This window comes from Triticum aestivum, chromosome 7B, assembly GCF_018294505.1.
Source record: "Triticum aestivum cultivar Chinese Spring chromosome 7B, IWGSC CS RefSeq v2.1, whole genome shotgun sequence".
Taxonomy (NCBI): Eukaryota; Viridiplantae; Streptophyta; class Magnoliopsida; order Poales; family Poaceae; genus Triticum; species Triticum aestivum.
In genome coordinates this window covers 169126276-169198116 of record NC_057813.1, presented here as the reverse complement: position 1 = coordinate 169198116, position 71841 = coordinate 169126276, and the positions used below count along the sequence as shown (strand labels likewise).

General features: G+C 46.8%; 2 protein-coding genes, 2 long non-coding RNA genes and 1 other non-coding gene across 6 annotated transcripts; 2 read left to right on the top strand and 3 right to left on the bottom strand.

The window, feature by feature from the left end:
• Nucleotides 1-55567: 55567 nt before the first annotated feature.
• LOC123157082 (uncharacterized) lies at nt 55568-58785 on the bottom strand. The gene is made up of 3 exons (XR_006478666.1): nt 56781-58785; nt 56471-56662; nt 55568-55755 (listed from the first exon to the last, which is right to left on the bottom strand). It is a non-coding gene; the product is annotated as an uncharacterized lncRNA (long non-coding RNA).
• On the top strand, nt 55731-55833 carry LOC123163314 (U6 spliceosomal RNA). The gene has a single exon (XR_006481837.1). It is a non-coding gene; the product is annotated as a U6 spliceosomal RNA (small nuclear RNA).
• A 74-nt stretch (nt 58786-58859) lies between the features above and the next one.
• On the top strand, nt 58860-63829 carry LOC123157079 (phosphate transporter PHO1-3). Its single transcript, XM_044575323.1, has 14 exons — nt 58860-59396; nt 59497-59830; nt 60304-60742; nt 60824-60872; nt 60965-61036; nt 61138-61267; nt 61356-61476; nt 61583-61832; nt 61917-62021; nt 62122-62166; nt 62554-62706; nt 62807-63085; nt 63176-63312; nt 63417-63829. The coding sequence occupies exons 1-14, from the start codon at nt 59031-59033 to the stop codon at nt 63502-63504; spliced, it is 2568 nt and encodes an 855-aa protein (XP_044431258.1). The 5' UTR covers nt 58860-59030; the 3' UTR covers nt 63505-63829.
• LOC123157081 (uncharacterized) lies at nt 60737-63290 on the bottom strand. Its single transcript, XR_006478665.1, has 3 exons — nt 63155-63290; nt 60995-61218; nt 60737-60906 (listed from the first exon to the last, which is right to left on the bottom strand). It is a non-coding gene; the product is annotated as an uncharacterized lncRNA (long non-coding RNA).
• A 326-nt stretch (nt 63830-64155) lies between the features above and the next one.
• Nucleotides 64156-66905, bottom strand: LOC123157080 (pentatricopeptide repeat-containing protein At1g74600, chloroplastic). Of its 2 annotated transcripts, none has more exons than XM_044575324.1 (3): nt 64568-66905; nt 64385-64488; nt 64156-64295 (listed from the first exon to the last, which is right to left on the bottom strand). In XM_044575324.1, exon 1 carries the CDS (start codon nt 66810-66812, stop codon nt 64806-64808), a length of 2007 nt encoding a protein of 668 aa, XP_044431259.1. In that variant the 5' UTR covers nt 66813-66905; the 3' UTR covers nt 64156-64295; nt 64385-64488; nt 64568-64805. The 2 variants fall into 2 exon arrangements, with proteins under 2 accessions (XP_044431259.1, XP_044431260.1); XM_044575325.1 differs by having other exon boundaries at nt 64637-66905.
• Between the last annotated feature and the right edge of the window lie 4936 nt (nt 66906-71841).

Genomic DNA, 71841 nt, shown 5'->3' with positions numbered 1-71841 from the left:
CAAGGCCGCGGAAGCACTAGAGAGGTCCCTCTGTGAAGCCGCAGCCGCAGCAGAGATGTCCTGGCGCGCCGCAGAGCCCTCGAACAAGCTCTCACGGGCACGCGAGGGCTCTCACAAACGCACTCGCGGCGTCGACCATCATGACGAGCTGACGTTCCAGAAGTCCTTGGCCGGCAACGACGACATTCTCGCTGGCGTCATTAAGCAGCAGGAGCTGGTCGACAGCTTGATGAAGTTGCTCAAGATTAGCGATGCCTCGGTTGACAAGGCGACCGGCCTCGTCGAGCAATTCATGGGTGAAAATGCGAAGCTCCTGAAGGCACTCGCCGAGAAGGAGGAGGAGGCCGCCGGCTGGAAGATGTTGCGTGAGCAAAGCAGTGCCTTAGGGATGACGCTGACAGCGGTCGTCGAGGAACTGATGGGTGACTTGAGGAAGCTCCGGATCGAGCGTGAGCAGGAGGTGGAGGAATCTATGGCTGCTTTCAAGCAAAATCGTGAGGAATTGAAGAAAGAGCCGGAGGATGTCGTCACCCGGTGATCCATCGACGAGTAGAGATAGTAGCAATCCAGATCGTTGTCTGTGATTTCCTTCTTCTCTTGCCCCCGTGTCTTCCGGGCTTTGCCGCATGTGGCGTTTTAAATTATCCGGAATATGTAAGACAATTATTATCTGCGCCATTGTAAATTTGTCGTTGTATTATCCGTTGCCATTTTATTTGTGGTCGTATTATCCGTTGCCCTATGTGTCAATTTAAATTAGGCCAGAATACGAGTTTAAAACACGAACAAAGCAAATGCCTCCATGGCATCACAAGCAAACACCCTCCATCCAGGTGCTTTAATTAACCCATTAATGGAGAAGTTGTGAGTGAGGCGGGTGGCAGCTAGTGCATGGAGGTCAAACAGCTCGCTTCCCGGTGAGCATGGGCGGCCTTGTTGCTCGCACGTTTCCCGTTGAGCCTACGAGGTGGACAATATGCACGTGTCCCGTCGACCCTGCGCGGCGGACTGCTCGCACGCATCCTATCGAGCTTGCACGGCGGACTACTCGCGCTCGTCCCGTCTAATCAAACAATTGCATGTACGCCATCAGGTATGGTTAAATTTTGACACGGTTCATATAATACAACCGTTTGCGATAATAATGTATCAGCTATTTGTTTCAAAAAGGACTTTGTTGGCAATTAATGTGTGCGCCTTGTCTCAAACTGGATGATTTTTTTACCATGACATATATGTGCCATGTCATGAAACCATGCCAAGATTCATGCTTTTTGGTTGAGTTTTGATTTACTGGGATTTTAAAACCGAGATTCTCAATGTTTCAGGACGACGAGAAGTTTGTAATTCATTCCCATTCCCTAAATCAGACCTAAACATGCACCCAATGACACATGTACGATTTCCCACTCATTTTGCTTCAGTGGAGCATGTGCTTGTATTCAAATTTGAATTATGCACTACATTAAATGCCTAGAAAACTTAATTAATATATACAATGGCCAAACAAACCCTGAACAGTTTCAAATTTTAGCATGACACTCCTGTTATTCTATGTTGCATGTAGAAAACAAAGTTCAAGGCCTGAAGAGGCAGCGATTATCGTTTTGCTCACAAGAGGGACATGTTTCCCTACCGGAACCACGAGGGTTGCGACAGGCTCCGATTTGTAAGAGGCTTGTAATATAGTTTCACCCAAATTGGACAATTATATGTACCATGTAGTGACACCATGCCAAGTTTCATGATTTCCTAGTGAGTTTTAGATTTACAGAGATTTAAAAACCGAGATTCACAATGTTTGTGGCCAAGACAGGATGGCGAGACAGTTGTATTCATTCCCATTCGTTCCATGGGACCTAAACATGCAACCCAAGGAAACATGTACGTTTTTTCTAGCCATGTTGGTGCACTGGAGCATGTATTTGTAGTTTGGATTTGAATTATGGCCATTAAATGCCTAGAAAACTCAATTAATGAATAAAAAAGGTCAAACGAACCCTGAATAATTTCAAAGTTCAGCGTGAATCTCCCGTTGTTCCATGTTGCATGTAGAAGAAAACATGAGGCTAGAAGAGGGAGCGATTATCGTTTGGCCAACAAGGGGACACATTTCCCTATCAAAACCACGAGGGTTCTTGCGACAGGCTCCGGTTTGTAAGACGTTTGTCATAAAGTTTGGCCCAAATTGGCAATGTTTTTACCACAACATATATGTGCCATGACGTGACACCATGCCACCTTTGATGACTTTCTGGTGAGTTTTGGATTTATGGGGATTTAAAAACCGAGATTCGAAATGTTTGAGGACAAGCCAAGATGTTCGTACGGTTGTAATTCGTTCCCATTCCTGGCATGGGACCTAAACATGCACCTAAGGACACATGTATAAATTTTCTAGCCATTTTGGTGAACTAGAGCATGTATTTGTAGTTCAGATCTGAATGATGGACAATTTAAATGCCTGGGAAACTCAATTAGTGTATAAAAAGGCCAAATGAACCCTGAATAAGTTCAAATTTCAGCACAGATATCCTGTCGTTCTATGTTGCCCATAGAAGAAAATACAAGGCAAAAAGAGGCAGTGATTACATTTCGCCCACACGGGGAACACGTTTCCAGAGGGGAACCACACGACTTCTTTGAGTGAAGCTCCAGTTTGTAAGAGGTTTGTAAAGGTTGGCCCAAATCGGCAATATTTTTACCATGACATATATGTGCCATGACGTGACACCATGCCACCTTTGATGACTTTCTGGTGAGTTTTGGATTTATGGGGATTTAAGAACCAAGATTCCAAATGTTTGAGGATGAGCCATGATGCCGGTACAGTTGTAATTCATTCCCATTCCTGGCATGGGACCTAAACATGGACCCAAGGACACATGTATAATTTTTCTAGCCATTTTGGTGAACTGGAGCATGTATTTGTAGTTCATATTTGAATTATGGACATTAAATGCCTAGGAAACTCAATTAGTGTATAAAAAGGCCAAACGAACCCTGAATAAGTTTAAATTTTAGCGTGGATATCCTATCGTTCCATGTTGCCCGTAGAAGAAAATACAAGGTGAAAAGAGGCAGTGATTATGTTTCGCCCACAAGGGGAACATGTTTCCCTATTGGAACCACGAGGCTTCTTTGAGAGAAGCTCCGGTTTGTAAGAGAGGTTTGTAATAAAGCTTGGCCCAAATTGGACAATGTTGTTACCACAACATATAGGTGCCATGACGTGACACCATGCCACCTTTGATGACTTTTTGATGAGTTTAGGATTTACAGGGATTTAAAAACCGAAATTCCAAATGTTTGAGGACGAGCCAGATGTCGGTACGGTTGTAATTCGTTCACATTCCTGGCATGGGACCTAAACATGCACCCAAGGACACGTGTATAAATTTTCTAGCCATTTTGGTGAACCGGAGTAGGTATTTGAAGTTCATATTTGAATTATGGACATTAAATGTCTAGGAAACTCAATTAGTGTATAAAAAGGCCAAACGAACCCTGAATAAGTTTCAATTTCAGCATGGATATCGTGTCGTTCCAATGTTGCCTGTAGAAGAAAATACAAGGCGAAAAGATGCAGTGATTACGTTTTGCTCACAAGGGGGACGCGTTTCCTTATTGGAACCACGAGTCTTCTTTGAGAGAAGCTCCGGTTTGTAAGAGGCTTGTAATAAAACTTGCGCCAAAATGGGCGAAAAAATGCCTCGACATATATGTGCCATGTCATGACACCATGCCAGGTTTCACGATTTTCGGGTGACTTTTGGATTTATGGGGATTTAAAAATCGAGAATCTTCTCACAAAATGTTTTCAAATAGCACACGGTTCACTCATGAAAGCTGTGTGCCTACCAAACCATGGTCGATGCCTCCCCCCAGCTGCAAGCGTGATCTGAGTTGTGTGTTCTAATTGGCCATAACCAAACCCCACAGATCGTATGTGTGCACCGTTGGATGCTCCCAGATCGAACGGCAACCCTCAGCCCTTTCGACAGCACATGTAGTACATTCGTAAGCACTATGCGCATGCGTCGTGCTAGCTCACGCTTCTTTCTCTACTACATTTTCTAAACAGGCTACCATTTCTCGCCACTCCTCTCATCGGTTTCCTGCCTCTTCTCCAATCGTTTTTCCGCTACCAGTGTCAGTGCTCATTGAAGGCTAGCGGCGACACACCGGCCATGTAAATATCCCACACAGTTTCTAAAAGCACAAATGTGTGTGATAGGAGGGAGTAGGTCCCATAGGGTGACCAGTGTCAAATGCCTTAATGGCAAGGAGGCAATTCCTATCAGCAAGGGGTGGCTTCCCATCTGCTAGCATAGTCGAATAGAACGCGGATGTTAAGCGTGCTCGGGCTGGAGTAGTCCAAGGATGGGTGACCCAGTGGGAAGTTGCATATCTCAAGCTTCATTTAAATGCCATGACATGGTCATTATAGAGATATAATATATCTCTATAGTGACCTATCATGGCAATTATATAAACCTTGGGATCCTTGTTTTGCTAATTTGTAGACTATGTTTTTATTGGTTATCTTTTTCTCTACAAACTAAAAGAATGATTGACTTGACCTGTGATGGTGATTATATAAACCTTTTTCAGGTCGCATGCAGGGTATAGGGGCAGGGTGTTAAGTTCAACCATGGAGTCTTCTAGATTGTACATGGCAATTATATAAACCTTGGGATCCTTATTTTGCTAATTTGTAGACTATGTTTTTATTGGTTATTTTTTTCTCTAAAAAAATTAAAGAATGATTGACTTGACCTGTCATGGCAATTATATAAACCTTTTTCAGGTCACATGCAGGGTATAGGGGCAGGGTGTTAAGTTCAACCATGGAGTCTTCTAGATTATACATGTGGCAGAATCTGGTGGAATCTAGATGATATCCAACGGCCAGTACTGCTCGGATTTGCCATCTCTGTACCGTCGGATTGGATTCATCCAATGACCAACTTTCAAAATTATTTGCACACTATATAGGGGTATAGATGTGTCCCGTGCTAGACCAAATAAAGTTTGAGCGCATGCGTGGCATGACCCCCCTGCCTCGAAGTTGGGAAACCGACATCATACATATTGAACCAGGCTTGGATTCGGGTACGGTGTTCGGTTTGTAATGTAGTTCGTGGCCCATCGAAGTAGTGCATTTGGGATTTAAACACATCACACACCACCGTACCCATACATATTTTTGGGCTGCATGCAGTGTATACGGGGTCTTCTGATGGACCACGTCTCCCTTGTGCGGTTTTTGTGACGACACACATATCTATGGGCTCCCTGAGTGTATATATATCATCCATTTGACCGATAATGAGGGGTTTGTGTTTGCCATGAATGGATTCCTCCTAGTTCGTGTTAGGGCCGGTCACCGTCACATGTCGCTCAACCAAAGCTCGAGCTCATGCGTTGTCAGGATTCCCTCCCACATGCTCGGATTGCTGGGTTCGACCTACATCATACCCTGCGTATCTAGTCCTTAACTACCTTGCCTTCATGGTTGTTGTCTGTATCGAGAGGTAGGAACCACATCTAAATTGTACATTATTCTATATTGAAAACACACATCACCCCTTCCCAACGTACATCATTTTGGCCGCATGTAAGAGGTGCTGGTTTTGTGGTCCCTCTCGTTGATTTTTATGATGGTTCAATCTATTGGCCCAAGCGGTTTATCGACAACAACAGTTGTCATTTGACCAAACGATGGATTCATTGGTCCGTCTTATGGTACGTCATGGCAACATGCATGTATGACCAAAGTATCAATCATTACGTGCATCCGCCCTGCTGACACGAAGTGCGAGGTGGTGGGCCAAGCATCCTAGCTAGCTACGACATTATGTCATTACAGATATATCCAAGGGTGCTTTCGGATTTGCAAGGCAGGTGCCACCAAAGTTATGCATTGTGTATTTAAAGTTTTAAACATCACACCCAATATTCCTACATATATTTGGCAACTTCCAGGTGGTTCTTGACTTCTAGCCCCTCTCATCAATCTTCAACGACGCGCCCAACCGTGGGCCTGTGCGGTCAAAGTTGTGCATTGGAATTTCGAACATCACAGACCACCCTTTTCACTCATATATATTTGGGCCGCATGCTGGTGTGGCTATCTTCTGACCCTCTCTAACGTGTTTTTTGCTGCAAAGACTCTGATGACGCTCAACGGACATGGGTATAATATATTAATCGTGTGTGATGCAAGTGTGTTGTGAATCATGATGACTGCGCAAGCGTGAGCGAAGGTGGAGGTACTGGATCAACCGTGTGCGATTCAAGTGCGCTATAAAATCACCACGACCGCACAAGAGCGAGCAAAGGGTTGAGGTACTGGCTTAACCGTGTGCGATGCAAGTGCGCTGTAAAATCACCACCTGCGCAAGCTAAAGGCGGGTAAGTTTATTTGGAAATTAGGATGAACCGTGTGCGATAGACCAGCTAGCTAGAAATATAAAAGTAAACTACCCGCCTTGAGCGTTGCAAAAATTGGCGGTTCCACCACTTTTCCTTATTATCATACACGCATATTGTTACTGGACCATGCCCGATCTTGGGCACTCCCGCCCCGCATCAATTCCTTTACCCAAATTTTAGTAGCCGTCATACTTCAACTGTCGCCCACACTCCTCCATCACCGACCTTATAGTAAAATTGCAGTAGCCGAGGCATTTGAACCGTCGCCCTCCCTCGTCCACCACCATCTCCACCCACCATTACTAAAATTTTCAGTAGTCGTGGTGTATCCTCAAACACCCCCCTCCATGGTCCCCCTACCCAGCCCCCTCCCCCCCTCGAACCCTAGCTCGCCACCGCCGCCAACCCCTACCGGTCTGCCCGTTCCTCCTAGCTTAGATAATAAAGTTCAGGTTACCCAGTGATTCCCATACCGTCGCCCCACTCCCCTGAGTTTATAGATGATGCATGCGGTGTCCCTCCCCACCAGATCCACATCCCCTGCTCCAGAATGTGTAGCCTAAGCTCAACCACGTATCCCGGGGAGCCCGGAAAGCGTTTGGCCAAGAAGAGGTTTATCATGGCCTCTCCGGCGGACGTTGGCGAGGTGGCCGCTGTTCGCCCCGACCTGTCGATCCCGGAGCAACACGGCGCCGCGGAAGCCGGCGAAGACGTTGACTATGTTGCCATGCCGAAGGCTTCATGTTAGCAGGCTAGTGTATTACTGTATCTCGGGAAAGCTGGCTAAGACATCAAGCTCATCCACAGCGACGGCTTCACGCGGGCCATGTCACAGGTTAAGTGGTCCATCCCCGACCGCTTTGGTTCAACCACCGTCGATCTCTTTGATGGCCTTGCCACTGATCTCCTCCGCCAAGAGATCAAGGATTTCTGATCCTTATACGCCATCGGGCCCATTTTGTCATTTCTGAAGGACACGTTCTACAGCGGCTTCTTGGGATCCTCAATTGCCAAATCAGGTCTCATCGACCACGACCACGACCATGAGGAGGGCACCCACGAAGGTTCTTCCAAGGTGAAACAGCCCATCTGTAACATCAGAGAGTGCACCATGGGTTTGTGCTCTTCCAACTGGAAGGATCCCGTCCATGAAATGTGAGGCAACATCCTATCAGCAAATCTTACCTTTTCTAGCTTGCCAACCCATACCCTTTGTTGTAGTAGCATTTGTCGTGCGGTGCTTTAACTGTGCCGTGTTTAATTATTTCAGTTATGCAAAAAATGTATTGTTTAATAGGGCTATGTGATGTTTAAGTATGAATTGTCCACTTCAGTTTCATGAATGGCTATATTTGGTTGTTTATAGTTAGTAGATGCCTTGTTTATCTGTATTTGGTTGTTAGGTTGGTTGCAGTGAGCATTTTTCAGTTATCGAGCAGATGCCTTGTTTATATGTATTTGGTTCTTAGTTTGGTTGCAGTGAGCATTTGTACAGTTATCAAGTAGATGCATTGTTTATCTGTATCTGGTTGTTAGGTTGCTTTTTTAGCATTTTTCCAGTTTTCAAGCAAATGCCTTGTGTATCTGTATCTGCTTGTTAGGTTGGTTGCAGTGAGCATTTGTCCAGTTTTCAAGCATATGCCCTGTTTATCTGTATTTGCTTGTTAGGTTGGTTGTAGTGAGACTCTGTCCAGTTTTCAATGGCTATATTTGGTTGTTATACTGATCATTTATACCTTGTTTATTTCAATCATAATGTGTTGTTCATTATGTGCATGTCGGAATTGTGCCGCTCGACTGCATCAATACTAGTTTGGACGGCTATATTTGGTTCCAGTTATGCCTGGTGTAGTTAACACATGCCCTTCATTTCAGTTTTACACATTTATCCAGTGTGATGTTTAAGCATTACCTACGTTCTATTCATTTTCAACAATACCAGTTTGAATTGCAATATTTGATGGTTGCTAAGCCTGCTGTTGGTAACATTGCCTTCCATTTTATATTTGCTTTAACAGCATGCTGAAACCAACACATTCAAGCTATCATTTGGAGATGATGTTGTTTACCTTTGCTATATTTGTTTGATGTTAAGGTTTTTGTACTTATCATGCCTTTCCACTACTTATGCAAGACAAGAACGGAGTGGACACCATTTTCCGCCGAGGTTAGCTTCATCCCTCGGCTTGTACTCCCCCCATCATTCCATAATGTAGTGCATATAGATCCAGGCCTGGACACTTGTTAGCATCTAATATTGACTTGTTGCTTGTAGGTACATATGCCCTTGGCAAGGATCCACGCATCGACCCTTTTTGCGTATGGGGCAATGAGATATTCATGAACAAGCATCAAGTGAGGAAACTAGTAAGGATTATTAGCAAAAAGATACGAATGGTGGCAAGCAATTTTTTTGTTTATGCTCTATCCAACACAACAGTGAGTTTTAGTATGGTAACTACAAACTCTGCATCCTTCTCTTTTTACTGCCCATAATGAGTTGTTAGACAACAAGGTATGAATCTTTTTTCGTTTGCAGTGGTTCCCGAAGCAGTTCACTCAAGATTACCTCACAAAGTACATGATTGGTGGGCACACAATGAAGGTTAAAGTATTTCATCCAGACTACAATGAGCATCGATAAGTCGTAATGAAGACATCAAAGGATGGATGGGCAGCCATCACAAGGGGTTGGCCTAGAGTCGTGTGCGCATTACACATGGAGGAGGGCACAATATGGGCATTCCACTTCACGTTCTCCAGCAACCAGAATGTCTTTTGCCTCTCTTTTTACATTCTTTAGTACAACTATGGTTCATCATTCTTTACTTGGTGCTTCTGTATTTCTTCAATATAAGTACCTGTGCATCGAATTATGCATTTGTGGTTGAACCTATATTTGTAATAAACATGGTTGGATATGAAATAAGTGATTGCCTACTTTGAAATTCAAAACATGTGATTTTTAAATTAGGGATTGCACTGCACATGGCTCGTGAAAGCGAAACGCATGCGATAGACGTGGAGACCAGACATGTTTATAGGATCCACTACGTGTGCGATCAATCTCCCCTGCACACACGGCATCCTCTTGAAAACTATTTGCGTTAGGCCACCATGCGCAAACGTTTACCACATAAAAATTGTGTGTGATGGACAGCCTTTGCCACGCAGTTTCTTCTACGCATCGTGTGTGATGCATTCAATAACGCAAACGATAAAATTGTTAATATCGTGTGCAATGGAAACGCTATCACAAACAATTCAATGGGGAAAATTGTGTGTGATGTACCTGCGAATGGAAACGTTTTCCTTGGAGCGACTGTGTGGGATGTACATACGAACGGAAACGTTTAGCGGGGACTGACTGTGTGGGATGTACTTGCGACCAGAAACAATTTCGCATGTATAATTGTATTTTTTAGCAATACTGTACGTATAACAATATTTGAGAGCTTGTCGGCCGCACACGACCTCATTTTGCCGAGCGTGTGTGCCAGGAGGGCATATCCCCGACGGTTTCTGGGTCGTGTGGGAAGGACCCCCTATCGCCCACACTCACTTGGTGACGGTTCCGAACGTCGTCGTAGAAAGGGATTAAAAACCTTTTGTATAGGACCGATGCGTACCAGTGCATGTCTGATGATTTGCGTCATTCTCATTTTTTTCACTCTAGAGTAATTCAATGCCAACACCGAAATTGCTTGAGCAGACCGAACTGATGCTTGCAAAGACTCTCCACGAGTAAACTTTCTTCGTTCCCACCATGTGTATCAGGTCACAACAGCAACTAGATCGCACTGTCGAACACCTGCCAGTGTTGGCATGTTATTAGTATGCAATGGCAGCCTTTCTAGGGGGCCTATCCCGTCGACCTCCGCAAAGCAAGCTTCATCAATGATTTTCATCATTCTCAGGTGCGTACAGATCTCTTTTTCCCTTGGGCATGTGAAGAACATATGGTTAATACTTCCATAATCAATAGAGCATATAGGGCATTGGCTCGAGCTCTGAGTATGACGGTTTGCCAGAACACCGTAGCAAGTGATTGCCCCATACAGTTATCTCCAGCAATGAATTTTCACTTTTGTCGGCGTTTCAATTCCCATAATGCCTTCCAAACTGGATTCTTCATAGATGAATCATTTGAGCTCGTGATTCTAAGCTTTCGGCTGTGTTGATGATCCCACTCTCGGTAATAAGATGATTTAACTGTGAAGGTCCCATTCTTGTCGTAGTGCCAAGAGACAAAGTCCTCCATCATCCCAATTTCCAAAGGGATTTTGAGAATCCTTTCCGTGTTGGCCGGCCAAAATATCTCCCTTATTAACACTTCATCCCACACACGAGCTTCATGGTCAACAAGTTCTGCAACTTTAGCAAGCACTATGTTGGCTCTCCTAGTCATAATCCTTCTATTTGGACTACTTGGAATCCAACAATCCTCCCAGATATCGATATTGGTCCCATCTCCTACACGCTAGATGTGTCCTCTTTTAAATGTTTGTATACCTGCCCATAAACTTTGCCACGTGAAAGAGCTCCCCTTCTTCAATTCACAATTCAGAAGATTTCCTGAAGGGTAATACTTTGCACGAGGCACTTGGGCACACAAAGAATTTGGCTCGCTCAGCAGTCTCCAACATTGTTTAGATAACATGGCCAAATTAAAAATCTCCAAATCTTTAAATCCCATACCTCCTTGTTTTTTAGGGCCAAACATTTTCCGCCATGTGAACCAGTGCGTATGCTTCTATTGGCCATAGTCTCCCCACCAAAATTGGGACATTGCAGAGATTATCCCTTTGCAGATTTGCTTGGAGAGCCTGAAAACTAACATAGCATAAGTTGGTATGGCTTGTATGATTGATTTAACAAGCATTTTGTCGGGGAAACCGGTCACCTATGGGGTCACAAGGATCCCTTCTACGTTCGGCAGGGTTTAGTTGCATGAAGAGCAGGTCGAGCTGTTAGCACACAAGGGGGGTTATCCAGGTTCGGGCCACGGAGATGCGTAATACCCTAGTCCTGCTTGTCTGGTTTATATGTGTGTTCTTGAGCTCTTGAACTAGCTACGGTGCGTGCTTTGTCCAAAAGTCTGAATCCTCACTCTGTGCTTTGGGCCTCGTTTTATATGAAAAGGGGTTGCCACAGCGGCACACATGAGGTGGCAAACTACAGTGCACGAGCTTATTGCTCGATCAGCGTAGGACAAGCGCATTTAATGTGTTGCTTATGTGTCCTCTCGCTTTATTGGGGACGGCAACAGAGGCCATCCCATCCTTCGCCACTCCTCCTCGCCTTCCCATGCGTCCGGGTTGATGAGGCATGCAACGCCACGCTAGCCAACCATCTGTTGTGTTGGCGAAATGGTAAGCTTCCACAAAGATCTGCATGCCGCCACGTAGGCGCCTGCTTGGTTGGCATGCCTATCGTCGCACTGGAGTGGCGGTGAGGTGGCGAAACCTTGCCAGACGTGGGTCTGGCTGCGGCCCAGCGTTCGTCCCCGGCAAGGGTCTTGCCGAGGGTCTTCATCTTATGATCCCACGTGGATTCGTGGGCTGCCAATCTTCATGAGGGGCTGCATGCTATCAGGCATGTGCTCTCCAGATCTTGGTCTTAACATTGTCGATGGTGTCGGAGCTCTCAACCCCAAGGGTGGTGGCCCTACTGGTCTCTTCACAAGCTGCCCCGGCAAGGAGCTTGTCGGGGGCCTCCCAGGTCTCCTCGGCAAGGCTTGTTGCCGGGCGTGGCCCAGCCAGCCTTCTGCTGCCTATCACTTTGAGCGTCTGTTTTGATATTCTTCGTACTTGTTTTGCCTCCTGCCGTCATCCTCTGCTTTACCAAGCCCTGCTGTAGGCGTGGCTACGACCGTCCGTGCACAAGTAAGGGGTACAGAAGTACCCACACTTTTGTACACCAACAGGAGCCCCCAAGCCTAGGCCACACATAAACGCAAGGTGTAGTTGGGCCAGTCCCAAAGCAGTGTGCGGGCAGGCGTGGCAGAGGTGAACCACCACGATCTTTCTGTCAGTTGCACTTTCCCACAACCCGCGTCGAGCGCGTGACGTGGGGGTCGCCCGCGGGATGGGCGTGGCACGCATGTGTCACCCCATAGTAAATGGTAAAGAACTAGCCCGCGCCTTCCTCATAAAAATGGGAAAACTGTAGGGGCACTGCTCATTTACCTTCTCCACCTCTCCCAAACTTGGAACCGTCGTTCCCCTCTTCCTTCCCAAATGCGAACCAGAACTCTGCGCCCCTGCTCGCCACTGCCGCGCCTCCATTGCCTCTCGATCCCCTGCTTCTCCTTAGCCGCCATGGCGCCCAAAGCTAGCAAGGGCAAGGGAGCGACCAAAGCTGCCGCGGGAAGGAGATGCCGGAGAGTGAGCTGGTGAAGCTGCGAAAGAAGCGCGCCCTTTTTCTTTCGGCGATCGACATGCTCATGCTCAAGGACTAGTTCCTGTGCTTGTGGGGGGAGGATACGACGGGGCATCCCACCACGAAGGTCATCCCCGCTCCCTTCGCCAAGCCTAGCCCAGATATTTATCCTTTCTTCATTGATTACTTCTCCTGTGGGCTCTGCCCCCCTTTCTCAGATTTCTTCAACGACATCATGCACACCTACGGCTTCCATCTCCTAGACTTCACACCGAATGCTATGGCGTGCATGGCCCTTTTTGCCCACCTCTGTGAGGGCGTCGCCGGATTCCACCCCAGCACGATGCTCTTTCGTCACTATTTCGTCCCTCGGGTCCAGCAAGGGGATGCCATTACTGGCTCCGTTGCTTGGATCCCAAGGCCTCTGTGCAAGGACGCATACCCGAAGGGTTTCCAAAAGGAGCGGTGGGATGAATGGCGAGCCCGATGGTGCTGGATTGTAGAGAAGGAGCCACGGTCGTTTTGCGAGGTTCGTCGGAGTCTGCCCCATGGCGACGACTGGAGCAACTTCGACCCCGACGATAGGAAGCTCACGATCGCCACCACCAGGATCCTTCGCCTCGTCTCTGCCTGCCTCACGCTGGAGATGATTAGGGCCAACTTCATCTGTCGCAGCTGTCCGTCTTGGCACCAGAAGGGGAGGCCGGCTTGGGATTTCACGAACGCAACTGATATCATGAGGCTCCGCCCTAGCTTGAAACACAACTTCACGGTGATGCAGCACACGTCCGTCTGCCAGATGCTCTTTCAGCTCAAGATCGACGAGGACGGCAATGCTGAGAGGACCGGCAAGGCTGCCAAGGCTGGCAAGACTGTCCGCCCGTTCAGGTTGCCGGCAGGGGTGCATCCAATGAGAAATAACTCCCGCCTGACTGAGATTATTGCCATGATGCCCGTCTTCAACACCCACGGCCTGGATCCAACCTGGGCTGAGCCAAAGACGAAGTTCGTGTAGCAGTTCTTCGACAACTTGTCGGAGGGCACTATTCGCTACGATCCAGAGCTCATCCTCCCCACCACCGACGAAGAGGTAGCATACATCGCTGTCAGGGCGAAGGAGGCAGAACTTGCCGCGAAGGCCGCAGCTGCAATACCATGGAGGCCGAGGCCGAAGAGGAGCAAAGATTCCTCAAGTGGGTGGGGCCCGCTAGGGAGTCCAGTGGCTCTGGTGCCGGGGTTCCCCCTACCACGGAGACGGCCATGGAGGCGCCCAAGGCGGACGAGCCCTCAGCCCCGAAGAAGAGGCGCGTCCTGCGATGGACCGGCTCTAATGAGCCAGTCCGCCCCGGCAGGGCTGCGCAGTGGCAAGGGATTCAGGTGGAGCCTATGCGCCAGACGAGTCATGGGGCCGCGGAGGCACTGGAGGAGGCTGCAGCGGCGAAGAGAGCTGTAGCCGATGCTTCCTCCTCGACCAGGCATGCTGCCACTTATTCCTCCTCGACCAGACGCGCCGCTACTTCTCCCATGTTTGAGCACGTAAGGACTCCATCTCCTTCTCCGGCGGGCTCCGTCCCAGCGGCCAAATATGACATTGGGTCATTCAGCCCGAGGAAGAAGAGGAGGGCAGAAGAAGAGGAGGACGAGTATGTACTCTACTTCCCCCATCTATCCTCTGATTCCTTACTTGAGTCACTTCATCTTAACTTGACCTTATTGTTGCAGCGACACGGAGATACTAGCCCAGAGGGTGAAAAGATCCAGGGCCTCAACAAGTGTTGAGTCCCCGACAAGCATTCCTCGTGCGTCGGGGATGATATTCACCAGCCCAGAGTCCAGCCCTTGGCGCAGCCCCCATTCCAACCCCAACGTAAGTTTGCCACTTATTTCTTGTCGGTGGGCGTTGGAGCGCGTCTTATTATTGATGACCTTGCCGGGACCGCAGGAGGGGAGCAGTGGCAGGAGGAGCCCCCGACACGCCGCATCCATCAACTGCGCCGACTGGAAGGGTGTCCCCGGCAAGAGCACCTACTGACGAGCCCATGTGCTCGGAGGAGGAGGAGGCGGGCACGGGCGCTGGTGACCCCATCCCGGCAATAGATGTTGCCGGGGAGGGGGACGCCTCCTCCCCACCTACTGCGGGTAAGTACACATCTTCTGCTTCTTGCCACTATCATTTTGACTTCTTCCCTTCCCTCTGTCTTGAGTTGCCCTGATTTTGGCTTTACCTTTCTCCCTTCCTTGGCTTCAGATCCTTCCTTGGCAAATCAGGAGGACGTCGACGCTGTGATCATGGAGACCGCCAAGGACGTCGAGGCCGAGGCCACCAATATTGCTGCCGAGGAGGCCGCCAAGGGACCCACTGAGAAGGCCGCCATGGGGCTTGACGGGGAGGCCGGCAAGGCTGCCGCCGAGGAGGCCACCACGAGGCCTGCTGGGGAGGCTGGCGAGGCCACCACTAGAGAGGCCGCCAAGGATCCTGCTGGGGAGGAGGTGGTCAATGACCAACCCTCCTCCTCCTCAGCCTTAGGCCCGAGCAGGTACTTGAAGGTTGGTGATGACCTCTTCATCAGCATCCCGGGAGCGGCAGGCACCGGGGCGCCAATCAAGGGGGAGGTCTTTGACGAGGAGATCCTCACCGCTACTAGGCTCCAGGTTCTTGATGGAGCGAGCATCAGCAGCGGTGGCTCCAAGAAGGACCAACTCCTTCAGGCCATGAGCACTAACTTCCACAAACTCCAAGCTCTCCATCGGGCTCGCAAGGAGAAGGTGGACTCCAGGATGGTGGTTGTGGACAAGGCCGAGGTGGACTTCCAGGAGCGCGTCGCCCAGATGAAAGCCTGGTTTGACGAGGCTCAGGAGGATCTGAGGGCCTCCCAAATCCAACTGAGCAAGCGCAAGCGCAACCTCCTTCTGAAGCAGGCCGATTTCAACAAGGCACGGGAGGTGGCAAAGGCCAAGGCTGCCAAGGATGAGTCCGACCAGACACAGCGCTGCATCTCGCTCGATGTCCAGGAGGAAAACTTGGTCGCTCGTGAAGCGGCGCATGCCGCCACGCTTCCCGCCAAGGACGAGGAGATCAAGAGGCTCATCGCGCAGCGGACCCAAGACCTGATGCAGAAGCACCTGGAAGCACTCGATGCTCTGGCTCTTGACAACACCGACAAGCTGAAGGAGGCCATCGACCGTGCTGAGGCGGCAGAGGCCACCAGGATTGAGCTGGCCAGCAAGGTAGAAAAGCTGGAGGCAGACCTGGCCAGGCTCACCCAAGAGATCTCCATGCTCAAGGACGACAAAGAGAAGGCTCTCTATGACCCGGCGGAGACGCAGACCACCATATCTAACAAAACCAAGCTGCTCTTCAAGGCCAATGAGTCCATCGATGATCTGAAGTTGAAGTTGGACAGCCAGGAGAAGATGCTCTCGGAGTCCAAGGCCCGTGAGCAGCTCCTGGCCAAGGATCTCGCGGACAAGCAGCTGCTACTGCGGACTGCCGCCTCTTCCCACAAGAAGCTTGTGGAGAGCACGAAGCTTTGGACCAGCCACCTTGTGGACGTCGTGGAGAAGCTCATTATGCAGCTGACTGCCATGGGCATGCCAAACTTCACGTTCTCCAGCGAGACGAACGTGGACGAGAGCCCCAGGCTGTCCAAGTTCTTCGAGCGTGTCCTTGACGCCCTGAAGCTGCTCCAATCCACCAGGGCGGGCTTCCTGGCCGAGGAGTTCCAGCAGCTTTGCTGAGACGCCTTGATCAAGGTGCTCATCAAGGTGGCGCACTGGAACCCCAGCGTCGACTTTGCTCAGGCGCCTGACAGCTTGCCGGAGGATGTCGACCGTCAGGCGCTCGAGGAGCACATCGAGCCCATCATCAGCTGTGTCAGCAAAGTCGCGAGGCGGAGGGCTATGATACGTCTCCGTCGTATCTATAACTTTTGGTTGTTCCATGCCAATATTCTACAACTTCTACATACTTTTGGCAACTTTTTATACTATTTTTGGGACTAACATATTGATCTAGTGCCCAGTGTCAGTTCTTGTTTGTTGCATGTTTTTTGTTTCGCAGAAAATCCATATCAAACGGAGTCCAAATGGGATAAAAACTGACAGAGATTATTTTTGGAATATTTATGAATTTTGGGAAGTGGAATCAACGCGAGACGATGCTCGAGGGGCCCACGAGGCAGGGGGCGCGCCCCAGGGGGGTGGGCGCGCCCCTCACCCTCGTGGACACCCCATAAGGCGGTTGTTGCTCTTCTTTCGCCGCAAGAAAGCTAATATCCGGAGAAAAATCGTGTTCAAAGTTTCAATCCAATCGGAGTTACGGATATCCAGGAAAATAAGAAACGGTGAAAGGCCAGAATCTGGAACGCAGAGGAAGGCAGAAACAGAGAGAGACAGAGAGACAGATCCAATCTCGGAGGGGATCTCGCCCCTCCCACCCCATGGAGACCATGGACCAGAGGGGAAACCCTTCTCCCATCTAGGGAGAAGGTCAAGGAAGAATAAGAAGAAGGGGGGCTCTCTCCCCCTCTCTCCCGGTGGCACCGGAACACCACCGGGGCTATCATCATCACCGCGATCTACACCAACACCTCTGTCATCTTCCCCAACATCGTCATCACCTTCCCCCATCTATATTCAGTGGTCCACTCTCCTGCAACCCGCTGTACCCTCTACTTGAACATGGTGCTTTATGCTTCATATTATTATCCAATGATGTGTTGCCATCCTATGATGTCTGAGTAGATTTTTGTTGTCCTATTGGTAATTGGTGAATTGCTATGATTGGTTTAATTTGCTTGTGGTTATGTTGCTGTACTTTGGTGCCCATCATATGAGCGCGCGCGTGGATCACACCATAGGGTTAGTTGTATGTTGATAGGACTATGTATTAAAGGGCTAGAGTGACAGAAGCTTTAACATAGCATAGAAATTGATGCATATGGGATTGAAGGGGGACCAATATATCTTAATGCTATGGTTGGGTTTTACCTTAATGAATGTTAGTAGTTGTGGATGCTTGCTAATAGTTCCAATCATAAGTGCATAGAATTCCAAGTCAGGGATGACATGCTAGCAGTGGCCTCTCCCACATAAAACTTGCTATCGGTCTAGTAAAGTAGTCAATTGCTTAGGGACAATTTCACAACTCCTACCACCACTTTTCCACTCTCGCTATACTAACTTTATTGCGTCTTTATCTAAACAGCCCCTAGTTTTTATTTACGTGCTCTTTATATTCTTGCAAACCTATCCAACAACACCTACAAAGTCCTTCTAGTTTCATACTTGTTTTAGGTAAAGCGAATGTTAAGCGTGCGTAGAGTTGTATCGGTGGTCGATAGAACTTGAGGGAATATTTGTTCTACCTTTAGCTCCTTGTTGGGTTCGACACTCTTACTTATCGAAAGAGGCTACAATTGATCCCCTATACTTGTGGGTTATCAGGCCAGTGCCGGGATTAACTGCTCCGTTCCTTGTAGTTGCTGCGAGTTTGTACCCAAGACAGATTATCTTAAGTTAGAATCGCAACAACTTTTGATGTAATATAACTTTTGTTGTACTTTGAACTGGCTGCATGTTACCTTCCTGTTCTAGTTCATCCTTGTATTTTCGTCACCCTACGCTTAGTTGGATAGGCCCGCCGGCACGTGCACCCCTTGTCGTAGGAGCTAGAAGGACGGATCCTTAGCATCCTATAGAGGGTGTCGACGCCAGCAGGTTACCCTGCCGCTCTTGGCGTAGTCACTTGAACTATCGAGCGGACTCGAAGCAGAACAGGGGCATTGTTGATTACGGCAAGGTACCCCCACCGTTCTTAGCAGAGCGCAGCACTCGAACTGTTGAGCAGACTCGAAACAGAACAGGGGCATTGCCAATCCGGCAGGGTTCCTTTTGCGTGCAGGTTCTCCATACAAGGACTGAAACCATCGAGGGGGATAACCTTATAAAAAGGAAGAATTACTCAAAGTTTAGTTGACTTAGCTTTTTGTTGCTACGTGAATCATCATTGCGGCCATAGGCGCCGCCGCTCGCCCGGCCCTTCGCACCAGGATGGCGCGGATGGCCTCGATCGGGCTGGCCACTGCAGTCATCTTCTTCTTCGGAGCAATGGCGACGAAGGAACTACTATACTAACTACGGACCAGATTCTCACAACTAAACTGCCCCCTACCAGGCGCACCAAAGATGTCGGGGAAACTGGTCACCTATGGGGTCACAAGGACCCCTTCTACGTTCGGCGGGGGTTTAGTTGCACGAAGAGCAGGTCGAGCCATTCGCACATAGGGGATTTTTATCCAGGTTCGGGCCGCGGAGACGTGTAATACCCTAGTCCTGCTTGTCTAGTTTATATGTGTGTTCTTGAGATCTTAAACTAGCTACGGTGCGTGCTTTGTCCAAAAGTTCGAATGCTCTCTATGTGCGCCTTGGGCCTCCTTTTATACGAAAAGGGGTTGCCACAGCGGCACACAGGAGGTGGCAAACTATAGTGCATGAGCTTATCGCTCGATCAACATAGGACAAGCGCATTTAATGTGTTGCCTACTTGTCCTCTTGCTTTATTGGGGACGGCAACAGAGGCCATCCCATCCTTCGCCACTCCTCTTCGCCTTGCCACGTGTTCGGGTCGACGAGGCATGCAACGCCACGCTGGCCAACCAGTTGCTGTGTTGGCGAAATGGTAAGCTTCCACGAACATCTGCATGCCGCCACGCAGGCACCTACTTGGTTGGCACGCCTATCGTCGCACCGGAGTGGCGGTGAGGTGGCGAAACCTTGCCGGGCACGGGTCTGGCTGCGGCCCAGCGATCGTCCCTGGCAAGGATCTTGTCGGGGGTCTTCGTCTTCGGATCGCACGTGGATTTGTGGGCTGCCAATCTTCATGAGGGGTTGCATGCTATCAAGCATGTGCTCTCCAGATCTTGGTCTTAACATTGTCGATGGTGTCGGAGCTCTCAACCCCAAGGGTGGTGCCCCTGCTGGTCTCTTCGCAAGCTGCCCCAGCAAGGTGCTTGCCGGGGGCCTCGCAGGTCGCCTCGGCAAGGCTTGTTGCTGGGCGTGGCCCTGCCATCCTTCTGCTGCCTATCACTTTGAGCGTCTGTTTTGATATTCTTCATACCTTTCTTGCCTCATGCCGTCCTCCTCTGCTTTGCCAAGCCCTGATGTAGGCGTGGCTGCGATCATCCGTGCACAAGTAAGGGGTACAGAAGTACCCACACTTTTGTACAATGACACGTTTCCTTCCCACCGTAAGACAACATTTTCTCCTTCCAAGCACGCAAAAGTTTAGCAACTCTATCAACAAGAAATTGGAAACATTCTATCCTATCCACCCAAACAATGGGTGGTAGCCCCAAGTATTTTTCAGTAATAGCTTCGGTCATAGTGTTCAAAATAGTACATACTTGTGTCCTTGTCTCAGCAGAACAACATGGTCTAAAAAGACACTGGACTTGGCTTCACTAACCAATTGTCCAGATGCCAAGCAATATTCATTTAGTGCTCTTTTTAGGATAGTTGCATTCTCAACATTAGCCTTCATAAGAATGAGAGAGTCATCGGCAAACAAAAGGCTAGAAACGGAAGGGGCATTCTTGCAGACCCTTACCTCTTCAAGGTTACATGTGCTCTCCTCATATGCAATCAAACTAGTCAGATCTTCTGCACAAAGCAGAAAAAGGTAAGGTGAAAGCGGGTCTCCTTGCCGGAGTCCTCTTGAGGGTGTCATAATAGTAGACAAAGTGTTGTTCAGGAAAACTCTATATTGTATTGAAGAAACACACTCCATAATGAGTTCCACCCAATCAGACAAAAACCCAAGCTGCAACATCACCATCTCCAAAAATTTCCATTCAACCATGTCATATGCTTTGTGCATATCAAGCTTCACCGCACATGTGCCCATACTACCGGTTCTTTTGTTTTTTATAGAGTGGAAACATTCATAGGCCACTAGGAAGTTGTCTGTGATTAATCTTCCTGGAAAAAAGCACTTTGCATAGGTGGCAGACCTAACACGCACAAAAAAGTTCCATGGTTGTACAAGTTATATTACAGCAAGTTCATAATTTGGCATGAAGTTGAAATTGCACTTCTTGATAATTGAGTGTGAAAATTTTGCCATGATAGTGAGCTTTTAAAATTTGAACCATGGCAAAAAATGGCACTTGTGAAACTACCCATACTAAGGTACCACGGTGTGTTATCTGTCGTGGCAACAAAAATGTAGGTAAGTCTACGCAAGCACCTAGCAAAAAGATTTTCCTAGATGAACACATCACCTAGCAAAATTGCAACTATTTTTTATTTTGGCATGACTTATGAAAATCTAAATTATTGTAAAATTTGCCATTGGTCTAATATAAGAAAGAATACCAATGCTACATACAATACCAAAAATAAAAAAGTACCATGGTATAGATAATATAAGGGCCATGTTACGAGAACGTCGTTTTGGTGACCGAGTTCACTAAGCTCGAAAATTTTGAAAATTTAAAATTCAAATTCTCTAGTTTAAAAAATATCTAAAACAATTGTGCAAGTAAACAAGGATGTTATGTGTATGTGTGTAAATTTTTAGGATGAAAGACCTTATAATGCAATCTGTACAAAAACAGACAAATTCATGACCTGGAAGGATGAATGGTATCATGTGTTAAAAAGCCCCAGATTTTTTTTGTAGAGCCCTCATTTCAACGTATTTTCCCCTGAAAATTTCACACGTGTGTGTTATACCTTCATGCATATCTGTATTTTTCAGTATTTTTTGAAACATAAAAATATGAATTTTGATGAAATTTGAATTTGGAGGCCGAACTCCAAAAGCAATTTTCGCCATGCTACCTACAATAAAACTAGCATGGTGTACTTAATAAAATTTCCATGGTGTAAAATAATTAAAATAAAGATTAACCATGGTTGAACAAATAATTTTTCATATTACCAAAAAAATTACATGGTCCAAATATAATTTTACCATAGTCCAAATTATAAAATTTGCCCTCATAAAATAAATCAATTTTTCACAGTACAAAAAATAAATTTCTAGGGTCTAAAAAGAAATTCGCCATGACACAAAAGAGATAAATTGGCATGGTCCAAAAAGAAAGAAATTTGCCTTGGTGCAAAAAATTTATGGCAAAAATACCTTTGTAGATCATGGCAAATGTGGATAATGAAGTTTAGGAATTTGCAAATGGCCACATTGGTAAATTTTAAGAAAACTTGTTCTAGAAAAAACACATGACAACTTTTCCTATTGCCATGCTATTTTTCAATTGACCACAATGGAATTAGATGTGCTTGTAACTTCTTTTAGGACCTGAGTTGACAAATGTTCTAACTACGCCACGTGGATGGCCGGTGACAGGCGTCGACACGATCCTGATGTGCACCTTCGGCGGGAGAAAGCACTATGAGGTAGTTGTTTTGATTTTTCTAATAGAGTTGGAAGGGAAATGCACCGTGCCCTGCAATTATTAACAGGGGGTTCAGGTCCTAGCCGTTCTCTATTGTCGCACGGCTGTCAGCTCATTATGGGACGCATGGAGTACGTACGTAACAATTCAAACACTATGATTTTTAACACCCTGCAAAAGAATGGTTGGCGTTTCTTAGACTAGCCGCGCTCGTCCGCTCTTACGAATTTCCCATGTACAAGCACCCTAATTATTTTACATGCATGTACAAGAACCCAAGAGTCAAATTCCACATCATACAACCTACCAAACACAATGTATGTTGTATGCTGCATCTCTCATACAACCCCACCAAACAAAAACTGAGTTGGACCTAGCCCATATCTTGTAGTGCACTAAACACACATCTCAACTATGTTTTGCATCAGCTCAACCAGACCAGCCCCAGCCAAACTCCTTCATGCAATGCATCCTGGATGCACCCAGAGAACTAAACACGCCCTTAGAGCATGACTAGAAGGAAACACGCGTCTTGTCGTGCCATTTTTTTCTTGTTGTTGTAACCATGGTTCTATAGGCAATAGATCTAATTTATTGAACAATGCTTCCCTTTTAGGAAGTAGAAAATATCACATACTAACTACATCGACCAAAACAAAAGCAGACAATCAGCCAAGCTCTAGAACATGATACTACATGAAACTCCCTTAATATATGATTACAATTTCTTCAAAACATTACTTCCCTCCCACAACATATTAATTGTTCTTTAGCATCAAAGGTCGGAATGGAATATATTGTAAAACCATTATTTCAAACAACTCTTCCAAGCTCAACCAATCCACGAACCGTGCAAGCCTCCTAAAAGAGGAGCCCCAACCATGTGTTACCACGAAATATATTAGTCATCTTCAAACATAAAACTAGTACTCCTACAAAGGAAAAAAAATAGCTAAGCATTTCAACATGTTTTGTTTTCATTCTCTTATGTAGTAAAGAGGAGATTATAAGCTAATGATACATGTACTACCATCAATCAGTCAATCCATCATTTATTTGAAGGACAAATACGAAAATGGAGGACATGCAAAGCACACCATTTTACTGCCATCATCAAGATATTCCTCTCACCTTATCTTTTTCTAAATGCCAATTTTGTTATAACTAATACACTCATAAGCTTTTACTACTAGACTGGATTGATAATCCACTTCTTCATCTTCAATCAAAAAGTTGATGATCAACAAGTGTATAATAACTATAATTGACCAAAAGGGGGCCCTAAGTTGTATAAATTTGTGGAATTGAGTCATGTTCATTAGCAAGCCTATGTTCATAATGTATCAAGAAAATAAAATCCATTTCCAAGACGACCCTTACAGACACCTAGAGAACTTATCCAGAGAAGAAATTTAGTACTAACCTCTAAGCATATCATCCGAATATCTCTTCCTTATCAGAGACTGTTTACAAAACCGAACATAAGCATCAGCAAACTGTACTAATGTAACAACAAAAAGAAAGGAAGAGTGGCAAAATGTGAAGCTTGCATGTGCATTGGTATTGCATTATGCCAAAGTGATACTAGTAAAATAACCACAATTGGTATATAGACTGGTTGCAATAACGAATTGTCTACAACACTCAATCAACTACAAAGCATTGATATTCATTTTTCTTGAACCGAGCAAGGCATTGCTATTCTTTTTTTAACCGGGCAAAGCACTGCTATTCATGTTAATTTGGCAGTTATGGAATAGAAATAGGGGGTTATATCTCAAATGAAATGTAATCATATATGTTTCCAAACCTATGTATTGATGGAATTCTACTTTTGGACTAAAGTAATTCACATGAAACACACTCATAAAAATTCAACATTGATAATTTCAATTCCCTAATTGATCAAGAACTGTGCTTCGCACACTGCCTATCTTCATAATGGCCAGCAAAAACATACCTCTAGTCTTAAAGGAATTATTCAAAAATGTGTGGACATGAAAAAGATCAGAAATACATCAAGAACCAACACGATTATTATAATCATAGTTTTATCATCAACTAATTGATTAATCTTCCTTGAAACATTTAATCTTGGTTAATTTGGGTGTGAGGACACATCCATGCCAATGAAGACAACTAAAGTAAATGAATTAATTTGAAACCTGTGAAAATATGTTACACTTACATACCATCGATAGAATCTAATATGGTGATCCCTGCAAATATATAAAAAAATATCCATTTTTACCTATTAACATGTAAAATCTGAAATTATATATACCATGAAGATGCAGCTGGGGCACTGCCCAACTATGTCCTGCATGGCATGAATTAATTTGGCAAACACACATACAGATTCATGATTTATTCTCTTATGTTGCAAGTATGAACCGCTCCTGCACTCCATTTTTCACATCCACAAGATATAGGTGCATGCTACTACTCAACACCACCAATATTAAAATATATTGATGGTTGAAAACTGTATCTTGGCATTCATAGAAAATTGTATCTTGACGTTCATAGAAAAAAGGCTCATGAGTAAATAAACTCACGCACAATTCTTTTGTCCATTATTCAAAATTCATTCAATCTTTGGTTTAAAAATTAATATTGCTTGTCTTTATGTGGTAAAAACCATGAACAACTCTTCTTAGTTTCTATATAGGCATCTATTGCTCTGTCTTAATCTTTTAATTAACCTCACAATAATTTTGATGACAATCTGGATAATCGGTAAAGTTGCAGTGTCAATGGAATACAATTAAAGTACATGATACCAAGTTATCATTGATTGTGTAGGTGCAAAACTTCCTTCACTTGTTCACAAAAATCATGCATGACAAACATAAAGTATGCTATTGATCGATCTAATATCGAGCCTAATTTGTCACTTGTTCACACAAACTAGTCCCAATCTTTGTAGTAGCAATGTACTCCAAAATAGAATAATTGCAGCTCACATTCCAATCTGGTAGGTTGTATTCCCACTTGGTACATTCTACGTAAAGTGGCATGGATACACTAGGAGATTAAGGTGGAGTGCGGGGTATATCAGGACAAGAAAATGCGAGGGGAAGTCCAAAGGGGGAGAGGTACTTCTCCGGGGATTCGCTCACGAGGCAGCAACCCATCTCTTTGGCACTGACGGTGTAGGAGGAAGCAACAGGGAAGGGCAGAGGAAAGGACATTTGTGCTACAGGTGCACGGGACCCCAGTTGCACATTAAAAATGTTCAAAAGATTCCCAAAAATAGTGCATTAACACAACATCATTCGATGTTGCACAAAAATTCATATAAAAATTTGAAACATTGCACGAGATTCAAAAATTACAAGAAAATCAATTTTTTTTAAATTTTGAATGTGCAACCGGGGTCCGGTGCACCTGTAGCACCAATTGCCCCGGTGCACCAGATATGCTCTGGTCATGGAACACCAGAAGGAAACCCTCTCTAGAGCAACACATATGTTTAAGGTCTCTAGAGCAACACGTGAAGTTGAAAGCGCTAGAAAGAAAAGTCAAGCTGTAAGGGCATATTTGTCCCTATGTGGTTTTGGTGATTGATAACAGTGAATTTGCAGACTAATCGTGTGCATTGAGCATTTCAGATATCTCATGTCTAGGCACAAGACGATTCGGTGCCCCTCAGAGCCTATCAAAGACGGCAGTTCTCTACGTTTCTTTTCGGTGGATTTGAGTCGTAGGAAAGCCATACTATTAAGTGGGGGTCCGCATGAGAAAGGTTAGGTGGAATCAACACGTACACATTTGTTCCTTTGCACCACCTTTCCTTCGCTTCATTGGAGCACCATCTATTTATCCTTGTCTCTGCGAAATGAAGGAGTCCAAATGCTAGAGTGTTTGTGGCATGCGGTAGTACTGCTCAAGGGAGCAGTAGTACCACAGGGGCTTGCGGTAGTACCGCTCAAGGTAGTGGTAGTACTGCAAGGACCAGCGGTAGTACCGCTCCTGGTGAGCGGTAGTACCGCTGCTTCCAGCCCTGATGTTGGTGCATGCGGAAGTAGGCATAGAAGTAATTTCTTTACTTCCTGCACGGTAGTACTGCTCCCTGCAAGTGGTAGTACCGTGCCGGATTTTCGCACAGTCCTAAACTCAACGGAAGTAGTCACGAACGTAATTTATTTAGTCCGCGCTTTTTCCAGCAAAGTAGAGCCCTGCCTTGCGGTAGTACCATAGGGGCGCGCGGTAGTACCACTCCTACAGTCCAATCGCTGGTTGCCATGCGCAACAGGGCCTTGTCTGGTCACTACCGCGCAAGGCAGTAGTACCACACCGTCCAGCGGTAGTACCACAACCCCTTGCGGTAGTACCGCAAGCATGTGCGGTAGTACCGCGTGTCGTGGGCTGAGTGAGGGGGCAACGGTTGGATCTTTCCCCCCCACTATATAAAGGGGGTCTTCTTCCCCAAGAAGACCACCTCTTCCCTCCCCAAGCTCCATTGTTGCTCAAAGCTCCATTTTCGCCCGATCTCTCTCCCTAGCCAATCAAACTTGTTGATTTCCTAGGGATTGGTTGAGAAGGCCCCGATGTACACTTCCACCAAGAGAAATTTGATTCCCCCCACTAATCCCTTGCGGATCTTGTTACTCTTGGGTGTTTAAGCACCCTAGACGGCTGAGGTCACCGCAGAGCCATATTCCATTGTGGTGAAGCTTCGTGGTGTCGTTGGGAGCCTCCAATTAAGTTGTGAAGATAGCCCCAACCTTCTTTGTAAAGGTCCGATCGCCGCCTACAAGGGCACCAATAGTGGAATCACGGCATCTCGCATTGTGTGAGGGCATGAGGAGAATACGGTGGCCCTAGTGGCTTCTTGGGGAGCATTGTGCCTCCACACCGCTCCAACAGAGACGTACTTCCTCTCAAAGGGAAGGAATTTCGGTAACACATCCTCGTCTCCACCGACTCCACTCTTGGTTATCTCTTACCTTTACTTGTACAAGCTTATATTGTGTTGTATTCCTTGCTTGATTGTGTACTTGTTGTTGTTGCATCATATAGGTTGCTCACCTAGTTGCATTTGTAGACAACCTATCTTGATGCTAAATTTAATTTGGTAAAGAAAAGCTAAAAATTGTTAGTTGCCTATTCACCCCCCCCCCTCTAGTCAAACATATCGATCCTTTGAATTGGTATCAGAGCCTCATCTCTTTATTAAGGACTTTGCCATCCGAAGAGTATGGTTGACACCACAGACAAGGTGGAGGAGCACCCCCGTGTGAGTCCCACTTTGTCTATGGCTGATGGGGGATCATCGGTATCTCGTGAGTTCAATGTGGCCTTGGACACATTGAACACCTCCATGATGACCGAGGTCAAAGGCATGCTTAAGAATTTTCTTGATGGTCTTAAATTATCCACCGCACCGTTGGAAGTGGTCGATCCCACCAACAAGGTGACGGATGCTAACTCGAACAAGGGGGGAGCTACTAGTGATCAAGTTCCTTTGACTAGTGGTAGAAGTGGAAATGGCATCTTTGCCCATGTTGAACCTCCACTTGATTATGGAGGACCGGTTCCCTCCACACATATGAATCATGTTGGTCCTCCTCCTAAGCTTCTGAAAAATGAGGATTTTGCCTCTTGGGTGTGTCGCTTTAAACGTCATTCAAATCATAGTTCTACTAACCTTTGGAGAATTATTGAGCAAGGTTTCTACCCGCACGACCTAATCAACTTCACTCCTAGAGAAGCCGCGGATCATCAATTCAACGAGCCCGCTCTCTTCATTCTCCAAGAAGCCATTCCTCCCAAAGATATTATGCATCTCTGTTCTTTCACCGTGGCCAAGGAAGCATGGCAACATGTTATTTCCATTTACAAGGGAATCGCAAGCATTCGAAACTCAAACTTTGAAGTGGTGCAAGATGAAGCCGATGAGTTTGCAATGATTGAAGATGAAGAACCTCGAGAGCTTTACCGGAGATTAACCACTCTCACGGTCTCACTCTGAGATCATGGGACCAAGGATACGGATGACAATTGGATCAAGCGCAAGTTTCTTAAGTCCATGATGCCTTACCATAAGGCCATGTTCTCCGTCATTCATCAAAGGCCGTACTTTCATGCCTTGTCCTCAAGTGAAGTGTTGGATGAGTTTGTTGCAATGAGGATCTTGGACAAGGCCGTTGACAATGCGGTGTTGCGTTCTCAACGATCAAAGAAGCCCAACCTTGATTTGATTGCCAAGGCTAGTGTGGAAGAAGAGGGTGAAGAGGAAGAAGAGGAGTGTTGCACTAAAGATACCAAATATGCTTATCATGAGCACATGGCTCTCGCTTCACGACAATTTTGGAGCAAGAAGAACTCAAGGCCCAACTTCAACAAGAATAACTCAAGTGGTGCCAAGGGCAAGCAATGTGTGAGGACATGCTATAATTGTGGCAATGTGAGCCACTTTGTTGTGGATTGCCCATACGAGAAGAGGAAATACAATGGTGGCAAGCTTATCCAAAAAGACAAGGCCAAGTCCTTCCCCAACAAGAACAACGTCACCAAGAAGACTCCTTCCAAGGGGTTGGTGGCACAAGAAGAGTACAATGAGGATGATGATGATGAAGACGGTGAGACGGTTGCCATGGCCTCCGTTGCCATTGCAACAACTCCACAGGTGTCCCTCTTCGATTCACCAAACGAGAACATCACCTCCAAGTGCTTCATGGCTAAAGCCACCAACAAGGTAACCCCCAACATCAAAACTACCATCACTATTAATCCTTCCTTGACGGATTGCATTGATGAAAGTGAGGGGATGAAGGAGGAGGAAAATGAATTTGAGTCTTTTATGAGTAAGCTCAAGGGTAAATCCAAGAAGCACTTTGTTGCTCTCTTGGAACAACTTGGTGAAGCCAATTACATGATCGAGGCTCACGAAAACCATCTCTAAGATGGAAGGGCATAGTCGTGACTATGCCGATGAGATATCAGATCTCTCTAATGCGCTTGAGGAAGAGCATGGTCATTGTTTGGCTCTTGAGGAGTCACACAACGATGATCATGCTAAATTAAAGAAAGATCTTGATCATGCTCTTGTTGTATCTCATGTGCTCAATTCTGAGAAGGCTAAACTTGGGGTTGACCATGCTAGACTCAAGGAGGAGTTTGATATACTTTACAAGGCTCACAAGGCCTTGAATAGTGCTCATGCTAGCCTCAAAGAGTTTCATGATCAACTCCAAGTGAAGCTAACCAAGGAGAAAGCCACATTTCCTCATATGGTTTTAATTGATAATGCAAATGCTACTAACACATGTTGTGAGCATGTGCATCTTGTGGAGGAGAATGCCAAGTTGAAGGAGCAACTTGAGAAAGGCCTTGTGTCGTGCATACAAGGTGAGAAGAACCTCAATGACCGTTTGAGCAATCAAAAGGAAGTTTGGGCAAGGAGGGGATTGGGTTTGCACCCAAGTCCAAGAATAAGAAGAAGAATGACAAGGCCAAATGACCTCCTCCTCTCAAGCAAACTTTTGTGAAGGAGGGAGAGGGTGCTTCTAAGGAGAAGAAGAACAATGGGAAGGGTGGTGATGTCAAGAAGGGCAATGCCTCCCCTTCCAACAAAACCGACAAGTTTAACCCTTCTTATGTGTTATGACGTGCTAGTGATGGGCATGTTTATGCCAAATTTGTTGGTTCTTCTTATGAGTACATTGAATTGTATATTCGGGTTCCTAAGACCCTTGTTACTAACATCAAAGGGCCCATTACACAATGGGTACCTAAAACCAAGCATTGATCTCTTGTAGGTGTTTTCTTCTGGTGGGGGATCATGGTTGCTCGATAGTGGAGCCACAAATCATATGACCGGAAGCAAGGACTTGGTGGTGGATGTGCACAAGGGTTCATCTATGCCCACCAATGTTGAGTGGGGTGATGCCTCATCTTCTAAGGTATTGGGTCTTGGCAAAGTTGTCATTTCTCATGATCTCACGATCGAGAAAGTCATGCTTGTTGAGTCCCCTGCATACAACTAACTTTCCATTCATCAACTTGCACTCATGGGCTGCCCTCTTGTGGAGCAAGACTCTTAAAGTAGCCTTTGTTGGGCATGTCGAGAAGGGTCTTTATGTGATTAACTTCTTGGAGTGACCCACTAAGACTGCGACATGCCTAATGGCTAAAGTTGATGTCGAATGGCTTTGGCATCACCGTTTAGCCCACGTCAATTTGAGATCTTTGCAAAGTCTTCTCAAGGGGGACTGAGGGAGTCCCGGATTAGGGGGTGTCCAGATGGCCGGACTATGACCTTTGGCCGGACTCCCGGACTATGAAGATACAAGATTGAAGACTTCGTCCCGTGTCCGGATGGGACTTTCCTTGGCGTGGAAGGCAAGCTTGGCGATACGGATATGTAGATCTCCTCCCATTGTAACCGACTCTGTGTAACCCTAGCCCTCTCCGATGTCTATATAAACTGGAGGGTTTTAGTCTGTAGGACGAACAACAATCATACCATAGGCTAGCTTCTAGGGTTTAGCCTCTCTGATCTCGTGGTAGATCTACTCTTGTACTACCCATATCATCAATATTAATCAAGCAGGAGTAGGGTTTTACCTCCATTGAGAGGGCCCGAACCTGGGTAAAAACATTGTGTCCCTTGTCTCCTGTTACCATCCGCCTAGACGCATAGTTCGGGACCCCCTACCCGAGATCCGCCGGTTTTGACACCGACATTGGTGCTTTCATTGAGAGTTCCTCTGTGTCGTCACCTTTAGGCCCGATGGCTCCTCCGATCATCAACAACGATGCGGTCCAGGGTGAGACTTTTCTCCCCAGACAGATCTTCGTATTCGGTGGCTTTGCACTGCGGGCCAATTCGCTTGGCCATCTGGAGCAGATCGAAAGCTACGCCCCTGGCCATCAAGTCAGATTTGGAAGCTTAAACTACACGGTTGATATCCGCGGAGACTTGATCTTCGACGGATTCGAGCCACAACCAAGCATGCTGCACTGTCACGACAGGCATGATCTAGCTCTGCCGCCGAATAGTGCCTCGGAGGCCGCCCCAGTGTCCGCTGCGACCTTTAGCTCGGAGCCGACTGCGCCAATCGAGGACGGATGGTTGGACACCGCCTCGGGGGCTGCAATCCCTACGGCAATCGAGCCGAACACCAGCCCTATCCTATGCGGAGCTCGTGACTCCAAGGTGTCGGACTCCTTTCCAGACTCCGAACCTTCCGCACCCCTGCCGATCGAACCCAATTGGGCGCCGATCATGGAGCTCACCACCGCGGACATCTTTCAGCACTCGCCCTTTGGTGACATCCTGAATTCGCTAAAGTCTCTGTCTTTATCAGGAGAGCCCTGGCCGGACTACGGTCAGCAAGGTTGGGACGTGGACGACGAAGAAATTCGAAACCCACCCACCACCCACTTCGTAGCCACTGTCGATGATTTAACCGACATGCTCGACTTCGACTCCGAAGACATCGACGGTATGGACAGCGATGCAGGAGATGACCAAGAACCAGCGCCTATAGGGCACTGGAAGGCCACCTCGTCATATGACATATACATGGTGGACACCCCAAAAGAAGGGAATGGCGATGGAACAACAGAGGATGACCCCTCCAAGAAACAGCCTAAGGGTCGGCGTCAGCGGCGCCGCTCTAAATCCCGCCAAAGCAAACACGGCGATTCCGGCACCGGAGACAATAACACCCCGAACAGTGCTGAAGACAACCCCCTCCAGCAGGATTCAGCACAGGAGGATGGAGAAGCCAGCCCTCATAAGAGAGTGGCAGACAGAGAGGTCGAGGACGATAATTACATGCCTCCCTCTGAAGACGAAGCAAGCCTCGACGACGATGAATTTGTCGTGCCTGAGGATCCCATTGAACAAGAGCGTTTCAAACGCAGGCTTATGGCCACGGCAAGCAGCCTAAAGAAAAAACAGCAGCAGCTTATAGCTGACCAAGACCTGCTAGCCGACAGATGGACTGAAGTCCTTGCTGCCGAAGAGTACAAACTCGAATGCCCCTCCAAGAGCTACCCAAAGCGCAGGCTGCTACCCCAATTAGAGGAGGAAGCAACTAAACCTACATCACCAGCGTATTGACGCGGCCGACCGGCCACCCGTGGCCGCGACAGAGAGGCCTCTCGGCCATCAATTCAAGCCGCACCCCAGCGCCGCTCAAAAAACACCAAGGCATGGAGAAATGCACCAGACCTGCAAGACATATTGGAGGACAAGGCAAGGCAAACAAGATCGATCTACGGATCGCGTGGGCGCCCCACGACACGCGACGATGATTGTCACGCTGGATATGGAAAATACGGCCGGGCCGAACACGGCAGACAAAGCTCATATGAGCTACGACGTGATATAGCCCAGTACAAAGGCGTCGCACACCCACTATGCTTCACAGATGAAGTAATGGATCATCAAATCCCGAGGGGTTTAAACCCGTAAACATCGAATCATATGATGGCACAACAGATCCTGCGGTATGGATAGAGGATTATCTCCTTCATATCCACATGGCCCGCGGTGATGATCTACACGCCATAAAATACCTCCCACTCAAGATTAAAGGACCAACTCGACATTGGCTTAACAGCTTGCCAGCAGAGTCAATTGATTGCTGGGAGGACTTGGAAGCCGCATTCCTTGACAACTTCCAGGGCACCTATGTGCGGCCACCAGACGCCGATGACCTAAGCCACATAATTCAGCAGCAGCCAGAGGAATCGGCCAGACAATTCTGGACGCAGTTCCTAACCAAGAAAAATCAAATAGTTGATTGTCCGGACGCAGAGGCCCTTGCAGCCTTCAAACATAACATCCGTGATGAATGGCTTGCCCGGCACCTAGGACAGGAAAAGCCGAAATCCATGGCAGCCCTCACGACACTCATGACCCGCTTTTGCGCGGGAGAAGACAGCTGGCTAGCTCGTAGTAATAACATGACCAAGAGCCCTGGTAATTTGGATACCAAGGGCAATAATGGCAGGTCGCATCACAACAAGCACAAGCGCCGCATTAACGGCGACAATACTGAGGATACGGCAGTTAATGCCGGATTCAGAGGCTCTAAGCCCGGTTAACGGAAAAAGCCATTTAAAAGAAGTACGCCGGGCCCGTCCAGTTTAGACCGGATACTCGATCGCTCGTGCCAGATACACGGCACCCCCGAGACAAGGGGCTGCATAGCGATGACGAGAAGGGGCCCCGGCCGCCGAACAACAGGGGATAGAAGGGTTTCCCCCCGCAAGTGCGGACGGTGAACATGATATACGCAATCCACATACCCAAAAGGGAGCGGAAGCATGCACTCAGGGACGTGTATGCGTTGGAGCCAGTCGCCCCAAAGTTCAACCCATGGTCCTCTTGCCCGATCACTTTTGATCGAAGGGACCACCCCACTAGCATCCATCATGGCGGATTCACCGCATTGGTTCTAGACCCAATCATTGACGGATTTCACCTCACTAGAGTCCTCATGGACGGCGGCAGCAGCCTGAACCTGCTTTATCAGGATACAGTGCAAAAAATGGGCATAGATCCCTCGAGGATTAAACCCACAAAGACGACCTTTAAAGGCATCATACCAGGTGTAGAAGCCAGCTGTATAGGCTCATTTACACTCGAAGTGCTCTTCGGATCCCCGGATAATTTCTGAAGCGAGGAGTTAATCTTCGACACAGTCCCGTTCCGCAGTGGCTATCATGCCCTGCTCGGGCGAACCGCATTTGCAAAGTTCAATGTGGTGCCGCACTACGCATACCTCAAGCTCAAGATGCCAGGCCCTCAAGGAGTCATTACGGTCAATGGAAACCAAACGCTCTCTCCGAACAGAGGAGCACACGGCGGCCCTAGCGGCAGAAGTACAAAGTAGCCTCTCAAGGAAACTCTCCAGTCTGGCTGTTAAACGTCCAGACACCGTCAAGCGTGCCCGAAGTAACCTACAACAAGATCGCCTGGCACGTTCCGAGCAAGCATAGCAGTGCGGCCCCAACCCCAGCCCTCGCGAGATTGCGAAACCAGTACTACGCGTACATAATTACGCTCTGGAAATACCATGGGCATAAGGGGAGGGGCACAACCACGGCACGCCCGGAATGCGGCTCAACCGCACTAGGGGCTCCCGCTTTTGTCATTTCTCTTTTCTTACTTTCAGGACTCCACTCTCAGGAAGGCCTGTCCGGCAGTACAATCGCCGAACACACGATGCAACAGCCAGGGAGACAGCAAGCCACGTCGAATGCCCAGGTGGTCTCTATAACGAGCTAAATACCTGTCTTACTCAAAGTCTCGCAGCGTGCCCCTGGAGGGGGACATGTCAAATAATCCCATCTCTTGCTTATCGCACTATTTGTATCGTTCTGCTTTCATAGCAGCCCTTTAATAAACAATACATAGCTCTTGTCTATTATTGCATTCATTTTTCATGTAAATATGTTCAGTTATGACATTATGCAACCGTACACTTTGGTACGGCCAATACACCTGGGGCTTAAGTACCCCAGAATATGGTGTGAGAAGACCAAACACTCTCACGAGTGCGGCACCCCGAACTTATAGCATTATATGCATCGGCTCTGAATCATGTCTTGGGTCAATAGTTGGGTTTGCCCGGCTCCCATGTTTTGGTACCTTACGTTCCGCTATATCGGCTAAGGTAGCGCTGGGAGAACTACTGCGATTGTGCCCCGGTTGAGCTGGGTTAACACCTCAGTAGAGAAAGCTAAAACTGGCCGTCATGATAGGGCGAGAGACCGGTCGCTGTTCGAGAGGTTTTTCGAGTCCCTAAAGACTTATGCCGCTTAGAGCGAGGAGCTGGCTTTGTCCGGCCTAGGCGTGGATAGCGCCCCGAACTCGGTCTTCCGAATACTAGGGGCTTCGCCGAAATTTAAAATTATAGAATTCTATGGCTAAGTGAGAGTGATAAAGCATTATAAGTCTGATTGCCTTTGTTCGTTGTGCTGAGCGCCTCCCTCGAAGGACCCAAGAATGGGAACAAGAGCGCTCAGGTTTATCCCGAACACCCCAGCACTCGTGGCATGGGGGTAGAAGCCGATGACTTGCATCTCTTAGATTTAATAAATGGCCACACAGAAGGTAATATTTTAAATTCAAAAAGCATTGCTTAGCGCATATGAACAAGTTTTCAGCGCACAGGATAAACACGAGCGAGTTTACTCAAAAATTAAATCCTTGGAACATTCATTCGCCACAAGGCGGGCACCCTTCAGGACGCCCTCATAGTACATCTCAGGCTTGCGATGCTCCTTCCCCTCCGGTGGCCCTTCTGTCACCAGCTTTTCAGCATCCAGCTTGCCCCAGTGCACTTTAGCACGGGCAAGGGCCCTACATGCACCTTTGATGCATACGGAGCGCTTGATGACTTCAAGCCATGGACATGCATCCACCAGCCGCCGCACCAGCCCAAAGTAGCTCCCAGGCATGGCTTCCCCAGGCCACAGCCGGCCTATAAGGCCCTTCATGGCCTGTTCGGCTGCCTTATGGAGCTCGACCAGCTGCTTCAGCTGGTCGCTCAGGGGCACCGGGTGTCCGGTATCAGCATACTGGGACCAGAACACTTTCTCCGTCGAGCTCCCTTCCTTGGCCTGGTAGAATGCGGCGGCGGCGGATACACTGCGGGGCAGATCTGCGAATGCTCCTAGAGAGCTCCGGATTCGGGTAAGTAACAGGTAATTTACTTTCACGTGCTTGCTTTGCATAAAGAATGCCTTACCCGCCGCTATCTTTTTCATCGCCTCAATTTCTTGGAGGACCTTTTGGGCTTCGGCCTTGGCAGATTTGGCGCTTTCAAGTGCCGAGGCAAGCTCGGACTCTCGAGTCTTTGAGTCAAGCTCTAAACTCTCATGTTTTTTCACAAGAGCATTGAGCTCTTGCCGCACCTCCGCCACCTGCGCCTCTTGTTTCTCTCGCTCGGTGCGCTCCACGGCCGCATTGTCTTCGGCCTTGGAAAGCGCTTCCTTCAGGGTCGCCACCTCGGTTGTGGCCCCTGTAACATTCACGTTGGTCCTGTCACTATTTGCAACCAGGTATTATTTTTTATATACTTACATAAGGTACTACCTACCTTCCTTGTCCTCGAGCTGCTTCTTGGCACGGCCGAGCTCGTTCTCGGACTGCTCGAGGCTTTGCTTCAATGCATCGACCTCCGCAGTCAGTGTGGCAGAGGTCAGCAGCGCAGCCTGCATTCCCATATTGACATATTTATGTTAGACTCCTGCGTATATCTTTTTAGATCCTCAGTCCGGCTTTTCTTTCCGAACACCAAACTGAGCATCAGGGGCTACTGTCTATGCGGTAACATTTTTAAATGTTTTAAATACATACCTCGAAGCCTATTAGAAGGCTGGCACAAGCTTCTGTCAACCCGCTCTTGGCGGACTGAACCTTCTGGATCACCGCACTCATAATAGTGCGGTGCTCCTCGTCGATGGAGGCGCCGTTAAGCACCTCCAGCAAATTGTCCGGCGCCTCCGGTTGGACGGAGGCCGCCGGCGTCGTAGGCTTGCCCTTATTGCAAGGGGGCCACCTGCCGGATTTCGGAACCACTGAGGGTTCTGGAGCGGTGTCCGGCCCAGGGCCAGACTTAGATCCCTCTGGGGCTTCATCCCCTTTGGGCTTGGAGTCCGGGAGGTCGCCTTACGGCGCCTCCAGGACCACCTCCTCCTGGCAAAGCCCCTTTTGGGACTCCACCTCGGCATCGCCCGTAGGGCGAGGGGAGGTAGCAGTCGGGAGTGAAGCACTATTCACATCCGACAAATCCAAGGAGCCGCTCGACGAATCATCAAGCTGAGCCTTGGGCGGACTGCATGATTATATTCGGCGTCAGAAGGTACTGTGCAATAAAGGAACGCCATGAGTTATTTTGGTGTCCGGATACTTACGATTTTGCCAGGGGCTTGGCCCTGGATGGACACTCCTCTCCGCCGTCGTCGGTGTCAGAGGCGTAGTCCGGAAGAAGGGTCTTCCCTTCTTGGACCCTCCGACCTCCCCAGTTGGGGCGGCCTTCCTTTTCTTTCCTCCCCCCGCTGGAGGGGGAGAGGCTTCTTCTTCCTCGTCCTCATCTTCGGAGGAGGAGTGCGCTTCGGGGTCGTCGGGCGATGAGTCCGACACCACCAAGCGTCGGGAGCTCCTTCGAGTTCTCGTGGCCTTCTTCTTGGCCTTCTTCTCCGGCACCACGTGAGGTGCCGGGACCAGCAGCTTCGTCAAGCGTGCATCTGCTGGGCCTTCGGGCAAAGGAGCCGGACAGTCAAACTGTCCGGACGTCCTCTTCCAGTCCTGTCAAAGGAGCGGGAGTTTAGATCCCGCATAGAGTCAAACTATGAAAATTAAGTGTCCTGTAAAGGATAAAACAAGCTTACTTCGGTGGCTTGGCGCTTTGCACAGAATCCGCGATCCTCGGTGACGGGAGGGTGAACCTCGGAGCTCTTGAAAAGCACCTTCCAAGCATCTTCGTGCGTTGTGTCGAAGAGCCTGGACAAAGTTTGGTGTTGGGCCGGGTCAAATTCCCACAAATTAAATGCCCGTCGTTGACACGGGAGGATCCGGCGGAAGAGCATGACCTGGACTACGTTGACAAGTTTAACCTTCCTGTCGATCAGGTCTTTGACGCAGGTTTGGAGTCCGGTCAACTCTGTCGAATTACCCCACGATAGGCTCGTCTCTTTCCATGAGGTGAGCCGTGTGGGGATGCCAGATCAGAATTTGGGGTCCGCTACCCATTCAGGGTCGTGCGGCTCGGTGATGTAGAACCACCCCGATTGCCACCCTTTGATAGTTTCCACAAAGGCGCCCTCGAGCCATGTGACATTGGTCATCTTGCCCACCATGGCGCCTCCGCACTCTGCTTGCCGGCCGCCCACAACCTTTGGCTTGACGTTGAAGGTCTTTAGCCATAAGCCGAAGTGGGGTTTGATGCGGAGGAAGACCTCGCACACGATGATAAACGCCGAGATGTTGAGGATGAAGTTCGGGGTCAGATCGTGGAAATCCAGGCCATAGTAGAACATGAGCCCCCGGACAAATGGGTGAAGAGGGAAGCCCAGTCCATGGAGGAAATGGGGGAGGAACACCACCCTCTCATGGGGCCTAGGGATGGGGATGAGCTGCCCCTCATCTGGGAGCCGGTGTGCAATGTCGTAAGACAAGTATCCGGCCTTCCTTAATTTTTTGATGTGCCTCTCCGTGACGGTGGAGGCCATCCATCTACCTCCCACTCCGGACATGATTGGAGAAGGTTGAGGTGGGAAGTGCGGACTTGGGCGCTGGAGCTCGAGCGCGCGAAAATGGATAAGCAAAGGAGGAAGAAGGCGTAGATGGAAAGGGTGGATCCTTATCCCCTTATATGGGCGGCCGAAACTATGTGCCCCCGCCAGCCTGGTAAAACTCGCTTATCTCCCAAGCGCCGTGATTAATGGCACGGTTGGGTTACCCACGCCCGTATTGATGAGAATCCTAGAATAAGGGGACACGATCTCTGCTTCGACAAGACGTGCCAAGGAAATTGCCTCGCTAAACGCGCTGAGGTGGGACAGTAAAACAATTCGAATAAAGGCTTGGACGTAGCATGACGCACTACAGAATACGTTAGCAGATTAGATTTCTGTAAATATTATTCTCTCTATGATGGTATGTGGAACTTATTTTGCAGAGCCAGACACTATCCTTGTGTTCAACACCTTTTATGAAGTATTCGGAGGAGGAACCCGCCTTGCAATGCCGAAGACAACTTGCATGCCGGACTCGTCGTCATTGAAGCCTAGTTCAGGGGCTACTGAGGGAGTCCCGGATTAGGGGGTGTCCGGATGGCCGGACTATGACCTTTGGCCGGACTCCCGGACTATGAAGATACAAGATTGAAGACTTCGTCCCGTGTCCGGATGGGACTTTCCTTAGCGTGGAAGGCAAGCTTGGCGATACGGATATGTAGATCTCCTCCCATTGTAACCGACTCTATGTAACCCTAGCCCTCTCCGGTGTCTATATAAACCGGAGGGTTTTAGTCCGTAGGACGAACAACAATCATACCATAGGCTAGCTTCTAGGGTTTAGCCTCTCTAATCTCGTGGTAGATCTACTCTTGTACTACCCATATCATCAATATTAATCAAGCAGGAGTAGGGTTTTACCTCCATCGAGAGGGCCCGAACCTGGGTAAAAACATTGTGTCCCTTGTCTCCTGTTACCATCCGCCTAGACGCACAGTTCGGGACCCCCTACCCGAGATCCGCCGGTTTTGACACCGACAGGGACCATGTCCGTGGACTAACAAATGTTAGTTTTGCCAAAGATCGTGCTTGCAGTGCTTTTATCGAAGGAAAGCTACATGAGAAGGCTCACCCTCCCGCGACCATCATCTACTCGAAGAGGCCTTTGGAGCTTCTTCACATGGATCTCTTTGGGCCTCCATCCTTCGATAGTCTTGGGGGTATAAAGTATTGCTTGGTGATTGTGGATGATTATTCAAGATACACTTGGGTATATTTCTTCAAGAGGAAGAGTGAGACCCAACAAACCGTCATCGACTTTGCAAATGAAGCTCAACGTCAACACAATGCAAAGATCTTGACGATAAGAAGTGACAACGGCACCGAGTTCAAGAACTACACCTCGGATGAGTTTCTTAGTGATGAGGGGATCAAGCATCAATATTCCGCACCTTACACCCCTCAACAAAATGGTGTAGCGGAGAGGAAGAACCGGACTTTGATGGACGCGACAAGAACCATGATGGCAAGTTCAAGTCTCCATACAACTTTTGGGCCGAAGCCAAACAAGACTCCATATGAGATACTCACTGGCAACAATCCCAACCTCAAGTACTTCTGGGTGTTCGGGTGTAAGTGTTTCATTCTCAAGAAAGGTGTCCGTCTGTCTAAATTTGAGGCTAGAGCTCATGAGGGCATATTTGTTGGTTATGCTACAAACTCTCATGCTTACCGTGTCCTCAACAAGTCCACTGGACTCATTAAGGAGACATGTAATGTGGAGTTTGATGAGAATAATGACTCCCAAGTGGAGAAAAGTGGTACTTGTGATGTAGCTGATGGAATCCCTCTCCAAGCCATAAGAAGAATGGGTTTTGTCTATATCCTACCCATTGAGGAACCCCTTGTGGCCGAAGCAGAAGGACAATGTTCTACTCAAGTGGAACCATCACCAATCCAAGACCCACACGCTTTCGAAGAACAAAGTGAAGGCCCTCAACCAAATGAACAAGATCAAGGGCAAGATAAACCTCAAGATGATGGTGAACCACCAAGTGATGCCCAAGGTCAAGTTCTTACCACCGAGCAAGTTCAAGATCAAGAACAAGCTCAAGATCAAGAACAAGCTCAAGAACAAGCTCAAGATCAAGAACAAGCTCAAGACGATGCTCAAGATGATCAAGTTACCGCTCCTCAACTCTCTCTTCAGGAGGAATTGGAGCGTCATGCCGCCAAGATTGCGTTCAAGCTCACTACCAAAGATCATCTCATGAAGAATGTGCTTGGAAGCTTAAGAAAGGGGGTAAGCACTCGTAGACAATTAGCAAACTATTGTGAACATCACGCGTTTGTTTCTTGTGTTGAACCCCAAAAGGTCTATGAGGCGCTCGAGGATCCGGATTGGCTTAATGCCATGCATGAAGAACTCAACAACTTCGAGCACAACAAGGTGTGGAGATTGGTGCCAAGGCCACAGGAGAACCATAATGTTATTGGAACCAAGTGGATATTCAAGAACAAGCAAGATGCTCATGGGATTATTGTTTACAACAAGGCTCGTTTGGTAGCACAAGGCTACTCCCAAGTTGAGGGTATCGACTATGGTGAAACCTTTGCTCCCATTGCCCGCCTTGAATCTATTCGTTTGTTGATTGCTTATGCTTCTCATCATAACTTCAAGTTGCAACAAATGGATGTGAAGAGTGCTATTCTTAATGGTCCTATTAATGAGTTGGTGTATGTCAAACAACCCCTGGGGTTTGAGGATCCCGAATTCCCCAATCATGTGTACCAACTCGATAAGGCGCTATATGGCCTTAAACAAACCCCACATGTGTGGTATGAGCACCTTACCGAGTCATTGCAAGATCGTGGGTTTCAAATTGGGAAAATCGACTCCACACTTTTTACTAAGAAGGTCAGAGGGGAGTTGTTTGTATGCCAACTATATGTTGATGATATTATCTTTGGTTCTCCTAACAAAGCTTTCAATGAGAAGTTTTCCGCTCTCATGACCTTGAAGTTCAAGATGTACATGATGGGAGAGTTGAAGTTCTTTCTCAGGTTCAAAATCAAAAAAAAAAAGAGAAGGAACCTTCATCAACCAAGCCAAATACACTCAAGACATGCTCAAGAGATTCAAGCTAAGTGATGTCAAGCCAGCTTCTACTCCAATGCCCATCAAATGCCAACTTGACATTGATCCCAATGGTAAAGCGGTGGATCAAAAGGTATATCATTCTATGATTGGCTCCTTGCTTTAGCTTTGTGCATCTAGATCGGATATCATGTTGAGTGTGGGGATTTGTGCACGGTTTCAAGCCGCACCTAAGGAAAGCCACCATGTGGAGGTCAAGCGAATCTTTCGATATTTGGATCATACCCCAAACTTTGGCTTATAGTACCCTAGAGGAGCAAACTTCAACCTCGTGGACTTTTCGGACTTGGATTGGGCAGGAGACATAGTGGATAGGAAGTCAACTTCCGGAGGGTGCCAATTTCTGGTTGCTCTTTGGTAAGTTGGTATTCTAAGAAGCAAAGTTGTGTGTGTATCTCCTCCATCGAGGCCGAGTATGTGGCCACCGGTAGTTGTTGTGCTCAACTTCTATGGATGAGGCAAACTTTAAAGGATTACGGTGTCATTTGTGACAAAGTGCCTGTTTGGTGTGACAATGAAAGTGCCATCGAGATTTCTCTCAACCCGGTGTAACACTTCAAGACGAAGCATATTGAGATTCGGTATCACTTCATCCGGGATCACATTAGGCGAGGGGAGGTCAAGCTCAACTATGTCAACACTCATGATAACCTTGCAGATATTTTCACGAAGCCCTTGGATGAAGCAAGCGAGTTAAGGCATGAGCTAAATATCATTGATTGGAGCAATGTGGCTTCAACCTTTGCACACCCCACCATACTCATTGTGATTTCTTGTTTAGGTGTAGGAATGGACATAGGGGGAGTGTTGTTCTTTCAATGAACTCTCCCTCCCCCCCTCCCCCCCCATTATGTAGAAATTGATCAACTCTTTCACATTCACCATTGTTGATGGTACTTGTGCTTCAAAGAAGAGTTTTTGCCATGGGCCCAGGGATAATTCTTCGTGGTGCCATACCAATTGACTCAAACATAGGTGGCTACGGCCACCGCCCTCTCTTCTTGAGAGGTCTTGGTTCGTGCTTGGTCCTCGTTGTCCTTTTGCTTTCTTTTGGGCCGTGTTTGTGTTTAAGTTGCTTCTTTTGTGCTCTTTTGTGTATCCGGTTGCTCGAAGTTTGCACTGCAAAGGCCGTGTTTTTCTGTTGTGTCGAAACTTGCACTTTCTTGGGTGTACGGTACTACCATGGCTCGCCACAGTATTACCGCTGGAGGTGGGTGGCATCTGTGCTTGCACAGCTACAACCACGGCATGGTACTACCGCTTCCACCGCGGCAGTAATTTTTGGCTGTCGCTGGTAGAGTAGTACTACCGCCCTGTGTGCGGTACTTCCGCCTGGGCGGTACTACCGCGATGATCCGCGGTACTGCCGCGCTGTCGTGAGCACGTGGGGGTTAAGAGCGGGTGGGGGGAGTTCTGACTCCCCCATACCCATTCATCTGTTCCCCTCACAGCGTCTCTCTCTCTCTCCTACCCAAGAACGGCGCCGGAGGACCTCGTTGGATCTCCGTCTCCGGTCACTCTTGCCATGGAACTCGGTATCTCCCTTAGTCCCTCTCTCTTTGCCCCGTTGTTGTGCTTCTAGGTTTTGGGGGATGCATGTGTAGTTCTTGTGATTTTTGGCTAAATTATTGCAAGAGGAGATTGTTGGAGAGTGCTAGTGCAGTAGATATGCTATTTGGTGTGATACAACAACGTAGTTTTGATCAATGGTAGTACCGATTCATCTTCACGGATGTACTTAGATGCGTTTTGTGCCAGATCTGCCCCGTGCGGTACTACCGCCCTGCCTGGAGCGGTACTACCGCCCGTTGTGGGCCTCGTACGGTACTACCGCTCCCCTGGAGCGGTACTACCGCCGGGTGCGCGGAAGTAAAAAATTACTTCCGCCCTGAGCACGGTACTACCGCGCCAACCCGGTGCTGTACTACCCAATACTACTGCTTGACTCTATATTGTGTTGCTTTGTCTCACCTAATCTTATATCTACTTTGTTTCCTTTGGTTTTGGCCTTGGTCTTTGCAATGATCCTTCTCGCTTCTCTCGTGTGTTTGTGTTGTGTGTCATAGGTGGTGGCTCCGGTTCCAATGCCAGGCGCTCGAATGCCAGCCGTGACATGAGCTCCAAGCGGCTTCGCAACCAAGAAGCTCTTGAGGGGTCCAGCGCCCCACAACGCAATGTCAAGACCACACCTACCAAGACCAAGGAGCCAACTATCGGCATGGATGAAATGCCTCAAGCAGAGTTTCTGATTCGATGAAAGCTCAACCCCTGCGTCAGGCCTAGGGAACTCAGCAGGGGGGATGACTTGTTTTGGACAAAGCAACAAAATCTCATCTTCCTAGATGTGATCAAGGCCAAGCAGAACATCTATGTGCCTGTTCAGTGGATTGACATGGAACATCTGAAGAAGAACTGGGCATATTTTGGTGAGCCTCTGGATTTGGTGGAGCAGTTTGGCATTGAGGGGATCCTCACGTTCCACCTTGACTTTGACCCAGAGATTATGGCTTAGTTCTTTGCTTCTATCCACTTCCACACGGATGAGAAGCGAACCATGACTTGGATGACAAATGGGAAGAGGATGACTGCTGAGTGGAAGGAGTTCATGGAGCTGTTGCATGTTCGTGATGAGGAGCTAGATGTGCCCGTTGATGTCCGCCCACATGCCAACCCCGAGTCTGCCAACAAGAACAAGCTTCAACCCTACCTTGTTGAGAAGAAATTACCCAATGACAAGAAGACTTTTGTGCTGAACCCGTTTCTTGACATCATGCACCAGATCTTCCGCAACTCTATTTTCCCTCACATAGGTGACAAGGACAAGGTGCATTCCTATCTTGTGGACATGATGCTCATTTGTGAGGAAGCGCGTCTCCAACAACCTGAACCACTTGATGTCTCTCACATCATGTGGTGTGAGCTTCAGTTTAATGTGTTCCATCGTAAGGTGCCCATCTATGGACCTTATTTATTCCTCTTGATCTCGAAGACTTGGGAGAAGCTCTTTCTGGGTGAAGACTTTCTTGCTCCCAACTGGATTCGCCATGAGCCCGTCAAGCTACGCCATAAGAACAAATGGGCTAACACCACTATCCGGGCTGAGGCTGAGGCTGCATGCATGGATGTTGGTGATGATGAGTTTGAGGAGGAGGAGGCTGAGGACAGTTCCAAGGGGTATGCACCTCCCTCTGCTGAGCCCTCTTGGGCTAAGAAGCTCAAGGCCAAGGTAAAGCCTCTGTTCTGCATGCAGGCCAAGGGGCAGTACCAGACCCATGTTGCTCAGAAGGAGAGTCGCCAGCGCGACAAGAAGATCTTGAGGAAGCTTGGCAAGCACGTATCGAGCGGGTCTGAGAAGAACATCACTCCTGAGGCTGCCTGGATGACGAAGCAAGGCTATCAATGGGTTGAGTCAGATGAGGAGTTCATTCCTACTGCAAAGACAAATGAGGAGCTTGATGGGTGATCACGTCGGTGGGAGCTACCACATGTGTCGTAGGTGTCCTCTCTGCCTTTTTGGTGTCTCGATGCCAAAGGGGGAGTATAGGATTTGCGAGTCGTGTGTGTCTCTTTGCTTTTGTTTAGTTGAACATTCATTGCTTTGGTTTGTTGGTTTGTGTGCGTGTGCGTGTGAGACCAGGAGACTTATTCTATCATATGGTGTGATACATAGGCCCTCAAGCTTATCCTTTATTGTCTAGTATGTTTAGTAGATTGTGAGCTTACTTTATCTTGTGCCCTTTACTTCATGCTCACTTACTATACCTTGCCTCCATGCTTACTGTCGCTTAGTTTGTTGCAAGGATTGCCTTGTCTATAAAATATAGGGGGAATGTTGATCCTAGTATGTGTGTTGTGCAGTCGAAAGCATATCTATAGAGTGCACACGTCTAGGGGGAGCATGTCTATATTTTATAGATTTTGGGTTTGCTTATGTTCATTTTATATCCCTATGTGCAAATCCCGTATTGTCATCAATCCACCAAAAAGGGGGAGATTGTAAGGGCATATTTCTCCCCGTGTGGTTTTGGTGATTGATGACAGTGCATTTGGAGACTAATCGTGTGCATTGAGCATTTCAGATATCTCATGTCTAGGCACAAGACGATTCGATGCCCCTCGGAGCCTATCAAAGACGGCGGTTGTCTATGTTTCTTTTCGGTGGATTTGAGTCGTAGGAAAGCCGTACTGTTAAGAGGGGGTCCGCATCGGAAAAGTTAGGTGGAATCAACACATACATATCTGTTCCTTTGCACCACCTTTCCTTTGCTTCATTGGAGCATCGTCCGTTTATCCTTGACTCTGCGAAATGAAGGCTTCAAAATGCTAGAGTGTCTGTGGCATGCGGTAGTACTGCTCAAGGGAGCAGTAGTACCGTAGGGGCTTGCGGTAGTACCGCTCAAGGTAGCAGTAGTACCGCAAGGACCAGCGGTAGTACTGCTCCTGGTGAGCGGTAGTATCGCTGCATCCAGCCCTGACGCTGGTGCATGCGGAAGTACACGCGGAAGTAACTTTTTACTTCCGCCCCTGCGCTGTAGTACCCCGCATGCTCGTGCGATACTACCGCAAGGCAGGGCTCTGCTGGGCTGGAAAAAAGCACAGACCTAAACTCAGCGGAAGTAGTCACGGACGTAATTTATTTAGTCTATGCTTTTTCCAGCCTAGTAGAGCCCTACCTTGCGGTAGTACCGCAGGGGTGCGCAGTAGTACCGCTCTGATGGTCCTACCGCTCGTTGCCATGCGCAACAGGGCCTTGTCTGGTCACTACCGCGCAAGCGGTAGTACCACGCCGTCCAGCGGTAGTACCGCAACCCCTTGCGGTAGTACCGCGTGTCGCAGGCTGAGTGAGGGGGTAACTGTTGAATCTTTTCCCCCGCTGTATAAAGGGGTCTTCTTCCCCAAGAAGACCATCTCTTCCCTCCCTAAGCTCCATTGTTGCTCAAAGTTCCATTTTCGCCCGATCTCTCTCCCTAGCCACTCAAACTTGTTGATTTTCTAGGGATTGGTTGAGAAGGCCCAGATCTACACTTCCACTAGGAGAAATTTGATTCCTCCCACTAATCCCTTATGGATTTTGTTACTCTTGGGTGTTTGAGCACCCTAGACGGTTGAGGTCACCGCGGAGCCATATTCCATTATGGTGAAGTTTCGTGGTGTCGTTGGAAGCCTCCAATTAAGTTGTGGAGATAGCCCCAACTTTCTTTGTAAAGGTTCGATCGCCGCCCCCCAAGGGCACCAATAGTGAAATCACGGCATCTTGAATTGTGTGAGGGCGTGAGGAGAATACGGTGTCCCTAGTGGCTTCTTGGGAAGCATTGTGCCTCCACACCGCTCCAACAGAGACGTACTTCCTCTCAAAGGGAAGGAACTTCGGTAACACATCCTCGTCTCCACCGACTCCACTCTTGGTTATCTCTTACCTTTACTTGTGCAAGCTTATATTGTGTTGTATTCCTTGCTTGCTTGTGTGCTTGTTGTTGCTGCATCATATAGGTTGCTCACCTAGTTGCATTTGTAGAAAACCTATCTTGATGCTAAGTTTAATTTGGTAAAGAAAAGCTAAAAATTGTTAGTTGCCTATTCACTCCCTTCCCCTCCCCCCCCCTCCCCTCTAGTCAACCATATCGATCCTTCCACACGCTGTACCTAGCACGACCCTACAGGCGTGACTAAGTACTACAGCAGTGACGCGATTTTTGTTTCATGTGGTTTTCCTATCAGGGTTTTCAGTGTTTGCAATGGTTTTAATTGGTTTTTCTTTTTCTCTTGTTCCTTTTTTTTATTCGGTTTATGTCGTTTCTTTCTTCGGTTTTCTTTGCGATCTTTCTTTTCCTTTATTATTTTTTAAATCAACACATGTCTATATTTTTCATACACATTATGGATTTTTCGTATACATAAGGAATATTTTTATATACATGATTAACATTTTTCAATTGCATGATTAACATTTTTCAAATAAATATTTTGATGTCTATTTTTCATACATTTAAAAAAATTATATGCATATTAAAAAATTATACATGTTTAAAAAAATCAAATACATTATTACATTTTTCAAATACATGTTTTTGAATATATTTTCGAATATGTGTTAAACATTTTTTAAATGCAGATTGATTTTTTAATGGCACACATTAATTCTAAAACTATGCTAACATTTATTTAACCTTGTATAAACATTTTTTTTTAAATTGTCGCGCACATATTTGAAATTCATGACCACTTTTTCAAATGTAACATCCATATTTTTTTCTCAATGGTACGGTATTTTTCTGAATTGCAACAATAATTTTTACATTGGATAAACATATTTTTAAATGCAAAATAATTTTTTTAAATGTTTGAACATTTTAAATGTGACACACATTTCTTTTAAATGCTATTAACATTTTTCTAAATTTATGCTAACAAAGTTTTTACACTGAGTTAACATTTTTCATATTTACAGTGAACATTTTTAAAAGTTCTTAAGTAAATTATCAAAATTATTTTTTGGAATATATGTAATTAGAATGTTTCAAAATATAAACAAAAAAAAGAACAAAACCAGTGAACTAACGCTACTAGGCTGGCCCATTTATGAAAAATGTGTGTCCATATAGCAGGACAAGAAAATGCGACCGAAAGTCCAGGGGAGAGAGGTACTTCTAAATTTGGTGATTCGTTTGCGAGGCAACGACCCATCTCCTATGTGTCGGTGGTGTAGGAGGACGCGACAGGGAAGGGTGGGGAAAAGGACGTCGTGGGGGAGGGCGGGGCACAAGCAACTCATCGGAGGAGCAGTATTGCCCTTGCCGAGGAAGCCAACACGAAGGAACTGAGAATAGGGAGCCGCCGAGAACCACCGGAACGAAACCCTCTCCAGAGCAACATGTTTTTATAAAAGCTCTCTAGAGCAACACGTGAAGTTGAAAGTGCTAGAAGGCAAGCCACGCAGTACCAGCACGGCCCTACACGTTTAACATTGTTTAAATACATGATTAACATTTTTCAAATATATGTTTTTGAATATGTGTTCAAAATTCGAATACACGTTCAAACATTTTCTGAATGATACAATCCTTTTCTAAAACTATGAAAATATTTTTTACATTGTATAAACAGTTTAAAACAAATCATAAACATATTTTGAAACTCGTGAACACTTTCTAAATGTAACATGCATTTCTTGAATGGTATGATTTTTTTCTGAATTACAAGAATAAATTTTGCATTGGACAAACATTTTTTTTAATGTCACATACAATTTTTTTTGAAACGGCTGAACATTTTGTCTTCAAATGCTATAAACATTTTTCTAAATTTATGCTAACAAACTTTTTGCACTGCGTTGCATAGCACTATCTCACTATAAGCGAGACAAAAACGCACCCGGCTGGCCAGCCCAAAGAGTAAGTAAGCAGTACGCACCCATAAGCTGACCACACTGGTCCATTCACTCATTCCGGAGAGCCTCGACGCAGGAGAGGCCTTCAAATTCCTGGGAGCTTAGAGTTTGTATATATATGGATAACAAGACGCACTCAAGAAAAATGACACACGTGCACGTAGTTAGATATGGTTTTGTCAAAAAAATACTGTACATAATTAGATATGGATTGTGCCAGAATCTTGCAAGTTTGTCAAACTCCACAGACTTTGGGCCACATGGTCAGGTGCTAGTATCACAGTTCGTCCACGCCGCCTCCACGGTTGAAAAATGTTAATGTCTGCACTCTGCAACAGCATAGCAGAAACCCGAAACAATTTGCAAGATTCTGCAAGCAATAAAAGGGGTTTAAACTCACTAGATCCATAAGAAGAGTGACATATACTGCAAATTGGTGTACATTATTCCAGAATAAGTAATTGTTTCGGTAATTTCAGAATCAGAGCAGATTCCCCTAAAAAAAGAATCAGAGCAGATTTATGCCATGCTTGCTTGCTCTTACTTTTCCTTCCTCTTTCGTGGCAAGACCATAATTTCTTGGATGGGCATATCACAGCATTTGCAAAATAAATGGTTCTTTAGTGTTATCAAGAAGGGGCATAGAATAAAAATGGTTTATTCTTCGGTATACCTGTTTCTAGTGACGCGGAGGAGCCTACTGCTGTTAAGAAACAAGAGAATGATGGAAAATATTCGAATATATGTACAAATAATTAAGCATGGTGATGATATATTAACATGCCACTATGTACTACCTCCGTTCCTAAATATAAGGCTTTTTAGAGATTTCAATATGGACTACATACAAAGCAAAATGAGTGAATCTACACTCTAAAATATGTCTATATATATCCGTGTGTAGTTCATACTGAAATCTCTAAAGGGCATATATTTAGAAACGGAGGGAGTAGTATTCAAGCAATCTTCAACTCTTCTAATGATCGCCCATAGCAATAGATAGAATATATTTGTCAGATGTAAGTTTTCTCTTAATCATAACACCTTCCATGTCACTGCATATGCTACTTTAGAATATGCCTCAGTCAAAATTTTAAGGTTTCACCATCAATACAGAAAAGTATGCCAGTGTCTACAGCAGCAAATTAATGATCCTGTTTGTCCATTTTAAACAAGCGAATGGCTACACGTCAGTCAACTGAAAACGAATTTGTGCCTAGTCGATTTTTCCTGTTCTATGTGAACTGTTGGATCAAGATCCAATGGATCCTGCATCGCCTTCTAGCTCGAACCAATGTGCACTATTCATCTTCTTCCTTTGTTAGCCGCTGATCCAGCCCAGGCCAAACCGCATGTTCTATCTAAACCCATTGGATCAAGATCCAACGGATCCTCCACCGCCCGCGACCGCATCGCCACCCCGCCCTCCACTCGACCTCCCCCCACCGCCGTGCTTGCCGTCGCACCCGGCCATCCCTCTAAGCCCCGCCGACCTCCAGTTGCGGCGCCGGCAGCCCCTGCCCCCTAAGATAGAGACCGAGGCACTGCTTCCTCAATGAACTTGCACCCCCCACCCTTAAGATAGACAACGAGGCGCTACTTCCTCGGCGAATCGACGGGCTCGTTGCTCCGCGCGCCTCCGCCGCTGTTGCTTCCTTCCTTTGGGAATGGACTTGTAATACTCTGTTTTACTTGGAGAAGCATACAGAAATTGAGGGCCTATGTGTAACCTTCAAGATCGTGTGTTCAAACCAACATGTATTGTGAGCGCGACAAAGAAAGGTTGTATATCAATGGAAATGTACTTAGTTGAAATTCGGGTGCTTATTGATAAAATTGTGTGCAGAAGCCTGCAGGTGTATCTGCACTGCAGAACCAAGTTGCAGTTGGCAGCTGACCAAACAAAATAGTTTTGCAGCAGTACAGTCTAGAGACTACGTGAAATGTATCCAGAATGACTTCATGAGAAATAAAAGCTATGAAATGGGATGGGAATATAATTTAGGTTGGCCTGGATGCGGTGAGTATCAAACTGCGGAAAGTACGGAGTTATTTTTAGGTTTATTCCTGGTATATCTCCTTCAGTTGCTGCTTGTTTTTATCAGATTACAGTATTCGGTAATGAGAGCCATGCAAAAAGTGAAAAAAGGAATATATTCTGTTGCATTACAGAACTAGATATCCAAATGCTGATCATTTATGCCTTTCATAAATGCGGTAAATATGCTGTCTTCTGCCGCGTGATGGAAATGGCTTGGAACCTATATACAATGCAAAGATAAGAACAAATTTGGGCCTATTCGTGGCATATTTCATCTGCTCTTGCAGTAAGAGTGGGCATGCATGGAATGCTAGGGACTTCAAAAGCAAATCGCCTTTATGTCATGTTGTAAGGCTCGAGTCCTCAAAATATTTCAAAGATTCATGTTAAGTATCCCAAGATCTAGCTAGTGGTATTTTTTTTCAAAGTGAAATTAAATTTAACTTACATTCAAAAATCAAAACTAGAGAATTTAAACTCAACAGTCAACAAAGTGTCAACGTGGATATAAAGTTGGAGGAGGCAAAAAGATGGCGTATTCCTTGGCATATTATAGCCACCGTTGTACTCAAACTGTTACGTTAACTTGTTCGAACAGAGTTCATCACCAATCCTAATTCACGAGAAAAACGGCATCCCAATAATAGTACGGCATGTCGTCATTTAAAAAAGGATCTGTTCCCATTAACCATCTTCAAAACCGAAACACGTAGAGAACCAAAACAATCTGTTTATACTCGGTATATATATTACAACTGACCTTGTTATCTAGCTATTAGCATCTTCAGTAGTGAACCAAAGCGACAAGGAGAACCACCGGTATGGCTAACGTGGAGTGCTGCAAGCCTGCAACGCCTACCAGTCACAAATGTTGTTCGTGGCACGAAGCTCCGGCTCCTACAAGAATAGATGCAGTACTTGATACCACTGCTAGGTTCTTCATCTAACAGCATCTCAGAAATGCAGTTGATGTGTATCCAACTATCAGCAGTGCAGCGGTGAGGTGAGGTGGTATAATCCTGCAAAGTGTAGCCATGATTGATATCTTGCTGAGAGAGAGGCACAAAATCTTGCATGAAATTGGTGCCCACCTAAGAATGTGCCTTCCAGTATTAATTAACTCCATGTCTATGTCTATGAGTACTCATGCAAGCCTATGGGATGGGGATTAGGATGAGATAAGGAGAGGAATATGAAAGTTACTTTCTTGGCTGCTTCAAGTGGTACTATTGCTGCTTCTTGTCAGTGCCAGCCAGTGTTAGGAATCTGAAACGATTTGGGAATCCTATACTGCTGAAGGCCGGATGACGAATTCATACTGTCCATGTATATATGTGGTGCTGGGTCATAATTAAATTAGCTACAGGGTTTGCTGTGTCGATCGGCGAAGGAAGCCGAGGAACATGTTGCGGACTGAGTTTGATACCCACAAGTAGGCATGTCGATTTGCATTAGGTAAAGTGGCATTTCCTGAAGAACAGATTCAGATATGCTGCCTATTGGGACAACACTAGCCAAAGCATGGACTGATATGCTGCCTACTTTTTTCCATGTGAATTTTGTTTATTTTGCTTCGGAGCTTAGCCTTTGCACCCTCCCAAAATAATTAGGTAAAGGGTCATTAGTCCTATGATTAGTATTTTCACAGGGTGTCCTTCAAAACAGGTCTTTAATCAGTAAGGTAGCTTTTTTTCTCTTGAGGATACTTCTTTACTACTAGTACATCCTCATTTCATTTCCTTGGCATCAGATGCCAAATTCTGTCAGCCCACTCAAACCATATGCGAGTTATGCATGCATGCATGAAGATCGATCTCCCAGTTAACAGAAAATATATCTGATCTAAAGTTGAGAAAGGCGACGATACGCCGCGTCGTTTACCATCTCTTGAGCTGGACCTTGCCAATCGAATGCTTTGTGGAAAGTAAAAGAGGCTTCAAATCAACAAGTCAGTGATGTCATAGATTGCCTCCAAAATGTCTCAAGAACACGGTAGGTCTAGCGGCTACTTGTCGGAAGGTCAGTGTTTCATGGCAGTTTCGCTCACTTGAAGCACTACAAGGATGTCAAAGGCTATCATATTCAATAAACTAAACAAGAGAGATAGATTGAAACCTGTGAGAAGCCTGGAAATCAGACGGCTCTCATGTAAGTTAAAGATTTCACCATCATCACCATGAATCCATGATGCCATGTTGGAACTAAAAAAGGTAGTAGTTGAGACATATACTTTCTAGCCCTCCGATCTTCATCAGAGGGACAAGAAATTGCTGCACAGAAAGTAGACTTGCACCTCCCGTAGACAAGAGTATCTTCAGGGTATAAAGAGGAGATAGCAACCATATCCATGATGTGTTCTTTTGCACTGATAGTGGGGGAGGAGAAGAAAAGAAAATGCCATAAGACTCGGACCAGCAATAGCACAAATCAGGATTGCATTGTACTAGATGGCTCAAGAGACTGATTGGATCATGTCACTCAAATCTGCCTCAGGGGATGCAGTGTCATCCCATTTTATATTATCTAGAATTTCTTTCCCCAAGCCTTTTGGTTGTTATGAATCCTTTGATAAAACAGCTCCAGGGTAATAATGCTCTGTTGTTGTCGTTATATACCTTCCATCACAAGCTCACAACCAGGTGACATACGGTGCATGTGATTGTGACTTTCGCTCACTAACACAACATGGCTGAAATCGCTATCTGAAATCCCCAAAATTTTCTATCATTAAATTTACCGAGGTGTGGAGAAAAAGGCTTAGTCATCATTCTGCTAGAAAAGAAGTCACTTTTCATGATAAACCACATCCAAGGTGCCGAGCGCTGATAGGGTGGTACAAATAGTGGTTTACCCCCTCTCCCACCTGGCGTCGAAAGCGGGTGTCCGACTCCTTTTGAAGTGATCGCTAAAGCTCTTTGCCTAACCGCTGCCTCAAACATACAATCTTATTACCCACAATGCTAGATGATACCCTACGCGATGCTATCGGAATTCGTTACAATATATTTTGATGAGATTTAGTTGAAAGAAACATGGATATTTAGATCACTAATATGATAACTGAAACTGAAAATATACGTGATTTATTGTATAGTTATATTTTTGTTGAATATAGAGTAGCATAAAAGAACGGAAACAATGAGGCTTTTCCCTTGCGTGTTTTCATGTTTTAATACAATGAAAATAAGTTATTCAAGATATAGTATTTGAAACATGGATACTAGGGTGAAATAAAGAAGAGATCACATCTTGGTGAGCACAGACGCACTATGTTAGTAAAAATATTGTTATTATAAATGATGTTCTTTATGAGAAAGTATTTCTCTTTTCGAAAACAAATGAGAAAGTATTTCTGACCCACCGCAGGTTATCCACATGTATTCACAGCAGCAAAAACCTTCTAAACCTATGCATGTTATCTACATGTATACACACTGGTTACGCTCCACAGATGATAGAATAATAATTTGGGCTGGCTGGGCCATAATTGAGAGTTTGTTTTCTAAGGTGGAACATATTCCACTATCTTAGAAACTTTTTCCGAGAATATTATCCTGATGTTCTAAGGTGGAACAGCACCGCTAGAAATGCAATTCTCTTATTACACCGAACAACCACTTTCAAGTCAGTGTTATTTTTCCTTGAAATAAATCGAGCAGAAAAACTTGGTAAGTAGCAAACTCACACCAAGCTAGACCTCTTTAGAGATTGCAATTCGGATATATTTGTCGATGCAGGATGGCTTTCATGATGACCACCTTGCTAACCATTGAGGAAACCCTCTATTGGTTGTGAGGGCAGCCCTTCCTGGTGCATGAGAATATCCAATCACATATTCCCCCAGGTGAAAAGTCACCCTGCCGAAAAGTTGAAAGAGCCCTCCCTCTCTCTGTGTGGTCTATGGACCTAAGATTTGCACTGTTTTCCTTTTACTGACATATATTGATGCTGACAGGATTAAGCCATCCTAGTCCTAAGGCCTATAGGGCACTCAAAATTGCTCTCAGTTAAGATGAGTAGTAAAGCTTTTTTCAACATCCTTTATTAAGTGCTTTCTCGAAACATCCTTTATCTATACCTTTTACCTACCAAAAGTTACATTGCCAACCAGTTACTCTTAGCATTATTGCTCCTAACTGCAATCCAAGTAAACAAGCTGAATCTGTAAAACATGAACCACGCGGATCTTATATACTCATTTGTTCTTCACATGTTCATTTGCGGTGAAATATATCCTGATCGGAAAAAATTATGGTCTGCCTAATATTTGGCTGTTTACCAAATTTGTCATTTGCTCCAGAATCTAGGTAAGAAAAGGCAGCTGATCATGGACAAGATATATAAAGATATTAAAGGTATATCAGAGAAATTCTAGGAGAGATAGACACAATCTTCTGTTGGGGAAATTAGAAGCAGTTGTTGCTTAATTAACACCAAGGATTTAGCTTTTGCTGTCCACCCTCTGACGACCACCCTACTAAACGGCTTTGTCGAAATAGCAGGATATCATTTTAAAGTTGCAAAGCAGAGTTATCATCTTCTTTCTGGAATACACTTTAAAATTCCATTGTCAATAATTTGTTTAAAAGGATTCCGACCCTTCATTTTCAACTAAAAGCAAAGCTGTGTGTGTTTAATTTTATAATCCGCTTAGGGTGCATCTTAGGAGAGGACATCCTGGCAGCTGAGCTGTGCATTTGAGTCCCTTCTCGGAAATCTGATAAAACTGGAATGAGACAAACAAGATTAGCATGGCCCATGCCCAGGAATAACCTGCACATATCAAGAAAAAAAGTATGCATTTGACTGATGTGATAAGATTCGTAGAATCTTCCATTATGGAGAAAAAATGGCAGACTTAACAGTCGACAAATACGGAAGAATATCACAGATTAAATTAAGGATATTAAGTATCAATTGTTTAGCTGGGTTACTGATTAATTGGATTTTATTTTCGATAAACTTTGCAATGAATGTCACTTTACAAACATTTTGTGCTCACATATGATGTGGAAAAAAAATCATTTATCAAATAATTTGGTGCGGACTTGAACAATGTTCCAAATTATTATATTGAAATAGGCGTCTTCTAACTTCTTTCCAAACAGGGCACTGTAGGGTGTTTGATGAAGTTCTAACTTATCAGGAAATGTAGAAGCCAGATACCTAATTGTAATATGGCATGTTATAAGCAATAGTCACATGAGGTGTGTACTAGTCCATTAAAATCATAATAGCACTTCTAATAGTTATAAATGTTCAACAAATACAGATAAGATTGGCACGACATGTATAAAACGTGGCATAAATTTGACACCTAAATTTGCTGCACACGCAGAATAACAACGAAGGAAAGAAAATTTATGTTATATATGTAGTACTCCGAAATCTATTACTGTTTACAACAAATATAGTACCTTAATACCGGGGGGATTTCTCACCTTCAATGCACCGACCACAATTTGCTTCTGTTTGAGCCAGACAAACAGAGCATCACCACAATCAAGATTATCCTCTTCTGTTTCAAAGTCATGCCAAGTTTTAAAATCAACTTTGCCAAAAGCAGGGTGGTGGCTATGGGCTTAGACGGCGACGAAGGGCTGCAATCACCAACCTTCTCAACTGCAAACTTACTGCTTTCCCAATCATGTATCTCGGTCAGTTTAACTTCTTGAAAACAAGTTCGAATGTACTACATAGAAGCTACTGCAATGAAAGAGTTATCCAATGACAAACCGTCAGGAACCTGACCTTGGGCAGTGCTAGTGACTTTAGTCCCACCACGGATATGGGAGGAGGCTAGGAGCTCCTTATAAGGGAGAGTGCCACACTCCCTTCAAGCCGGTCTTTTGAGATGTTGTGGGCTCTCCGCTTGTAGTGGAGTGTCCGACAGGGACGAAGCTAGAAAAAAAGCTTGATGGGGTCATATCCATGGCAATGGGGTCATCTTCTATAAATCAAAAATGATTAATACTAAGTAAATGAAGGATTTAGTAATTTCATTGGGGTCAATTGACCCCAATGCCTACATGCAAGCTCCGTCCCAGGTGTCCGATGCGCACCGGAAACGTCCGAACATATGCCGATGGACCGGGAGCTGGGCCTAGGCTGCTAACAAGTGGTATCAGAGCTGGGCCCCACACCACCCTAAGGGGGGCTTCCCTAGGGGGGTGGGGTGCCAGGAACCTGACCTTGGACAGTGCTAGTGACTTTAGTCCCACCACGGATATGGGAGGAGGCTAGGAGCTCCTTATAAGGGAGAATGGCACACTCCCTTCAGGCCGGTCTTTTGGGATGTAGTGGGCTCTCCGCTTGTAGTGGAGTGTCCGATGCGCACCGGAAACGTCCAAACATATGCCGATGGACTCGGAGCTGGGCCTACGCTGCTAACACAAACGGGTCCCAAACGTAGGAAAAGATGGTGACACTTTTTATAGCGATTCTGAGTTTGAGCATGAGCTATGGAGAGCTTACATAATTTTTAGCGATAGCCTCCACAACGATTTTGATGATCCATATTCTGCAGAGATTCCAACGCGATGGAGTCCATGCAAATTCGGCTATAGGAGTAATTAAGAAGGGTAGGATCCAGCTTCCAGCAAGAGTCCAGGAACATACAAGAATATCTAATGAGTCATGGTAAAAGTAGAAGAGTCCTGAGTACAATAGCAATTTTGTAATAGTCCCGGTTGTCACTAGCTGGAATTACTATGCAGTGAATAATAGCCAACCTATAAGGTCTACCTCGACGGCCTAAAAGTAGAAGAGGCAACAGATTTGTGCAAGGGCCTTGGTTCTCAGGATATGGGAGATGACAGCTAGTGGGTAAATTTTTACCAACATTGACGGCAAAGTCAATAGAGGGGCTTAATTCCGCAGTTGTGCATAAGCTATGCCTCTTTTCAGCTTATGGCATTCTGGGTCCGTAAGTCATCCCATGAGCTGAAAATAAGGGACCCCTGCACGTTTGAAGGTAAGAAATTTGTGCACTGTAGTTGAACTATTTCCTGTAAAAATCCTTCGAATCTAGAAAAAAAATTACGTAGCTCATATTTACAACTACTCCTATTTTAGCTTGCAAAAACGTCTTACATTATGAGATGGAGGGAGTAGCTTTTAAACTAAACAGATTGAACAGTCTAAGCATAAAATACAGTCCTAATCGCCACTAAAGTACATGCATGAATCACATGAGACGGTACAATTTTCGGCTTAGTAGTAGCATAGCGATCTCTTATTTGTCGGTGGTTATTTTCGCAACCACATGCAATTTGATTCAATGGATATTTGTAGAAATTTTGGATGGTTATAATCCTTAGAAAATTTTCCTACAATGGTTGTTTGATTCATAGGATTGAATCATATAGGAATTTTGCAGAAGCATTCCTTTATACTATACCACATTCCATAAAAAAAAATAGCATCCACTCAAATCTCTTGAAAAGAACACTTTTTTCGAGAAAGGAATGATTTTTTTTTCCTGTGATGCAATCAAACAAACCAAAATAATGTATTAGGATTCAAAAATGAGCACGACACTGCAATCCTATAAAATCCATATTCCTACGTTTTCAGAATTCCGTGAATCAAAAGAGGCACTGAAATGGCCAGTGAACCGAGTGGCATGTGCCCAGCTCCTTTTCCCGTGGGCCCGTTTCTTCATCCTCTGCGGGACACATTTCTTTTGCACTAGAGCCATGCACGACACTAACAGCCTCCACCATCGTCGTGGCTGGTCCAATGGAGTGAGTGATCCACCAATCCATCCGTCCTATAAAACACGTCCCTCCCACCATCCCTCCCCTCTCTCAACTGGGGAGCTAACAGAGACGGAGAATCCATCCAACCAACCCAACCCAAGGCACCAACACACACTACGCCCAACTGGTGATCACCAATTGACAGGAGCTAGCTAGCATAAACCCCCACATGAGCAACAGCTAATTCCCCAGTCTCCTTCAGCCCTCCCTCTCATAGATTCTAGTTCCAAATTCTCCTCCAATGGACGCTACCGGCGCACACTCGCATGCAGCTCGTATAAGTACGCCATACCCCATGGCTTCCTTTGAGACACCCGCACACCGGTGCCACCACCACAGCTGCGGCGAGCTGCACTGCTGCGCCCTGAGGCCGCCAATGGTGAAGTTCTCCAAGCAGTTCGAGGGCCAGCTCGTGCCGGAGTGGAAGGAGGCCTTCGTCGACTACTGGCTGCTCAAGAAGGACATCAAGAAGCTGCAGGCCGCTGCCGGCGCCGAGGCGGCGCCACTGCAGTCACAGTTCCAGGCGCCCGTGGCTGCCAGTCACTGGGTGATGAGGCTCCCGTTCCTCAACCCCCATGGCCACCACAAGGAGCACGGCGCCATACAGGTATGCAGCGCACATGTACAGCCTCGTGCAAACTATTTTCCAAGTGAGATGGTCGACTGAGATGAGGTTCGTATGTTCCGTTGGTACGCGCGCAATGCAGGTGCACAGAAAGCTGGCGAGCGGCGGCAACCACGGCGCGGTGGCCGGAGAGGTGTACGAGACGGAGGTTCTGGACACGGCAGGGTTCGCCGGGGCGGAGGCGGAGGAGGCGAGGGCCTTCTTCCAGAGGCTGGACGAGCAGCTGAACAAGGTGAACCGGTTCTACGAGAGGAAGGAAGGGGAGTTCCTGGAGCGTGGCGAGTGCCTCAGGCGGCAGCAGCAGATCCTGGTCGAGCTCAAGGCCGCCGTCACCGAGGCACGGCGTCGCGGGGGCTCGTCGGCGGCGGGGAGCGCCGACCCGGAGGACCCGTCCGTGTCTTGCTCTATCCTGCATGGTGAGTGTACATACATACATAAATGCATGCCACTATATGTGCTAGATATGCTTGTTAATTAAGCCAGTTGAGGGTAAAAGCTGATTAGCTAGGCCAGCTGCTGCTGTCTAGCTGGTCTTGAACTATGCATAAATAAGACTGGCTGGGAAGGGAAAAATAGAAGAGGCAATCCTGGTTGGCGTATCCAGATTAGTCCAGTAGTTGTTGAGCTTGGCGTGCAATTGAAAGGCATATTTAGGTTCATCGGTGAGATACCCTTAGTATAGGTGAGATCCTTCTTCAAGCCATGAGCTAGTTATTCATTGTTAGTCTTCTATGAGCATACAAGGAATTGAATGGTGTCATACCAACTCATTCCACAAAAGGATGAGTGGATAACACCCATTCCCCATCACATATACACCCCATGAGTGAGTTCTTCGAGCTTCGAAGTCGCATAGAAATTGATTTGTGGCTTGCCACCAAAATTGCAGGAGATCAATCCCTCAGGGGCATTACAGAGCAAGAACACGAAAGTCAAGAAAAGCTCGCCGACGATGCTACGGCAAAGAACACTGATGAAGGGGAGGACCATCTTCCCATCTCCGAAGGTCTGGGTGACTCGGGAAGGATTGAGAAGCCGAGAGAAGAAGCTGCCAACAAGCTGAGGACATTCTCAGGGAGGGCGGTCACTTGCCAGGGCAGGAGCGTGAGGATCAACATTCCGGTCACCACACCATCAAGGACCGTGTTCGCCATCCGTGAACTTTTGTTCGATGACATGCTAAGCCAGTCAAGGAAGACTGGGGGAAATGGTGGCGATGGTGGTGAGAAGTTGAGCATCAACAAGAAAAAGGTGCACCAGGCAGAGAAGATGATCAGAGGAGCCCTGGTTGAGCTGTACAAGGGCTTGGGGTACCTCAAGACGTATCGGTAGGTATAGCTGATGGCATGGTATGTTGTCCTGCTTTGTGTGCCGAGTGGGTACTGACAGGGAAAGCACTCTTGTTGCAGGAGCTTGAACATGCTGGCTTTTGTTAAGATTTTGAAGAAATTTGACAAGGTTCCTGCCAATGCCTCTTTCCTTATCCCATTGCCTGAAAATTATCACATATAAGCAATGCTGAACAAACCAAATATTTTTTCGCTTTGCAGGTTACAGCAAAGGAAGTGCAGACAATTTACCTGAAAGTAGTGGAGAGCTCCTACTTTAATAGCTCCGACAAGGTATTTTCCAATCATACAGCACACTTGAGAAGATCTGAAGCATTTCAGTCTACCAAAACTCCAAAGGTTCCGAGTTCTGACTGAAAACTTCCTCTTAATAGGCAATCAGGCTAACGGACGATGTCGAGGAGCTGTTTGTGAGACATTTCGCAAGCGGTGACAAAAGGAAAGCAATGAAGTACCTGAAGCCAAATCAGAAAGAAGAATCACATGCTACCACATTTTTCATAGGTAATAGTTGTTTATAAGCTTTGCATTCCTTCCAATTCTATGATAAAGATAATTTCGGAATCCTTATGCACTACTGTCAAATTTTCAGGACTATTCACTGGTGGCTTTGTAGCACTATTTATCGGTTACTGTATCATGGCGCACATAGCTGGGATGTACACTCATCAGTCAAACAAGGTCTACATGTCAACATCCTACCCTGTCCTTAGGTAAGCACCCAACATGTCAGTTCAATTGCTACTATACTCTTATAAGAAACAAAAGGTGTTAAAACTCAATGATCGAGTACTGACATTAAACGATCCCAATCTGCAGCATGTTCAGCCTCTTCTTCCTGCATCTCTTCCTCTATGGATGCAACATCTTCATGTGGAGAAAGACACGCATAAACTACGCATTCATATTCGAATTTGCACCTACGAAAGAGCTCAAGTATCGTGATGTGTTCTTGATATGCACTACCTCCATGACGATTGTTGTTGGTGTCATGTTTGCACACCTGACACTCATTTTCAAAGGGTATTCTTCAAGTACAGTCCAAGCAGTCCCAGGGTGCCTTCTTCTGGTATGCTATATTCAACGTTACATATGTAATGTTTATTGTCAATGTTGCTATACCCATATGAGGCTGATGCTTCTGTTTATTCAGGTGTTCTTATTAGTATTGGTCTGCCCTTTCAAAATCATTTACCGATCAAGTCGTTATCATTTCCTAATAGCGATCAGAAACATCATTCTAACACCCTTTTACAAGGTACTTTGCTATAGCTGAAGAGCATTTTTTTTTAAATGAGTGGACGGAGTCCTATCAAACTCCATACAAAAAAAGAAGCTAAATTCATGTTTATATGCAGGTTGTCATGGTTGATTTCTTCATGGCTGATCAGCTTTGTAGCCAGGTAATCAAATAATAGAAGCTAAATGTTTGTCAAGTTCAGCTGTGCTAGCTTAAACCAAAATGCTCAGTAGGGTCCATTTACAACATGAACTGATCAGCATCAATAATTGCTTTTGCCAACATGGATGTTTGTTTTAGTTACTATTTACTACTCTCTCCGTTCACTATTATAAGATGTTTTGGATATTTCAATATGGACTACATACGGACTGAAATGAGTGAACAAACACACTAAAATGCGTCTATATACATCCAATTCAGAAGAAAGTTAGAGCATCTTATAATAGTGAACAGAGGGAGTACATACTACTACAGTGTAGCGTGTAGAGAAGCAATGATGGTGTTTAATTTCGAATGACTAATAAAGTAATGATTTGCTGGAAAATAGGTACCGCTGCTTAGAACCCTGGAATACCTGGCATGTTATTACATAACCAGCAGCTATAAGACACAAGACTATGGATACTGCACAAGAGTGAAACATTTTAGAGATTTGGCTTATGCAGTATCCTTCCTGCCCTACTACTGGAGAGCCATGCAGGTATACAAGATTGAACATGACTTGCCACATCACAATGTCTATTCTTCAGACTTCTTATAGGTACTAATGCTCTTTCTTATTATTACGGTTGTCCTGACAGTGTGCAAGGAGGTGGTTTGACGAAGGGGACATAAACCACATTGTCAACCTTGGGAAGTACGTGTCAGCAATGCTTGCTGCAGGAACAAAAGTGGCATATGAGAATGATAACAGTGCTGGATGGCTATCACTTGTCGTCATCGTGTCAAGTGTCGCCACTATCTACCAACTGTACTGGGACTTTGTCAAGGACTGGGGTCTTCTACAGTTCAACTCCAAGAACCCTTGGCTTCGTAACGATCTGATACTTAAACAAAAATACATTTATTTCATATCCATGGTATGTTCTCTAAAATAATTAAGGTTTGCATCGAAAAATTGCGAGCGAAGATAAATTGCATGTACTTACAGAGAGCCTGACATTTTACAGGGTTTGAACCTTCTTTTGAGGCTTGCTTGGCTTCAAACTGTCATCCACCCTAACATTGGAAGCCTGGATTCTAGAGTTACTCTGTTCTTTTTGGCAGCTCTTGAGGTGATTCGACGGGGCCTTTGGAACTTCTACAGGTAAAGTTTTTGCCAGTGAATCCTAAGTCTTGAATTTTTCATTGTGATGGATATACAAGCCTGAATTTACACTAAAAGAACATTACCAAAAACTTCTCTGTCAGGCTGGAGAACGAACACCTAAACAATGCAGGGAAGTTCAGAGCTGTGAAGGTTGTTCCACTTCCTTTTCATGAAGTCGAAGAGGACTAACAGCATGAGGCGTCATTGCAGCACGCTCTAGGATTGCAGAACTCCCAAACAGTTCAGATGTAACACCAACTAATGTTAGAAAGCATGCACTACACTACTATAATTCAATTCATTTTTTGGTGTGACAAATAAAGCGCATTCAAATGTACCGTTTGGAGAGAAGTGATATGCAAATAATAACACTATATACATAGAGCACATAAGTTCCAACTGGTTTTCCATGTAAGAATTGGTACTGGTATAATGTAAACTGAAGTCAGATCACTTCATGAGATCCAAGTACTCGAAAAATAGTTGCTCTACATTTCTTCTGTTGACTGTTCCACCATCTTGTAATTTGGCTATCTGGGAAATATGATTATATCTAGTTAATGGTAGCCCAGTCATGGATAAATTACCTCAAAAGAGATCAATCAACGATCAATATGACTAGCAGAATTTGCAGTTAACTAATAAGTTACTTACATTACAAGCTCAACTAGGGATGCAAAGTGGCATCCTGCTCAGGCCCACTAAACTAAGCTACCAGTATAAAATGCACTGATTACAGCAAATAGGGGCCAGACTTCTTGTTGTTTTTTTATCAACTGAAGGAAGTGGGCTGACGTGGGACGCCACTTTGCATCCCTAAGTTCAACAAAATCGCACGCATCATCACATACTGACATATATTCAGTAGTGAAGCTCCAGTGTTTTGAATTGTGAATACTGAATAGTAAGCACATACGAGATCCTGGTATACAGATTGTTGATGTTGCAGTTAACCTGACATTAGCATTGTGTCTTCTTTGCTGCATATGTGTTCAAAAATAGCATATTACAACTTAGTTTACAAATCAGAGAGCATATGTAAGAAGAGCTGGGCAATGCTCATACTGACCTTCCATTGCAGGTTGAATGCAAAAAGGGTATTGATGCCTGGCATTGCATTTGCTTCCAATAAAGGGTTTACACCTCTAAATTTCCAATAACATCAAAACTCACCTGACAATATATAAGAATTGTACACAGTGGTAAGAACTCTGTTTGCAGTTTACAACAGTTTAGTAACAGAGCATCTCACCTTAAGATAAGAAACATATCGCAAGCAAGTCGTATGGCATATAAAGGATAATAATCTTGTCCTTCGTACCAAGTCATCTTTCGAGTGGAGATATGACATTGGGCTCAATTCCCAGACATGACAACCGCGGCGAGCAGTCAGTCAATCTCACACGGTTGAGTCCATTATGCCTCAATACAACTATCAACTGTAACTCCACCTGATGTGTAGAAAACGATACATCAACGCATCACCAATCTTACGTTATTCCATCTTGCAATACATCACATGTATTATCTGAAAATTCTTCTCCAGCAACCCAACTACTTCCCACATCTTTTCTTACTCGCTGGACGTCAAACACAGTACGATTCCAAGCCTTCTCTTCCCACATGTCAATTGAAGCATGAATGCTGGATAATGTAATGTATGGTGAAGGATCATCAGGTCTTATTTCAAGAATCTTCTTTGCTGCCAGCCTTCCCAACTCCACATTACCATGAGTCCTACATGAAGCTAGCAAAGCTTCCCACACGAGTTTGTCCGGATAACAAGGCATAGCATCAATAAACTCGAGTGCATCAGAAAATCTTCCAGCGCGGGCAAAAAGATCAACCATGCATGTGTAGTGCTCCATCTTAGGCTTCACATTGTACTTGGTGTTCATCAGTTTGAAATACTCACAACCCTCAGCAACTAGGCCCATTCGGCTGCAAGATGATAACAACCCGACAAAAGTGTAATCATCTGGACAAACTGCTTCTTCTTGCATCAGGTCAAATAGCTGAATGGCTGCCACCTCATTTCCATGCTGTGAAAAACTTGTTATTAGTGCATTCCACGAGATAATGCCTCTACTCCTCATTGAATTGAAAATCTTCAGTGCAATACGAACACTTCCGCACTTGGCGTACATAGTCAAAAGGGCATTCTCAACTGAATTGGCATCATCAATTCCTAACTTCACCACCCTCGAATGAATTTGCCACCCAACAGCATAATTTGTGGTGCTAGAACAGGCCCTTAGCACACTGGTGATGCAAAAGACGGGAGATCCTAAGCCTTTCCGAAGCATTTCCCTGAAGAGCAAGAGTGTCTCCAGAGCAAGATCATTTTGAGCATAGCAAGTTAATAATGCCGTCCATGATATAATGTCTTTGTTTTCCAGGCGATTAAATATAATCTCTGCACCTGTGACATCCCCGCATCTGCCATAAACAGTGATAGTTGCATTGAGCAGTAATGTATCCAGCTTAAAGAAAGTCTTCAGAGCATAGCAGTGGACCTCCTTGGCCAGTCTCAGCCGTCCTAATGATGAACAAACCTGCAGTAGGCTAGTTACAGCTGACTGATCAATTGCCATATTTTCCATGACCATCTCACGAAAGTTCCAAACTGCCTCCATGTTGCATCCATTCCGCGCAAAAGCTACAAGAAGTGAAGTCATGGAGAAGGCATCATGCCTTATCCGGCAAGACAACCTAGCCATCTCATTCACTCCCCCGCATCTACCATACATCGCTATAAGGGCGGTTCCTAAAGCAGGATCAACCTCAGTCCCCATCTTCAATAAGCAGCCATGGATTTGCTTCCCACCAGGAAGCAACTCAGGTGCATCAAATACCTTCAGGATGCAGGAAAACGTTGCATTTGTTGGCCAAACCTTCAAGAGCAGCATCTTCTTTAGCAAGGCAATTGCTGCATCACGGTGCTCTGAACATCCCTGGTTGACAAGGCAGCTGATTATGCTCGTCCAGCTGGCGACGCACCTCTGCGGCGAGAGCGCAAACGCCCGCCACGACAAGTCCACGCGCCCGCACTTGGAGTACATATCCACCAGTGCCCCCGCAACACTCTCGTCCTCGGCCACACCAAACTTGAGAGCGGAAGCATGCGCTTGCGAGCCCGCGGCAGTGTCTTTGGCACGGGTGCACCCGGCGACCAGAGCGCCGAGCACGAACGAGTTGGGGCGGTCGCAGCTTCCGCGCTCCCCACTACGAAGCATGTCGGAGAAGAGAAAAAAAGCCTCCCGGAGGTCGCCGAGGCGAGAGGCGCCGGAGACGAGGACTGACCAGGAGACGACGTTGCGCTGGGGCATTTCGTCGAACAGGCGGCGCGCTTCCGCGTGGAGGCTGCCGCCGATGTAGGAGAGGAGAAGGTTGTTGCAGAGGTAGATGGAGGCGAGGCAGCCGAGCTTCGCGGCGGCGCCGTGGACTGCGCGCGGGTGACGGCCGCCGCGGAGGAGGGCGGCCAGGTGGTCGTGCATTTGTGCCTGGCATTCGGCCGCCGCGCTCACCTCAGCCTGTGTCGCGCTGCATACTTGCACGGTGCAGCCGCAGACCTAAATACGCTCGGCGGGGTTTTCAGAAAAAACAGTCGGCACGTATACGTTTGGAAACACAAGCAATTTTATATACTTTTTTCTGAAAAAAAAAAGTAGGAAACACAAGCAATGGCAAACGTGCGAATGGTTTACCATGAAAAAAAAACGTGCGAATGTTTCTTTATAACATCAAGACTTTATTTCTCAAATAACCGCAAAGTCATTTACAAGAGCATGAGAAATAAAATCAGACAAAAAGGTTGACAGCCACGTGCCCAGGTCAGGATGTAGGACTCTAAACGATCCATTAAAACAACTAAGGTCTCAAAAAAAATGGTTTTGAGGAGTTAACCGCACTTAGCTGATCCCCTATTCTTATTTTGTGATCCTTCGGCGGCAACATCTTTATGTGGATCCAATAGAGCTTCTTGAGGGCATTTTCAGCCGTTGGCCCCTCAGGGGGCGTCTAAAAGCGCCGCTTGGGGGTGAGCCGGCGCAAAAAATTGGCCCTGGGGGCGAGTTGGTCACCAGCCGTCGGCCCCCAGGCGCGTATTAAAAAAAAGGGCCGTTTGGCGAAGTTATGATAAAAAGTAGTTAAATTTCGGCTAAACATGGCAAATTTCAGCGAAATTCGCGCATTTTCATTACATTAACCTAATCTAAAAAAGAAAGGGGCTGAAGTCGTCGCCGCCATCGTCGTCGTCGGCCTTCTCCTCCTTGACGCGGGCGCCCCTGCTGGACCCGGCGTCGCCATGGCGGACTGGCGGCGGTGCGTCGTCGTCGCTGTCGCATAGGACGACGACCCCGTCTTCATCGCGGCCGCGTCGGTGCTCCTCGAAGCGGCGCAGGGCGGCACGCTGGCGCTCCTTCACCTTCTCCCGGCGTGCCTTCTCTATCGCAATGGAGTCCTAGCGCGCCCATTCTAGGGCCGCGTCGTCGTCGTCGAACTCCGCCTTCACCGGCGCCAGCCCCGGCTCCGTCTTCACCGGCGCCAGCCCCGGCTCCGTCTTTGGCTTGATGAAGCGCGGAGGAGCCGACGAGGAGGAGGCGCGCCGGCCGCCCTCGTTGATGACGATGTCGGCGCTGCGAGTGCGCCGGCCGAGCGGCGACTCCACCGCGGGCTCGGCCTTGACGCCAAGCAGGGCCGGAGTGCCGGAGGAGTGCGATGAGGATCGGGAGGAGGAAGAGGAGGAGGAGGACCCGAACCTCCTTGGTGCCCATGGCCCGACGCGTCGGTGCTGCGTCGGGGGGTACGCCAACGGTGGGTCGTTGCCGCCCTCGAGGTACGTGAGCACGCCCTCGAGAGTGCGGTCGGGGACACCCCACCAGAGGTGGCGCCCCTCGCTGTTCTGACGGCCGCCGACCACCGGCGCTCCGTTGGTGGACGCCAATCGCTCCTGCTGGCGGCGCTCGAAATACGCCGCCCAGGCCGCGTGGTTGTCGGCGGCGTAATGGGGGAGGGAGAGTTGGGCGTCGGTGAGGGACGCGCACACGATCTCGACCTCCTCGGCGAAGTACTTCGGCTTCGCCACGGTGTCGGGCAACGGGGGAATGGGCACTCCCCCGGCGCTGAGTCTCCACCCCGTTGGCCCGGCGCGCATGTCCGGCGGCGCCGGGATGTTCGCCTGGAACAGGAGCCAGGACTCCTGTTCACGGAGCGAACGGCGGCCGAAGCCGTTGGCCGCCGCCTCGTCTCCGGGGAAGCGTTCTGCCATGGCGACGGTGGGGCTGGGCGGGCTCGGGAGAGGTAGAGGGAGGGGCTGGGCGGCGGCGCTCGGGAGAGGCAGGGAGAGGGAGGGGCTGGATGGCGGCGAGGGGCGGGGCTGGTGTGGGCACAGGCGAGTGGAGGCCGCCGGCTTTATAGCCGGGCCGCGCCCGTGTGTACGCGTGCGAGGGAGGGGAGGCGTCGGCGCGCCGTCCCGTGAAGCGCCGCCCATGAGGAATCAATGGCAAGGCTGACCGGCGGCAGCCTTGCCATTAATTCCCCACGGGAACCGAGGCCGTTGGGGGAAGATGAGGCGCCAAGTCGCTGACGCGGCTGGCCCGCGTCTTTTTCGCGCCAAAACAGCTCGCCCCGGCACCCCCCAGCGCGCCGGGTTCGGGCTGGGTCCGCCGGCGCTGTTTTCGGCCCAAGCCGGCGAAAATCGGGCTCCTGGGAACGCGACTGGGCCGTTTTTTTGGCGCCGACGCGAAAAAATCGCCTGGGGAGGCCTTCCTGGAGGCGCGGCTGGAGATGCCCTGAGCTGATGCCCCTGCATTGGAGGAACCGACTCCTACGCGAACGCACGGAGTATATTTTTTTTCTAAGCGTTCAAACAAGTGCCTCTCCATGACTCCATTGTACATAGATGGCCTAAGTAGACAGGTTGAAAGAAAAAGAAGCAAGTACCCCGTATGTGCTACCCGTGGGCTCTTAGCTAGGGTTTCCTCCGCCTCTCGCCAGCGTAGCCGCTGGTCCGCCTCTTCTCCTATGGTCCTAGGACCATGGAGGCATGGTGGATCTCGGCCCTTGCCTGCGAGGGGGCTCCATTTTAGGTGTTTAGTTTTGTTAGGGTTGTGACTATGACACCCCATTAATTAAGCTACAATAATCCCATGTTAATGGTGTCATGTCATCATTTTCACTGTTGCTAAATCCCTTGTTGATTCAATCCGGTTCAAATTCAAATTTAAGTTAAAGGCAAAATTTAAAGTTTTCAAAATGTCAAAATTAAAATGCTCATAATGTTGCAAATATTCCATAGCTAATTATGGTGGTGAACCAACATTTTTATAAAATGTTTAAATGCCTTATAATAGTTAAAATTGTGGTTTAAACAATAAATTAAATGATTTTGACATAATAATTATTGCAAAGTATTTTATTTAAATACTAAACTAAATGTTACAGTAGCCTAACTATAAATACTAATTTAGGGGATAGTCTTATATTTATAAACTAAAATCAAAATAAAACTAATAAGAAAACAGAAAATACAAAAGAACAAAAAAAAATAAAAGAAGGGAAACCTCCCCCCTCCCCCTGGGCCGCTTGGCCGAGTTGCCACTAGGCCGGCCCAGCCACCTCACCCCATCGGCTCATCCCCTCCTCTCATTATAGGACAGGGGAGGGCGTGGCAGCCCTCCGCCGGCCAAGGCGTCGCCAGACCGTGCGTGGCGCCCATCCGGGCCTCCCTAACGCCCTCAAGATGGCTCCCCGAGCCTCCTCGGCAAACCCTAGCTCCTTCTTCCTTCTTCCTCGCTCGCCCCTCCTCCATGAGATCCGCAGATGCTGTCGTTGCCGCGTCGTCGTTGTTGTCGTAGCCTGGAGTCGTCCCACACAGCACCTTGGTGTCCAAGAGCTCCAGCGAGGTCGTCTTCATCATCAACGCTCATGGGTCGAGGCTGGGGAGCCGTCTCCATGCAGCCCGCACCTTCATCCTCCGGATCAGTCATCGTACGCCGGCCTCCATTCGCCACCTCCGGTCGCCCCCGGCCACTCCCAAGGCCTCCATCGCCCCTCTCGATGAGCTCTTCCCCGGTTCCCCTCGATTCTGTTGGAAATATGCCCTAGATGCAATAATAAAATGGTTATTATTGTATTTCCTTGTTCATGATAATTGTCTATTATTCATGTTATAACTGTATTGACCGGAAACCGCAATACATGTGTGAATACATAGACCACAACATGTCCCTAGTGAGCCTCTAGTTGACTAGCTCGTTGATCAACAGATGGTCATGGTTTCCTGACCATGGACATTGGATGTCATTGATAACGGGATCACATCATTAGGAGAATGATGTGATGAACAAGACCCAATCCTAAGCATAGCACAAGATCGTGTAGTTCGTTTGCTAGAGCTTTTCTAATGTCAAGTATCATTTCCTTAGACCATGAGATTGTGTAACTCCCTGATACCGTAGGAGTACTTTGGGTGTACCAAACGTCACAACGTAACTGGGTGGCTATAAAGGTGCACTACAGGTATCTTCGAAAGTGTCTGTTGGGTTGGCATGAATCGAGACTGGGATTTGTCACTCCGTATGACGGAGAGGTATCTCTGGGCCCACTCGGTAATGCATCATCATAATGAGCTCAATGTGACTAAGTAGTTAGTCATGGGATCATGCATTATGGAACGAGTAAAGTGAATTGCCGGTAACGAGATTGAACGAGGTATTGGGATACCAACGATCGAATCTCGGGCAAGTAACATAACGATTGACAAAGGGAATTGCATACAGGATTGCTTGAATCCTTGACATCGTGGTTCATCCGATGAGATCATCGTGGAACATGTGGGAGCCAACATGGGTATCCAGATCCCGCTGTTGGTTATTGACCGGAGAACATCTCAGTCATGTCTGCATGGTTCCCGAACCCGTAGGGTCTACACACTTAAGGTTCGGTGACGCTAGAGTTGTTATGGGAAATAGTATGTGGTTACCGAAGGTTGTTCGGAGTCCTAGATGAGATCCCGGACATGACGAGGAGCTCCGAAATGGTCCGGAGGTGAAGATCGGTATATTGGACGAAGGGTATTGGAGTCCGGAATTGTTCCTGGGGTACCAGGTGATGACCAGCGTGTCCGAAAGGGGTTTCGGAGGCCCCGACAAGCGTTGGAGGGGCTTATGGGACAAGGGGAGAGGGCACATCAGCCCACTAAGGGGCTGAGGGGCCCTCCCATCCCATCTCACGTAACCAGGAGAGGTGGGGGCACCACCCCTAGGGCAGCCGCCCCTCTCGGCTTGGGGGGCAAGTTTCCTAGGGGGTGGGGGCACCCAAACCCATCTAGGGTTTCCCCTGTGGCCACCGCCCCTCCCCTAGGGAACCCTAGGGCGCCTCCCCCTCCTCCCTTCCCCCTATATATAGCGAGGGAGAGAGAGGGCAGCCGCACCCTTCCCCTGGCGCAGCCCTTTCCCTCCTCCAACACCTCCTCCTCCTCCGTAGTGCTTGGCGAAGCCCTACCGGAGAACCATGAGCTCCATC

Bases quoted from the DNA above. Each gene is read 5' to 3' on its own strand.
- LOC123157079 (XM_044575323.1), top strand. From the start codon at position 59,031: ATGGACGCTACCGGCGCACACTCGCATGCAGCTCGTATAAGTACGCCA. The intron at 61,477-61,582 runs GTAAGCACCCAA...CCCAATCTGCAG, and splicing joins ACATCCTACCCTGTCCTTAG to CATGTTCAGCCTCTTCTTCC. The intron at 62,022-62,121 runs GTACTTTGCTAT...GTTTATATGCAG, and splicing joins TTCTAACACCCTTTTACAAG to GTTGTCATGGTTGATTTCTT.
- LOC123157080 (XM_044575324.1), bottom strand. From the start codon at position 66,812: ATGCACGACCACCTGGCCGCCCTCCTCCGCGGCGGCCGTCACCCGCGC.